Source organism: Bidens hawaiensis, unplaced genomic scaffold (genome assembly GCF_021521415.1).
Source record: "Bidens hawaiensis isolate Kalapana, Puna unplaced genomic scaffold, B.hawaiensis_p1.1 tig00009076_1, whole genome shotgun sequence".
Taxonomy (NCBI): Eukaryota; Viridiplantae; Streptophyta; class Magnoliopsida; order Asterales; family Asteraceae; genus Bidens; species Bidens hawaiensis.
In genome coordinates, this window is record NW_027491666.1 from 767619 (window position 1) to 839707 (window position 72089).

Sequence of the window (72089 nt, forward strand, 5' to 3'; positions counted from 1 at the left end):
GTGTAACAACCGATTTGCAAGATTCCATTCCCGCGCGTTTAATAATGTCTTTGGTATAAATCTTTTGTGACAGAAACATGACATTACCTGTTCGTTTGACCGAGATGCCCAAAAAATAACTAAGTGGCCCAAGATCCTTCATGGCGAATTCAGCCGCGAGACGTTGCATGAGACAATTACGAAGGTCATCAGTGGATGTTACCAAAAGTATATCATCAACATATAAAAGCAGATAAGCGGTTTGCTGCCCTTTGTGAAGAGTAAAAAGAGACGTATCACACCGACTTTGGGTAAACCCCAAGGTGATAACGTAGTCGGTGAACCGTTGATACCACGCCCGCGGAGCTTGTTTTAGGCCGTATAGGGATTTTTTGAGAGAGCAAATATGATTCGGGAATCGCTTATCTTTAAACCCCAAGGGTTGATACATGTACACAGTTTCCTTCAGATTACCGTGTAGAAAAGCATTACTAACATCCAACTGATGTACCGGCCATGATTTAGAGAGAGCAATGGACAAGACAGTCCTAATCGTGGCGGGTTTTGCCACCTGACTAAACGTCTCCCCACAGTCCACGCCTACCTGTTGCAATCGTCCATCACAAACGAGACGAGCTTTGTATCTTTCTAATCTGCCATCTGCATTTAACTTATGTTTAAACAGCCACATGCTACGTATAATATTCATATGTGGTTGACGTGGAACTAATTCCCAAGTCTCATTTTTAATAAGAGCATTAAACTCGTTGGCCATGGCGGTCGACCATTCCGGTATGGACAGAGCATGTACGGGATTTTTTGGAATGGGTGAGATAGAAGTGGTGTTGAGGTTAAGGAAACGTTTTGGTTTGTGCATACCATCCATACCATGAGTTTTCATTGTACGAGTTGGTGGAGGTAGCGGGTTTGGTGATGGTGATGGAGGACTATTGTTGCTTTGTGGAGTGTGATGAGGGGATAATTGTGTAGGTGAGGTCGTAAGATATGGAGAGGAAACCGGAAGAGGGGAGTGGACTGTGGTGTTATGTGGGTGGGCCGGAGGTGTTGGATGGACCGAGAAAGGTGTTGTAGTTGTGGGGTGTGGCCTAGAGGTGAGTGGAGTTGAGATTGGAGTTGAGTGGCCGTGGGTGGTATTTGTTGTTGTTTGTGAAATTGGATTGAGGTTGGTATTGGGATGTGGCCAAATAAATGGGTGTGGTGGGGTAGATAGGAACTCATAAGAGGGAGAGGGTGTAGTGTGTGAGGCAAATGGGAAAATGGTTTCGTCAAACACAACGTGACGAGATATAATAAATTGGTGTGTTTTAAGATTGAGACACTTATATCCCCGGTGATGTGAGGGGCAGCCTAGGAAGACACACGGTATGGATCGGGTTTGGAGTTTGTTTATAGTGGTTGGAGGGGCTAACGGATAACAGAGGCACCCGAATACGCGTAAGTGTTCATAGGCGGGCGATTGGTAATAAAGAAATTGTGTAGGATTGGAGAAGTTTAAGATTTTGCTAGGTAGAATGTTGAGAAGATAAGTGGCCGTTTCAAGGGCGTGATGCCAATATGTGGGTGGAAGGGAGGCATGCCAATATGTGGGTGGAAGGGAGGCATGAGCTAGAAGAGTGCGAATGATGTTATTTATTGACCGAATTTTACGTTCCGCCTTGCCGTTTTGTGCAGAAGTGTGCGGACATGAGAGACGGAAGAGCATGCCATTGGTGGCACAAAATTCCTTAAATGATGTATTTACGTATTCGGTTCCATTGTCGCATTGTAGGGTTTTTATTTTACGATTAAATTGTGTTTCGATAAGTTTATAGAAGTGACAAAAAACCGAAAAAACTTGAGATTTCTTTGCAAGTGGGTAAGTCCACAAGAAATTTGTGCGATCATCCAAAAAAGTATATAGTACTGATGCCCGGCGGTACTTATCACTGGGGATGTCCACAGATCGCTGTGTATTATGTCAAAGGGAAAATATGTAAAATTATTTGATTCAACAAAAGGTAAACGAGTACTTTTCCCAAACACACATGAAGAACAAACAGTCTTATTAATAGAGTTGTACTTAATATCACAAGACTCTTTAAGAGAATGCAATAAATTTTGTCCCGGGTGACCAAGGCGTGAATGCCAAAGTTCTTGAGAGATTGCAACAAATGTGGATGGTGATCTGAGCCCGGAGATTATGGATGGTAGGAGAGGATAGAGATCACCGTTGCTGTTGCACCGGAGGATAGGGGTCCGAGTCTTGTAGTCCTTCACAAGAAAACCAAATGGGTCAAACTCTATTGAAATCCAATTATCGGTAACTAAACGGCGGACCGAAATGAGATTTTTAACCAATTTTGGTGCATATAGAACATTATTTAATTTTAAAGGTGGAAAGGGTGATAGTAGAGTTTGGTGACCGTAACCGGTGACCGGAATTGTCGTGCCATTTCCAACCATGATATTGTGAGAAATGCTATTATTAAAAAAGGACTGGAAATTACCCGGATTATTAGTCATGTGTGACGTTGCTCCGGTGTCCATGATGTAAGATGTGTCGGGCGGATTCAAAGACATGGTGTATAATGCTTGTTCTATGTCGGTTGGAGCATACGCCGCAAAGTGGGCCTGACCCGGAGCAGATGGTCGTGGTCCTAATATGCCATTTCCCATGGAGTTATTGTTGTTGGACCTCTGATAAGTTGGGTATGGACATGGAGGAATGGACCACTGTTGAGTGTTAAACCAATGTTGTTGTGGGTTGGCCCATGATGAGTTGAAACCATGAGTCGGATATCCAGTGGAGTTGTTGATTGGATACCCGGTGTTGTAGGTGGACCCCGGCCACGACCCCGACCACTTCTGCCTCTTCCACGACCTCGATGTTGCCGCCCACCGCGGCTCCGTTGTTCACCGCGATAACAATCAGAGGAGTTGTCATGACGATTGTCGCCGCGGTAGTCAGTGTTGTTGTTGCCTGAAGAAGCCAATTTGATGGAAGCCAGTAGGGCTGTGTTGGCGGCGGTGGCAGCCGCGGCGGCGTACTGAGCCTTTCTGTCTGCCTCATAAATCAGTTGGGAACGGGCTTCATAAAAGGTTGGGAATGGTTTGGCATTGGCGAGTAGGGTGGCAAACGACTCGTATTGTTCATTAAGTCCGGTGATTAACTGCATCACCAGTTTTGTGTCATCTATAGGGGCATCAACGTTAGCAAGTTGATCCGAGAGCATCTTCAATTCTTGACAATAAGCAGAGGCATTCGGAAAGTTGTCAAGGCGGGTGTTGGAAAGTTTATTATTCAAGTGAATACCTCGAACGATTTTGTTGTCTTGAAAGATATCAGCAAGAGTTGCCCAGGCGGCCGCGGCGGTGGTGTCTTTCTTGAGTATCGTGTGCATAAGATCGGATGAGATTGTTCCATAAATCCATTATAGGACAATGGAGTCAATCCGTTCCCAATCTTCGTCAGTCTTGGTGTCGGGTTTAGGGGTTACGGGTTCTTCAGTTTTGGAGTCGGGATTAGGGGTTACGGGTGTTTTAGACGAGGAAGTGGTGGTGGAGTGTGGTTTGCGAGTAGAGAGATGATCATAAACTTGAAAGGCTTTGGAGTGGATTTTGAACAGTTCTGACCATGACGAGTATTGGGCAGATTCCATCTCTAGAACTACAGGTACGAAGGTCTTTATGTTAGACACAGTAATGGCGGGATGAAATTTATGATCCATGAGGATGGGTGGGTTTTGAGAATGGGAATGAAATAGTTACAGAAAGGGAGGATCGAATAAGAATGGCCTGCCGGAAGTCGGACGGCGGCTTAGGGATACTGGCCTCGTGATACCATATAAGAAATCACAGAAACCGTGCCCATTCTCATTCACAAGACATTACATATATAGTTACAGAAGGAATCATCTAAATTTGGATACAATCCGAATATTAACTCGGGAATCAACTATACACGGTAAACAATATTCGGGAATCAATTATACAAGGTAAATATATTGTTTCCATGCTGTCCAAATCTGTTCCATTCTAAGATTAATAAAGGAAATGCAAGAATTAAAAGTTGTGATGCATGGAGACGAGGGGAAGTGGTGTTGTGGCATTACAAGTTTTTGGGCACACAACACTTGCCTTTTCTTTTGCCTTGTTCTTTTCTTTAATTCCCACTTTGGTCATGGGCACTTGGAACACTTATGTCTATATATTGCATTTGGAATTTCCTTGAGTTGCTTGATCATATTAAAATAGTTTTAAACTCCATAATGGTTTGAAGTTTCGAAACGATGGTGTCAAGCATCAGGCAACATACACCGGGGGAATTATCAACATGTTTCACAGTTATCTTTTAATGCCTTTGATGCATTTAATGCAGGGTTGTAGGGGTTATTTCATGCCCCTGTTGAATTCTTTGTCCAAGAAACAACGTTTGGTCTGTTAAAAGGAAAGGATTGAAAAATATTGGATCAGCATGATTGGTGGAACAATTGCATCTTTTTCATCAAAACAAGATATTCGGTTTCCTTTCTTAAAAATGACAGCCACATATTATTGTTATTTCTAAATCAAGAGCTTTGTAATCTCCTATATAATGGTTGTATTCCTCTTTATGAAGATAATGAAATGAGAAACCAATAATCCTTGTATTCAAATCGAATCATGGTATCAGAGCAGGCTTGCTCATCACATACCGATTGATTTTTTTTTCAGCCCCAAATCAATAAACCCAAGCCACCATGTCCGGAGACGGCAATGAAGGTTCTGATTTGTCACTTCAAATCAAGAATCTGCTAAGAAACAATCTCAACCAACAGCCTCAAAATCCAAAACTATCCGATAATCTCCAGATTAACCTCAAGCTGAACAACCAGAACTACGGACTATGGACCCGTATGATCCGAGTTGCCATAGGCGGAAGATCAAAAATGAGAAATGGGAACAAGAAGATCTCATAGTATTTTCTTGGCTCATTCAGAATATCGAGCCAATACTCGCAGGCAACCTAACCGAGTATCCTACCGCGAAAATGCTGTGGGATGCTCTGGTGGTCACCTACAGTAGCGGACGAGACAAGTTACAAACTTTCAACCTTCATGTCAAAGCTAATGACATCAAGCAAAATGACAGACCCCTTGAAGACTTCTGGATTGTGTTACAAGGGGTATGGGGAGAGATCGATAGAATCGATCCAAATCCCATGAAATGCCCTGAAGACATCAAGACCTACGCAAGAATCCGATCAGAACAGAAACTTTTCCAGTTTCTAAATGCCCTCGACCGGAGGTACGAACCCATTAAACGGGAAATACTCCGGTTGGACCCCCTTCCGTCTGTAGAGGCGGCCTATGCCGTGGTTCGTAAAGAAACCGCTCACCAGAACATGTTCTGGGAGCAACCACCAGCGAATCACAAGGCATAGCGGTCGGTTTAAGTGCCATCGAAACAGAAGGGTTGGGTCTCGTAACTAAAGGTCGCCGATCGGAATCAAGGAAAGCCGGTAAGGACGATAAAACACACCTGAAGTGTGACCACTGCGGAATGACCAGACACACGAAAGAGCAGTGCTTTCGTATCGTCGGCTACCCCGACTGGTGGGCCGATGGCCACAAAAAAGGCACCTTGAACTCCGAACCAGAAAGACGCAAAGCATCTGTTACCGGTACTCAAAAGAAGAACGTCGATACTAGTGGCGACCGGAAAAATCATGGCGATCGGAAAAACACCACCGGATTTGGTGGGATAGCAGCGGCGGCGGTCTCTGATGAAGATGGAGAAGAGGGTTTTTCGATGGATATAGGTACAGGGGGTGAAAAACAAAAAGTCTCAAAACCCCCATCTTATTTGTTTGGAAATTTTAAAACAAACCCCATAGTTTTCAAAAATTGGCAATCTACCTCATTTACTAGCTTTATAAAAGCAAGTTACAAAAATTGCAAAAAGAAACCCATTGTAGGTGGTATGGCAAATATGGCCCACAATAATAATCAGAAATCCGAAGTGTCATGGATATTTGATTGCGGAACAACCGATACCATGACCTATGATTTATCAGATTTCGCCACCTCAACCAAGCCAACAAAGTCGTGTATAACAGCGGCTAATGGGGAAACGATGATTGTAAAAAACGGGGGAACTATTGAAATTTCACCGACACTTAAACTCTCAAATTGTCTTTATGTACCCGCCCTATCACACAAACTCCTGTCAATAAGCCATGTTACAAAGGAGTTAAACTGCTCCGTCCTTATGCAGCCCACTTTTTGTATCTTGCAGGATATCCGAACGGGAGCGATAATTGGGCGTGGCACTGAAAGGCAAGGATTGTATTACGTAGATGAGGTGACTCAAAATGGTGCTGTAATGCTTTCTCATGGGACAATAGAACGAGAGGCATGGTTGTGGCATCGAAGACTCGGGCATCCATCTATGAGTTATTTACATATCTTGTTTCCTAAGTTATTTCCTTCTAATTGTAAGTCATTCTGTGAAACTTGCGTGTTAGCCAAAAGTCATCGTAAAACATTCAAACCTAATAGTACAAGGGTGGACTCACCTTTTTCATTAATCCACTCAGATGTATGGGCCCTGCTCCAATTCTTGGGGGTCAGGACTTTCGTTTTTTTGTTATATTCGTGGATGATTGCACTCGAATGACATGGGTGTATTTGTTAAAACATAAATCAGAAGTCCTTGATAAATTCATCACTTTCTACACCATGATCCAAACTCAATTTCGTAAAAACATTCGGGTTTTTAGATCTGACAATGGGGGAGAATTTGTTAACTCTAAGATGAAAGGTTTTTTCCAAAACAAAGGAATAATTCACCAAACTACCTGTCCCCATAGTCCAGAACAAAATGGTGTAGCTGAACGGAAAAACCGTATTCTACTAGAGATAACTCGATCCCTTCTAATAGAATCCCAGGTTCCAAAGTCTTTTTGGCCAGAAGCGCTTGCTACGGCTGCGTATCTCATTAATCGGCTTCCCACTCATATTCTAAAATCAAAAACCCCATTACAAGTTCTCACCGAACACACCAACCCCCCCTCTGTTCTCACTCTTGAACCACGAATCTTTGGATGCACCGTCTTTGCTCACATTCCCAAACCACACAGAGATAAACTCGGTCCATGTGCTGAAAAATGTGTCTTCGTTGGATATGGAATAAATCAGAAAGGATACCGATGTTACAACCCAAAAACCCGTCACATGTTCACAACAATGAACTGTGATTTCCTTGAAACTGAATACTACTATGCCTCCCAACACAGTAGTCCGGGGGGATGGAGGATCTTGACACACTGAGTTGGTTAAAGTATGTTACATATACCCCAGTTGAGTCACAATCTGAAGATCCAAACGTCAGTGCCACCCCAACTGCTCCCAACCTGATATCCGAGGTAAGTAATACTTGTTATCCGCCTATACCTAATTTGGTTGAAACTGACACATCAAGGCAAGATGAGAATGTACAGGAACAAGAGATGGGTACTACACAAGAAGACCATGAAAACAATGAAAATGTGCAGGAAAACTCACAGGACAATTCTCCTCCACAAGAGGAAACAACAGAAACGTATGTATTGCCGCCAAGAGCAAATCGGGGAGTCCCACCAAAGAGATACTCCCCAGAAAAGAAGTCTAGAGGGAGTAGATATCCGATGGCTAACATAGCCAAAGGAAAACTATCCGAGGAGGCCAAAGCTTTTGCTGCATCAATATGCTTTGATGAGATCCCTACGAATACAGAACAAGCTTTAAAGTCAAGACATTGGAAAGATGCAATGGAGGAAGAAATGAAAGCTCTTGAAAAAAACAAAACATGGGAGAAATGTGTTCTTCCACCCGGAACTAAAACTGTCAGTTGTCGTTGGGTGTTTACAATTAAATACAAGCCTGATGGAAAGATTGAAAGATACAAAGCAAGACTGGTAGCTAAAGGCTATACACAAACATACGGAGTTGATTACTCTGAAACTTTTTCCCCAGTTGCAAAGATCAATACAGTCAGGGTTCTTTGTTCCATAGCAGCAAATAAAGAATGGCCCTTATATCAGTTTGATGTAAAAAATGCGTTTTTACACGGGGAACTAAAAGAAGAAGTTTATATGGAAGCTCCCCACGGATTCACAAAGGATTTCAGGAAAGGAGAAGTGTGTCTTCTAAAAAAATCACTCTACGGTTTGAAGCAATCACCTAGAGCATGGTTTGGTAAATTCACACTAGCCATGAAAAGTTATGGGTTCACACAGAGTAACTCAGATCATACATTGTTTTTCAAAAGAAGAGGCAACCTCACAACTTGTCTAATAATCTATGTTGACGATATGATTATTACAGGGGATGATAATGAAGAAATGTCTAAACTAAAAGAAAACTTGTTCACAGAATTTGAGATGAAAGACCTAGGGAGACTCAAATATTTCCTTGGGATTGAAGTTCTGAGATCAAAACATGGAATCTTCATGTACCAGAAAAAGTATGTTCTTGATCTATTAGCTGAAACTGGCATGGTTGATTGCAAACCGACAAGCACTCCGATGATTCCAAACCAAAAATTATTCATGGAAGAAAAAGCATGTCTAACCGATAAAGGAAGATACCAACGACTTGTGGGGAAACTAATTTATCTATCCCACACCCGACCTGATATAGCGTATGCTGTGGGAGCAGTCAGTCAATTTATGCATCAACCCCGGGAAGCTCACATGGAAGCAGTCTTAAGAATTATAAGGTATCTCAAGGGGACAGCAGGGCACGGGATCTTGTTCAAACCAAATGGAGATCTAGAAACTCAAATATACACTGATGCAGATTGGGCAGGAGATAGAAGTGACCGTAGATCCACGGCTGGCTATTTCACCATGGTTGGTGGGAATCTCGTTACGTGGAGAAGCAAGAAACAAAAGGTGGTTGCCCTTTCAAGTGCAGAAGCTGAATTTCGAGGAATCGCAAGAGGGCTAACTGAGGTCCTTTGGTTCCGAAGGCTCCTGACAGAGATAGGATATCCTCCACAAGGAACGAGCAAAATTTGGAGCGATAATAAAGCAGCCATTCAGATTTCAGAAAACCCGGTACAACATGATCGAACAAAACATATAGAAGTGGATCGACATTTCATTAAAGAAAAATTGGAAGCACAAATCATTTCACTTCCGTTTGTCCGATCGGGAGACCAACTTGCTGATATCTTAACAAAGGCTGTTAATGAAAAAAAACTACACCACTGTTTGAGCAAGTTGAACTTCGGAAATCCTACCGTTCAACTTGAGGGGGAGTGTTAAAAGGAAAGGATTGAAAAATATTGGATCAGCATGATTGGTGGAACAATTGCATCTTTTTCATCAAAACAAGATATTCGGTTTCCTTTCTTAAAAATGACAGCCACATATTATTGTTATTTCTAAATCAAGAGCTTTGTAATCTCCTATATAATGGTTGTATTCCTCTTTATGAAGATAATGAAATGAGAAACCAATAATCCTTGTATTCAAATCGAATCATGGTCGACTATATTTTTGACTCATAATCCTAAAGGTTGCATGCTTATCAATGTTTTTCAAATATCAAGTATGCGTTCAAAAGAGTTTAAAACACAACGTTCACTAGACAAGATCAAATGTACAATGTTTGGTGAAATGAATATTACAAATTTTCCGAAACACAAATTATTTTTATTTAGAAAAATAATAATAAATATTGATATTAGGAATATCAAAGATAATAGACCTTTGATTTAGTTGACAAATGTTTATTTACCTAGTTTAACAAATACAAGATAAATAATGTATATGATTATATACTGGCTAACACCTTTTGAGGTTGGTTTATAATACTATGAAGGAATCATAAGATTCCACCATCTCCATCTATTATAATGAGTCTTATGTCCCATAAGACCAAGTTGCTTTAGAACACACTATAGTTTGATTGATCCTCGAAAATTTCAATTGGGGATGGGGAGAGATTTATGGTTTTGATGAATTGGTATAAATAATTGAGACTGTAGATTGAGAATTCTACATTTAAAAATGAATTAACAGACACAATATTTTTGAGCGATAAAGCTTGCTCGTTTTCTGAATATTATAAATGCCAAAAACAAGAACGTGCAACATACCTACTACCAACAAAGCTTGAAATTAGCTAACAACCCTAAAGAATAAGAACACCAGAATCTTTTGACTTATTCACCAAACAAAAATAAAAATAAAAACATAACTTTAAATTAATTCCTGCCACGTAGGATTTGATATTGGACTTAAATACCCCCTCTCAATATAAAGTCCAGTCATCCCCATACTTGCACTATATATGTTTCACCAAATTTAGACCAACAAGAGTTTTAGTTAGTGCATCAGTGACCTTGACCTGCTCTTATATTTCAATAGTTTCCAAATCAATTTCAACATTAAACACCTCCTCTCTAATGAAGTGGTAATGAATCTTGATGTGTCTTGTTCACGCGTGAAACACTGGATTTTGAGCTAAATTGATTGCTAACATGTTGTCACACCACAAAGGAAGTGGGTAATCTATCTTTTAATTCAAATCCCTCTAAAGTTCAACAAGCTACACACACTCTTGAGCTGCCATAGCTACAACCCAGTACTCAGCATCAGTTGCAGACAAGGATACAATTGATTGGCCCTTTCTACAACATGAAACTGAACTTGACCCATATAAGAAAACATACCCGGTAATAGACCTCCTTTCATCCAAATCACTGAAACCATAGTCGGCATCACATACCCATGTAACTTGGCCCCAAGTTCATTTCTGAAATGAACTCCTTTTCCAACGGTAGCTTTTAGATTCTTCATAACTCCTTCATAGTTACTATATATGGAGCTTTCTTGGCACCAGTATAAACAGACTAAGGACACCAACAACAAAAGCAATGTAGGGCCTCGTCAAGGTAAGCTAAATCAGGATACCAACCATCTTTTGATTTTCTGTCGGGACATCGAGTTTCCTTCCTTTAGTGGCTTATAAATGAGGGCACCTGTCCATTGGAATCGATGCAGGCTTACATGACTGCATGTTAATTTTGTGCAACAAATCTGAAGTGTACTTCTTTAGGTGTAGTACAATGCCACTTTTTGTATACTGCAGCTCCATACCCAAGAAGTGTTGCAATATGCCAATCAATCATCTTAAATCGAGTACTCACATTTGACTTAGAGTAATTCAAGTACTTCTTCTTATCACCTGGAATTATTAAGTCATCTACGTACATGAGAATAAACACAACTTTTTCATTGAGATATTTAACAAATAAGCTAGCATCAATGAAAGTCAGTTGGTACTCATTCTACACTAGAAATTCTACAATCTTACCAAACCATGCCCTCGATGACTGTTTCAAGCCATAAATTCGCTTTTTTCAATTTGAAAACATATTCAGGATGTTCTTAACTATCAAACCCCATTGGTTGCACCATATGAATAACATGATCGAGTTCCCCATACAGGAACACATTATTAACATCACAAATTCCAGCCCTTGCTCGCGGTTAAGGCTAGAAGTACACGAACAATTGTGTAATCTTTTCACCGAACTAAAAGTGTCTTCATAATCCAGCCCATATTTCTACGAAAAACCACAAGCCACCAAACGGGCTTGTACCTTTCTACCAACCCATCAGCTCCTTGATTGTAAACTCATTTACATGAGATTGGGTCCACTTCACATGGTTTTGGGACAAGTTCCCAGGTTTGATTTCGAACCAAGGCATCCATTTCAACATTCACGAAATATTTTTTCGACTATTGCAACATTTGCATACTGTGGGTTACACCGCCCTCCCCTTTGTGACCGTCTTAACCCATGTTATGGTACATACCGTGTGGCTCATTCCGGACAGACTCATGTTGATCTTCTTCAAGGTTGCTGGAACTATCATTGACCTTTTCCATAATTTTGCTACTTCCTTTGGGAGGATTTAAAGTCTTCAATCAACTGATATGTATCTTTCATGACTAAATTATCAATATACCACCAAGAAGATGTTTCATCGAAAACAACATATCTAGAAACATGAATCTGCCCTGTGTTAGGATTGCAACATTTCCACCCCTTTCTTTCCATCCAGGTCGTAAACTACAAGCACACAACATATTGTCTAAGTATGAAGCTCAGATAGTGTGTAAGAGTTGGATAATAAGGTTAAAGTCCTTGGATGGTAGTGCGGTGACGGTTTATGGTGATAAGGAAAGTTCTGGGCTTAATATCATTTCGCTGATAAAAGCCGAGGGTTTGTTAAGGCGAGGGTGCGGTGCCTACATGGCGTATGTTGTCAACGCTACGGCCAAGACGAAAGAAATGAAAGATGTTCCTGTTGTGCACGACTACCAGAAGTATTCCCTGAGGATCTTCCGGGGTTGCCACCAGAGCGAGAGATAAAATTCAAGATAGATTTAATATTAGGAGCCCAACCCGTCGCGAAAGCGCCTTACCGTTTAGCGTCGTCGGAGATGAAAGAACAGATGTCCCATCTGCAAGAACTCCTCGACAAGGATTTTATTAGGCCAAGTGTTTCCCCATGGGGCGCAAGTGTTGTTTGTAAAGAAGAAGGATGGAAGTATGAGAATGCGCATAGATTACCGTGATTTGAATAAACTTACGGTGAAGAATAGATATCCTTTGCCAAGGATTGATGATCTGTTTGACCAACTGCAAGGTTCAAGTTGGTTCTCACGAATAGATATCAGATCGGGCTATCATTAGCTGAAAGTTAAAGAGGCAGACATCCCTAAAACAGCGTTTCGGACGTGGTATGGACACTACGAGTTCCTCATGATGTCATTCGGTCTAATGAATGCTCCCGCAAATTATGGATATGATGAATAGGGTGTGTCGACCGATGTTGGATAAGTCAGCTATCGTCTTAATTGATGATATATTGATTTTTGATGTTGGATAAGTCAGCTATCGTCTTAATTGATGATATATTGATTTTTTCCAAGAACGAGTCTGGTCATGATGAGCATCTGAGAGAGGTATTGGAGACTCTGAGTTGTCTATACGCGGAGTTGATTGGTAATTTTCAAGGAACTTAGTATTGTACTCCATGAGATTAGTACCATCCATCTTGTGGTCTAGAAACTTAGTTTGATGGATTTATGGTAGGGGATAAAACTTTTGTAAGTTCTTCAAATGCTTTCCATTTCATTTGATACAAGGTTTCTCTGCCATTTCTCATTATTAGAGTGTTCCACCATTCTAAAGCTTCACCATTAAATTTCAGAGATGCGTATTTAATCTTTTGAATCTCAGTACATTTACTAATGATGACGATGGACTCTATCTCTTCAAGCCATCGTAAAGTTGGTATAACACCTTGGTTGCCATAAAATTCTTTTGGTTCATAGGTTTTGAAGTTCTTAAAACTACAACCTTGAGTTACTAAATGGTTCTTGAAGTTCTTGCTATCCGTATTGGAACTATGAAGGTTTTTCCTATGATGAGAAAGATTTCGGCATGGGTGAGTTCTAACTATCTTATTTGAATGTTTGATTTTGTATATCGCTCCTTTCATTGTATTGATAACAGGGATCATTGCATCATGAACCATCTCCTGCATTTTAACTAAATATTGTTCGGGAATCTCATGGGCAGGTTTCGTCATTTTGCTTCTTTGGTTGAAAACTTCATTATTGTTTGCTTGATTGTTTTGGTTAAACATTCTGTAAATGGAATTACTTTAGTATGAAAGAAGCTTATATACTATGATAAACTACGTGACATGTGAACTTAATGCTACAAGTACTAGAAATCTGTGAAATGTTTAATAAGTATTTTTAAAGGAATTTCTTTCTAATTTTGTCTCTTCTTTTTCTCGGATCTCAGCTAACTTTTCCTTGAGTTTATTCGTCTTGTGCTAGGCACACTCCATATGTTTTGTCTCTTGTATAAGATGGTATATCAATATATCTCATAATTACCATAGCATTTTCCGGATATCTTAGTGATGTTTGATAAGGTTCTATCGAGATATAACTACTTTGTCCTTTATAGTATGCTCTTGAAATGACTAGTACATTCCTTGTGTACTGACAACCCATGAGAATTTCTTTAATACTCTTTCTAGGTTTATTTATGTCTCTTTTGCTTAAATATTTCTCTGGCATTATCTTGTAGTTATTTATCTTTTGGATTTTGTCCACTTGGACTTTTCCTTAAGTTGGTATTCTCTTTCTTCCATACTTGTTGGAAGATTTATTCTAAGAGTTTATGTTCTCTATTCTTTGACATAATTTGAAGATAAGTTTAATACTTCGAAGAAAGTAAAACGTATATTTTGTTGTAGTTTGTAAAAGGGTACAAAACTACTATTACTATATTGACTACAACTGTTAAGATCTTATTATCTACTTCTTTCAACGAATGATCAATTTTTTGATCTTGTTTTCCTCCTTTTTGTTTTTTCTTGTCTTTTTATCTCTCTTTGGTGACATTGATTTCATAATGAATTGAATTATCTTCAATGACATATTTTCCTTTTAAGGAATTTTATTCCATGTTCAAACGTTTACCTTGAGTATGGTAAGGATTTTATATTGTTGCTCCTGAGAATATTCTTCGGGATTAATCATTACTCCTTTTCCCTTTTGAGAACGTTGGTTTCATAGATCTACCTGATCTCGCTCCTTGCATTTTCTGATTTGCACTTAACGGCACTGGTGGAGTTTTAATGTCGAATGAATCTGAATTTTCTTACATTGCCGTTTGGTATGATTCTTCATCACTAGTTATAGGAATCGGGAGTAGAGACGTTCCCATATATCCTTTTCCTTTACCTGATTGAGGTCGACTGGTATAATGATGATCGGATATTTGTATAAGGTTTGATTAAAGGTAGGAATGTGTTCTTATCTTATCCATGCAGTTTATCTTATTTGTAATATTATGTGGTTAAAAGCTAAAATACTTTTCAGTCAAATATTTAATTTGCTATAACCGATGGTTCTAAGATTGATATTTCGATTAACATTTGTATATCGCCAAGAAGATATGTCGGTTGCTTTCCATATGGCAATTTGAGACTGTCGGTTGCTCTTTGACCGAATAAGCTTAATAACTATTATTACTGGCCATATGGCCCAGGTTCAGTGAAGTGATTGAATGTCTAACTACTCGACGTATATATCCAAAGTGGTTTGTGTAAACATTTATACAGATTATACATAGGGATATGTAAACTAACAATCTTGGTTTATCCCTACTTATTCAACAAGTGGTTAAAGCTTAGGTAATAATAATACCTAATATTTTGAAACTGATGGCTCTATAATATGATTAATATATATCTCTGATCAAAGCCTAGATATAATTAAATACCTCATTCGCAAAGATCGATCCTGTCACACCCCGACTTAGGGCCTAGGCGTATGACCAATAGTTGGTACATGTTTTGTAAATATATCAAAGATTGTGATTTAATTTAGCGGAAGACTTTGATTATAATAAAATATTAATTTATTAGAAAACTTCTCGGATAATAAATACCCGAGTGTTTGATTTATACAACTTGTTTAAATGTTATTTTCAATATTTTAATGATTTAAAACTGAGCCATCTCTACCTTGCGAGCGTCTATCTTCATGAATTACTATAATTTCTTGCTACCTGTGCTTTTCTGTTTTCCTGTAATGTGGGGGAAAATACGTCAGCGATATGCTGGTGAATGTTAACTCTAAAAATATTTAAATTACCGTTACAATACAAATATAGTTTTCTTGACAAGCTCAGCAGAAATATTTCTACTTCTGGTATTTGTACCACTGCCCTACACACACAAAAGTTCTTCAAGCCACGTAGCCCTTAATGAAGAACTGGTTATGACTGTTAGCCTGCAGCCACGTAGCCTTTGACTGTTTAGGCTGAACAGTTTTGTTTGGATCCAGATACATGTGTAATTGGTCTGAGTTGATTTTATTTTCTATCTTGTATTATAACGTTTTAGATATCACGTAATCTCATGTAAATGTTGACTAACTCTTTAAGATAAACAACTCGTTCATCTATTAGAGTATAAATATGTTTTGACTGCTTGTAAAGGTTTAACGTATTCACCTGTGATTGTCTGTTCTGAATGATGTGGTGATCTCGTTTGAAAACCTTTATGAATGAATGTATGATTGACCTATAATAAAATAGGTTTATATAAATATCTGGATCGTCTTTTGATCCGGCTACAGACCTTTAGTCTTGATAGCTTTAAACCTTGATTAATCATTTGTTTGAATAAAATATTTAGACTTGTAGTCTTTCTGTTTATTTACCAATCATATGTTGAGTTTCTTCTTCATGAGGAAACATCTATAATCTGTTTCTCCTTCAAGAAGAAACATTTATTGACTGCTAGCTTTGTATGTAAAATCTTATGTTTCTTAATCATGAAGAAAAAATGTTTTAACTATATTCCATATATATAAAATTCCATGTTTCTTAATCGTGAAGAAACTATATTTTGACTATATCCTTATGAATGAAAAATTATGTGTTTCTTAATTGTAAAGAAACATTACTATAATCCTTTGTATGTTTAAAGCTTATGTAAACATAATTATGATCAAGGTTTTGGCTATACCCCTGACTATGGTCTAAGCCATATAATATAATAATAAAATAATGACTTAGGCAGAACCCCTACCTTACACGGGTATTCGGAGTTTATATATGTCTAAGCTTGTACGAGCAGTACCTCTACTCTACGTCGTGTATTATGGTTCAAATCGGAAGAACTTCAGAGCTTGGCACACTTTACAAGGATCGACACGATTTACAAGGTTTGACACGCATAACGAGGTGCGTCGGTTGTCGGGACTGGTCGACACGTACTTTGAGAAACGACACGGGGATCGAAGGCACAAAAACTGAGGTAGAGAGAAAGTGAATTTGTGTGAGAAGTGAATGTCATGCCCTTCCCTTTTATAGCTGATTTCTCAGCCCATCGCGATACGCGATGGGGTCTTGGTAATCCCGTTGCGTATCGCGGCACCGTATATTCTCCGCCGCCATACCACGTGCTGACACGTGGTCTGTTGAGTCATCAAGGTTCATCGTATTATGCTATGACATTTGTTCTGGGCTCATCGCGTATCGCGATGACATGCTGGACTTAAATTTTCACTTTTGGTCCCTTGCCTTTGATAGCTTGTCATGTCTGGATCTAACTCCTATTGTCCAAAAATACTAAGACGGCTCTCAAGAGGCTCACGGAGATACGAGCGTGCGAAGTTCAAAGTGCGCCATCAAAGCGCCACATTGCGCCCAGCGCCCGAGCCCGTGCGCGTGCGCGTCGGGTGCTTCGCACCCTCTGCTAGGATTACTGGATGTATGCTAGGCATAAAATAATATTACTATGGAATTTTATCTCTTTATAAAGAGCTTCTAAATCTTTCCCACTTTTCATGTGGGATGGTTTTTAACTTTCTTATTTATACCCATGTAGAATGCTTCCACTTTATTCCTTCTTTTCATGTGGGATGGAATTTCCTTATTCCATATCCTTAACATAAGTTGACTTAATTTATGGAATATTTTTATTTCCTTATAAAATGATCAAATTTTATTTATTAAATTTTCTTATTACTTAATTTAAAGAATAATTTTAATCCTTCAACTTTACTAAGTTGTCAAATTTGGACCAAAATTTTGGGGATGTTAAATCTTAGATGAGGCTCATAAGTCAAGGTATTCAATTCATCCAGGATCCACCAAAATGTATCAAGATCTGAAGAAAGACAATTGGTGGCCATGAATGAAAAATGATGTGCTGGATTATGTTAGTAAGTGCTTAACTTGTTTACAAGTCAAAGCCGAACACCAGAAGCCTTATAGAAAGATGCAACCTTTGGAGATACCTGAATGGAAATGGGAACACATCACCATGGATTTCATAACTAAGATACCTCGTACAACTAAGCATCATGATACCATTTGGGTGATAGTGGACCGTTTGACCAAAAGTGATCACTTTCTGCCTATACGAGAGTCTATCTCGTCAGAAAGTTCATTATGGAAGTGGTGACTAAGCATGGAGTGCCATTGTCGATTGTGTTTGATAGAGATACTCGATTCACTTCGAGATTCTGGAAGAAGTTCCATGAAGATATGGTAACAAGATTGAACATTAGTATTGCGTATCATCCTCAAACAGATGGACAGTCTGAAAGGACAATCCAAACCCTTGAGGATATGCTACGTGCTTGTGTATTAGACTTTGGAGGAAGTTGGGACGATCATCTGCATCTGGCAGATTTCTCCTATAACAACAGCTACCATTCAAGTATTGGTATGCCGCCGTTTGAAATGTTATATGGGAGACGTTGTAGAACTCAAGTTTGTTGGGGAGAGATTCGTCAGAAAGAAATGGGAAGCCTAGAGGTTGGGCAAGAAACCTCTTCAAAGTTTGACCAGATCAAGGCAATGATGAAGGCTACTCAAGACCGTCAAAAGTCATATGCCGATAAGCGGCGACGAGCGATCGAGTTTAACGTTGGTGACATCGTGATGCTCAAGGTCTCGCCTTGGAATGGGATCATTCATTTTAGGAAGAGGGGAAAGTTGAGTCCGAGGTACATTGAACCATTTAAGATCGTGGATCGCGTGAGTGAAGTGGCTTATAAACTAGATTTACCCGAGGAATTAGAAGGAATTCATTCAACCTTCCATGTTTCTCATCTAAGGAAGTGTCTGGCTGATGACACGTCTCATGTGCCATTGATGGACATTGTGGTTGATGAACAGTTGAACTACATTGAGCAACCGATCGAGATAGTTGACTGCAAGGAGAATCAACTTCGTCATAAGGTTATACCCTTAGTGAAGGTGATATGGAAGCACCGCAAGGGATCGGATGCTACATGGGAAGTCGAGGAAGAAATGAGCAAGTTTTACCCTGCTTTGTTTAGATGATAGTTAGGTTTCGGGGACGAAACCTCTTTAAGAAGGGAAGACTTGTAACATCCTGAATTTAATAATAATAAATAAAAGGATATATGTTCGTTTATCGTGTGCCAATATTTAATTAAGATTAAATATTATAAAGTGTATGGACTTGGGTGATTAAAGATGGAATAAGGGATGGGATGGGCCTTAGGTCCATGGGCTTAAGAGGGTATAAATATCCCCTTAAACCTCCCTAAAACCCTAAATCCTCATTTCTATCTTTCATTATTCTCTACACACACACACACACCTCCATACTTATGGCCGTAAGGAGAAGAGAAGAACCGAGACCAAACGAACATTTATTCTTGATAGATCTTGGATATTTAAGCAAGATGCAAGGTTGTAGTTCATCACCAAGCTAAACCATAACCTAAAAACGAGTAAAGGTACGTTCTTGATATTTAAAGGTTATGTTTTTATAGACAGTTTGCTATGAAACTCAAACCTAGAGTAGATCGGGTCTAGATAAGTCATAAAGACACAAACTTGATGATTAAAATGGACTTAATGAACTCATGGTCATGAACGGTTCATAAAAGAAACCCTAGATCTTGCCTTGAACGTTTTTAGCCATAAAGGTTCAAGCTTTATGGTCAATCGGGTCGAATTTTGGCCGAAACGGTTAAAGAAATGCTTAGGGGTTAATACCGAACCATAATGAGGTGCTAAAGTTATGAAATATAATAAAAACGATGATAAACGGACCATAACGGTCAGCCCGTTCGATTACATATGAACAACTCACTCGATTACAATTACATGGTCGATTACAAGGGAAAAGTCGATTACAACATAACACTCGATTACATTGTTGTAATCGATTACAAGGCTAACCCGAATACAATCATGTATTCTCTTACAACAGTTCGTTCGAATACAATGATGTATTCGATTACATCATTAAGATCGATCATAAATGGAAACTCGATTACACGGCTCATAATCGATTACACCATTTAAGTTCGCATACAATGGCACGTTCGGTTAGAATATGATCGATTACAAGTATGAATCCAGTTACAAAGTATAGGATCGATTACAAAGAACAAACTCGCATACATTGTATAAAATTCGACTACACTAGTTGAACTCGAATACATTATATACATATATACTCGCATACAAAAGGATACTCGATTACATTGAGAACCGGATTACTTTGCGGTAGATTACATGGGGGGACTCGCTTACATACACATACTGGAATACATTTGGAGACCCGCATGCATTGTAAACCTTGAATGCATACATACATTTCGAATACATAATGAACTCGTGTACATTATACTTATTCGATTACATTAAGAGTTTCGAATACAATAATCAAAATCGAATACATCCGTAAACTCGCATAAATGGTTTTATTTGATTACCTGGATACATTCGATGACACGCGACTCGAATACATGCACATAATCAAATATACATGTATCCGCATGCATGGTGTAACCCGTTATATATATATATATACACCCATGATAGTATGCATTAAAAGAACATAAGGAAAGAAAAGAATGACAAATAAATTGAATACCTTGTATTCAAATACATTAGGGTTTAAGGAATAAAATATTCTAAGTAGATTGTAATCTAAAACAAGACCATTAGATTAGACCAGACTTAGCTATTTTGGCTAAAATATGAGCAATATAATTAGGACAAGTATTGATACGTGTAATTAATGTACAGTCAGTCGAGCTCAGTTAAGGAGAGGATTAACGATAAACGGAAAACGTAACAGGATCCAGGTGAGTTTCTAGCCCCATTCCTTGTTATGTTTTCGGGACTGTTTGCATACTCGATGTGATAGTTTATACACTTACCTTAAATGGTAAGTGTATGTCATGTATTATTTATATGTTATTTATATATGTCTTGAATGTGAATGAAAGTTTGTCGGTATGTGAACGATCTTCGGATATTGCACGTATTGACAAGGAAGGTATGTATATGAAACATGAATGTGTATGATAGATATATGTATGACTTATGAGTATGTATGAAACGATTAAAGAAAGTATATGTATGTTACGGGTATGGAAAGACAGCATGCACGAAGATGGAGAAGTAAGTGATCAGACCCTAATAATATCTAAGATAGAGAAGGAAAGAGAGATCAGACCCTAATAATATCTGAGATAGACAAGTAAGTGAACATACACTAATAAGATCTGAGATAGACAAGGAAAGAGGGATTAGACCCTAATAATATCTGAGATAGAAAAGGAAGTGATCAGACCCTTATAATATTTGAGATAGAAAGGACAATAAGTATATAATATAGAAGTAATAAAGTATGAACGTATGTATGAATGTATGTAATGAAAGTAAATTAGTAAAGTAATAATTGTGTATCTTCGGATGCATAATTGAAGGTAAGTGTATGTATTGTATAATGTATGATTAACTAGAACTCACTCAGCGTAATTGACTTTTAGTATGCACGTATGTGAGTAGAATGAGGCAGCTCGCTTGATGAGGACACATGCCATGGAATTGAAGATACTGGAATCTCAAGGAAATGTTATAATGTTTTAAAGACTATGTTTTATGTTATATGACTATGAATGTTTGTTAAGATAAAATTTGAAAGTCATGTAATAGATTATGGTTAAAGTTTTTATATTCCATGAAAGTTTTAAATTAACTATGATATTTAGAACTGTGTTTATGAGTAAATCCAACGTCCAAAGTAGGGCACCGGTAACGGGGCCTTACACCCATGAAAACAAATTTTAAACGATCCATTACGAAAAATATAAATCCCACATAATCACAAAACATTACAAATCAATAAAAACATACATCAGAATATATAAAAGCCCACAAACATGAAAACATTTTTAACAAACGTAAAAAATATATAACTTAAACCATGAAGTTAAAATCAACCACCTTAGAAATATGCTAAGTATGGAACTCGAGCAAACCAGACACTTCAAGCAAGGTATTTATTTGAGCAAGATATCTTATTCGAGTAAGGTTATCTTCAAGATATACAATGGAACTCGAGAAAACCAGACACTTCGAGCAAGGTATTTACTTACTCGAGCAAGGTAGCTTATTCGAGTGAGGTTAAGTGTCAAGCTTCGACCAAGCTGCAGTTAGTCGAGAAAAGTTGTTCTTCAGTTGAGCACAGTTTGTATTAGAGCAAACACTTGACATATCCAAGCTTAAGCCAAATTTTCAAATGATTTGGTGGGTTGAGCAAAGATACAATAAGAAGATCTTAAGCATACTTCTGAGAAGTTAAATAATTTATTATAAGGACTTCTATGAGCATAGTTCAAACTCAAACAAACTTCAGTACCCGAGTATTCTATGTTTGGTGGAATAAGTCTTTAATAGACCATTAGAAACATAATATTATTAACACAATTTTAGTTTTTAAAATATAACAACATTAACATATATTTTTGATAATAAAAAAACTTCAAGTAACCCGCGTAACCTGCGGGCTAAAAACTAGTTTAATTTATATATTAGTATACATTCAAGCACGTCACATAGACAAAACCAATAACACTGAAGGCGCTTTATTCATGATGAGATGTCATCAAGAAATAATTTTTCTAAGTAAAGAAAAGGAGGTTGCAAAGCATTTGTATAACAACCCATAAAATAAGCAAAAGAAAATGTTAAGAAAAGAAAAGAAGTAAATTTCATCCCATATTGGTGAAGGAAAGAAAATGGAATCCTTCCACCTAGGTATAAATAAGAAAGTGAGTTCTTGTCCCACGTCGCTAGATTATAAAATTAGTAAGCTCTTTACAAGAAGGCTAGTTTATATGATAATATTCTTATAAGACAAATCACACCTAGTGGTCCTAGCGGGCGAAGTGCGATGGACGCAACGTGGTGCTTTGATGGTGCATTTTGCACTTCGCACGCCAAGAGTCACCTTAGTGTTTTTGAAAACTTGATCCTTTGCGCTACGCGAAAAAATTCATTCAAGCTCCATCGCAATACGGGAAGCCTTATCAGTTATCCAAAAAATCTTTTGTCTTTCACGCTACGCAACATAGAGTCACGCAACAGTGACACGTGGACTAGCTAGGGCTGACTTGGCAACCCTATATTCCGTTTGCGCTACGCGGAGTGTTTATTAGGTGTTGATTAGCGCTACGCGAACTGACCCAGTTTCAATTATAAATAGGTTGGAATCCATACTTCATATTCTTGCCCCAAATCTGATTTCTCTCTCACTTTTTCTTATATTTAGATGCTGGTATAATACCCCCGAGTAGTCGTAACGATACCCTCTCTGATCGATAGAAATTTTTATACACGAATCTAAAAGCTCTGTCTGTACAAGGTAAGACATTGTGCCATCGTGTAACCTAGGTGTTTATTACCAGGATGCACTCGCTAATTATAAACTTACAAGGTGCATTCGAGCCTTTGTACAACTCACATTTGTGTGAGACAACTAGTTTTTCAATACTGTCATGATGATTTTATAACGTGTTAACTCATGACAGATAATCCAAACACTTTCAAATATATTTCAAAGGATTTTAAAGTACATTACAGTTATTAAGTCTCTGTAGACTTACGAGATGGTAACTAGTGGTATTGTGGGGCTTTGTGTACAAGGCTTGCCTACTAGGCTATTACACGTTACTTATTGGACAAATGTTAGCCAGTAAATAATATGACCACAATCATAGATACTGTCGAGTGACAAGTACATTTCAGTAATTTGTAATGAAGCAGGTGTATAAACATCTTAATGTTGTAACTGTAAAATGTGTCATTTTTAGATGAATGTACTCAACAGTATTTCCTGCTGATCAAATATTTTTAAACATGTTTCCGGTGACTTGTTAGAGACTAAGGAATGATGTATGCGGGCTTCCAGCTTAAATAAGTGGTTTGTCACCAGAATAAAGAAGCGTGTTTTGTAAATTAGGATTGATCCCTATAAAACTTATGTCTGTATAAAAATGGGTTTTATTCCTAGTTTATAAATTAAGAATCATGGTGCTTTTATAATTCTGATCATTTTTCCTTACTACGGTACCGATAAAATATTCCGCTGCAAATTTATTTTAATAAACACCAATACCACACTCAACGTTCACAGATCCTCTGCTGGGGTATAGGGGTCGGGGGCTGTGACAATTTTGAAATAGAGCCAATGGAGAAAGACACTTGGTATCTAGACAACAAACCATCAAATCACATTACACGTAATCAGTCTTATATCTATGAACTTAATGAGTGGAACTTAATAAATGGGTTATGGGGAAGGTGAAATTCAAATATGGATATTGTTGACAAACGGGGAAAGGGTTAGGTTCTAATTGGAAGGAAAAAACGGGAAATCATCACTGATGTGTGGGTAAAAGAATGTGTATTAAGTGTTTAATTTCGTGTATGCTAAGTGTTTTTATATATCGAACACGAGTACTTTGAGTGTTTTTGTGTTAACAGGTGTGCAAAGCTTAATGGAGCTAATTTAGGGCATTTAAGGATGGAGGAATTGAGATTATATGAAGAGAGATGATCAGAAGCTTAACCATGCGATCAAGAATCAAGAAAACGAGAAAACGGAAAGTTGGGGCACGACAAACGAGAAAACGAAAAGTTGGGGCAGGGCAAGCCGTAGGCTACACCTCACAGGCCGTAAATTATGGCTTGATGGTTCGCAAGCCAGAAATCAAGAACCGTAGCCTACGGCCTATCCATAGGCTACAGCTACCCATCCGTAGGCTACGGCGGCCTGGCTTACGGCCGGGTCTGACGGAAATTGGGTTTTGGGTGATTTTCTTCTATATTTAACATATAAAAAACACTAAGGTCGAACTCATTCATTATCCATCAGTTTTGAGAAATCTTGGAGGCTACATTTCACCACCATAACATATTTTAATCACAAGATTCATCCATGCAATCCTTCCCCAACATCATAATCACGAGAATGAAGATCTAGATGCAAGGCTAAAGTCTTCATAACCATCTCTGGGTGTAGGCTTGAATCGTATGTTAGGTTTTTGATACTTTAAACTTTAACTTTGGATTTGGAATTGGTTAATCATTTGGTTGATCAATTATCCATGCTTGTTTGTGTTCTTAAACGGTTTTAAAATAATTGATTGCTTAATCTTTATTAGTTAATCGATTTGTGGTCATCAACAATTAGGATTAAGTTCTTTCGACATTGACCCGTTTATCATTAACTATATTATTGAGTTTTTATTTCAAAACTTAAAACCGACAATCAAATGATTTTCATTAAGTTGTGTCAATTGTTCGGATTCAGTTCTGACTTACAACATAGCCAATCGTTAAGTCTTTTGGTTTACATATTTTAACAAGAAATCGTCCTAAGAATTTTATCAATTTTCTAACTCGCTTTGAAACCCAAACCCTAGAGTTTGGTTATTTTCATATTATTGTTTACAGACTACTCATTTAAACCGTTTGACATCGTCTGTCCACTTTAATTATTTCATAATAAAATTTTAGTTTCACTTTCACTTTCCACTGATTCCCTGTGAATTCGACACCTTACTTGTCCTTGCTAGTAAAGGTATTTTATAAATATTTTTGGTTGACCTTCGAAATCGATCAAAATGGCGCCGTTTCCTGGGAATCAACGCGCAAAGTGCTAGTTTAGCTTAGTTTTTAATATTTTGTTTTGAATTATTTCTTTGATGATTTTACGCGGGGTGTTATTGTTTTTGTCTATGCAGGTAACATTACAAGTTGATGCATACGAGGTATTCCCGTGAGAAAGAGCCGCTACAGTTTGATCCAGAAATTGAGAAAACAACGAGGAGATACCGAGCAGCTTAGAAACCCAAATTAAACCGAATACTTGAAGTCATAACACCAAAAGCAGAAACCATGAGTACTCGAAACAGAAGACACCCGAATGATTACCCACCATATAGCCAAGACCAAAACAGCAAAGAACAACCAGATCCTCAAAACAACCTACCACCTAACCGAAACCCAAACGTTAACCGTGACAGAAACCGCAATTTGTTAAACCAAGGAGAAGTCAACCGTAACCCCAAGAGGAAGTATAACATGGATGGCAACTTGTCAATTAGATCCGCCCCTCTAAACCATCAAAGACAAGCTGATTTTAAAGAGGAAAGACCTGAGATTAATCAAGCTCGTGCACGGGTGGGAAATTGGCATATAGGGGATGATTTTGGTTTCGATTTTGAGGATGAGGATGAATTTAGAGATGAACACGGGGGACAGTATTAGCAACAAGATATCCGTGATGACCAATAAATTCGTCAGAATCATCCAGAAAATCAGAGTTATCGAGCACAAAGATGCCCACCAAACCGTGAACAGCAGGCACCGTATTATGATTTTGATGACGGAGTCCCAAGAGCATTTGTCCCACCAGCAGTCAGGGGAGTTCAGAGCCAATTCATCCCACAATTGGCCACGAATCATCTACCGATCATATTCCGGTCAGACGTGGGAGGACTTTTTCAGTGAGGCAGAACAGTTTGACAAGGTTACCTGCGTTTCATAGAAAGGCTACTAAAGAACTATACATGCATTTGAATGATTTTAACTCGATATGTGCACTTATATCGAGTCAAGGTTCTACCGTGGAAGAAGTGAAGATGGTAGTCTTCCAGTTCAGTTTGAAAGATGCAGCGAAACAATAGTTCTTATCTTTGCCATCAGCGAGTATTTACAATAGGGGGGGGGGCTTGGCGCAACAATTTTTAGATGAATATTATACACCAAAGAGAACCACCGAGGCTCGAAACAACATTTGAAATTTTCAGCAAATCACAGATGAAACCTTTCAAAGATAAAAACGATTGTTGACAACTTGTCCGCGTCATGGAATCGCCTTATGGGAATTACTAAAGGCATTCCATGATAGTCACTCAAATGATAATGTTCGTGATCTTCATGCCACCACGAATGGATCCTTATTGCAAACGATGAAAATGTGGATTGGGGGAATTTGGAGAGACATGCAAATAATTCAAAGAGGCAAGCACAGTCGAACAGGATGGAAAAAAGAGCGGTAGTAAAAGCAGTTGAAAGTCAAGGGTCTGATGGCAGAATGGATAGGCTGGAAAAGAAGATGGATAGGTTGTTGGTTGTAGGTCTACAAGGAGCGGGGAAATTAGGAAAAACATATCCAGTGTGTGAAGGTTGTGGGGAGTTAGGGCATGAGGTTGCATGTTGTGGGGTTGCACACGATGAAGAAACCGAGGAAGAGGAAGTCAATTATGTGCAGGGTGAAAGGAAATACAATAATATGAGTTTGAATACTTATCATCCAGGCCTTAGGAATCACCCGAACTTCAGTTATGGAAACCCGAACACGCAGCAGATTCCGAATTTTTAGGATAGTTCTCAGAAGATAAATTATTAGTCGAACCAAAAACAATATGGGAATAGTTCGGGCAGTGTTCAGAGTGGGTACAATCAGAGAGATTCTAGTGGGTTACAATAAGGGTTATCAAAAGAGTTATCAGCATGGGCAAGGAAATCCTCGGGTAATAAAGAGGAGTCTATTAAGGATCTGATGAACTTATTGAAACAAATGAAGGCAGATCACGAGATTCAGAATATAAATCAAGAGACTCAAATTAAGGCTTTGAATCAGCTGTTGGAGCTTCAAGAGAAGTCAAATGTTGAAAGGGTTAAACAGGTGAGTCAACTGGCAGAAGAAATGGCAAGCCTAAAGAGAAATCCATCCAAATTACCGAGTGACACCTTGAAGAATCCTAGCCATCAGAATAACAATTCTTCAAGTGGAAAGAACACCCACGTTAAACAGATAAGTACCTTAGGAATTGAAAGGTTTATGATAACGGGGTGAATCCATCATCAACCTTCGTTGAAGGAGTGGTGGAAGACTTTGGGCGAAATGGGAACGGTGATGATGAGGTGAAAATTATACCAATAAATAAATCGAAAAATTAATTAATAAAAACTTAAAGGATTCGGTAAAAGAAAAAGGAACACCAACCTCCAAGGAGACGGGGCCCACGGGTAAATCGTTCTGTTTCCTCAGGCATTGGTGTATCCCGCAACATCATCACCAAAAAAGAGGTGCCCACAATAGGAGGAAATGTGGGAGGTCTTTAAGAAAGTAAGAATTAATTTACCCCTCATTGATGCTAGTAAACAAGTCCCCGCATATGCTAAGTATTTGAAGGACTTGTGTACTCAAAAACGAACTCATAAGATGCATAAACAGGTCGATTTAACGGCTAATGTGAGTTCGGTTTTGACGGATGCCAATAATACCCATTCAAGTGTTTGATTTTAAAATGACGAGGGTGTTATTAGATCTTGGAGCAGGGGTGAGTATTCTCCCGGGAAGCTTATATGATCAATATGATTTTGGTCCACTTAGAAAAGCCGACACCACCGTGGTGTTAGCCGATTTAACACTTAAGCTTCCTAGGGGAATTGTTACTGATGTGATTGTTATGATCGAGGATTTTTATTACCCGGTCGACTTTAAGGTTCTAGATTATGTCACAGTTGACCCAAAATGGCAACCGAACGTGATTCTCGGTAGGCCCTTTTTGGCAACCACAAGTGCTTTAATAAACTGTAGAACCGGAGGAGTAGACATGGCTTTTGGGAATAAAAATCTTAGGTTGAATGGTTTTTCAAACGTTTCTAACCCTCTGGTGAGTGATGAACGCTTCTCGGCTAAAAACATTAACGGGTTAAATCCTCATGAAAATGAGGAAGATGCCATAGAGGAATGTGTTATTTATTGCAGGTCAGCAGTTTAGCATTCACATCAGTTAGAAAAAGAAGAAAGAGAAGTTGAAATTTATGTTGCAAGTATCAGGAACTCTAAGTTGAGGCCTTCACTTGAGAGTCTGCCGGCAATTGAGTTAAAGGAACTCCTAAAACACCTCAAATATATGTTTTTGGGAGAAAACAATATGTTATCTGCCATCATCGCCTCAAACTTATAAGAAGATCTGGAAAAGGCTTTGATGGAAGTGTTGAAAGAGAATAACGTGGCAATTGGGTGGACGATTGTGGACTTGAAGGGAATTAGTCCGTCTACCATGATGCATAAGATTATCACGGATCCTGAGGTGAAACCTGCACATGATGCACAAAGACGGTTAAATACAAATATGAGGGAAGTTGTTAAGAAAGAGGTCTTGAAGTGGTTGGATGCGGGAATTATTTTCCCAATTTTGGATAGTACTTGGGTAAGTCCAACATAAACGGTTCCAAAGAAGGCGGGTATTCAGATATCCCGTAATGAGAAAGGTGAGGAAATTGCTACCCGACGGGTGATCGGGTGGCGAATTTGCGTTGACTACCGGAAGTTAAACGCCGAGACATCTAAAGACCATTTCCCTCAACCGTTCATTGGTCAAATCATAGAATAATTATCAGGTAATAAATTTTATTGCTTTCTACATGGCTACTCGGGGTACAATCAAATTTCTATTCAGCCCGATGATCAACATAAGACCACTTTCACATGTCCATATGGTACTTTCGCATTTAGGCGAATGCCTTTTGGTTTGTGTAATGCCCCGGCCACCTTTCAAAGTTGCATGATGAGTATCTTTTCAGATATGGTTGGGGAATCACTTGAAATTTTTATGGATGATTATTCTATTTTCGGCTCATCTTTTGATTCATGTTTAAACGAATTAACAAAGGTTTTAAACAGATGTGCAGAAACGAATATGGTCTGAAGTTAGAAAAAGAGCCATTTCTTGGTTCAAGAGGGAACAGTTTTAGGACATGTCATCAAAAGTAGGAGGACTGAGGTTGACCGGGCTAAAGTTATTGTTATATCTAATTTGCCACAGCCTACTAATGTTAAAGGAATCCAATCATTTTTGGGACATGCCGGATTTTACCGACGGTTCATAAAAAGTTTTAGTGTCATCACAAAACCGTTGTGTAATTTTCTTTTAAAAGATGTACCATTTGTTTTTTATAAAGATTGTTTAAATGCATTTAACGTTTTTAAAAACAGATTGGTTGAAGCGCTGATTTTGCTATCACCTGATTGATCACTTCCATTTGAAATTATGTGTGATGCAAGTGATTATGCAGTCGGGACTGTTTTGGGTCAAAGGGTGGACAAGAAACCCGTTGCCATACACTATGCGAGCAAAACTCTCTCCGATGCTCCAATAAACTACACAACTATGGAAAAGGAGTTGCTTGCAGTAGTATATGCATTGGATAAGTTTAGATCTTATATTTGTGGGAGCAAGGTTATTGTGTTTTCAGATCACAGCGCTGTTAAGTATCTGATGGAGAAGAAGGATGCTAAGCCGTGCTTTATTAGATGGATTTTGTTGATCCAAGAGTTTGGCGTGGAAATTTGTGATAAGAAAGGAAGCGAGAACGTGGTAGCTGATCACTTATCTAGACTAACGTGTCAAGAGGAAGAACACATGAGGGCTATAAATGAATCATTTCTGGACAAGCTATTGTTTGTTGTTTCTACCTTACCACGGTATGCTGATATCATTAATTTTCTTGTTGCAGGTACCATTCCAGATTTTTGGCCCAAGAAGAAGAAACATCAATTTATGTCTAAGGTCAAGCAACACGTGTGGGAAGACCCGGACTTGTTTAAGATTGGGGATGATCAAGTCTATCGGAGATGCATTCCAGATGAGAAGATTCGAAGCGTGTTGTCACACGCACACTCACCCGCATGCGGTGGACATTTCAGCGGGCAGAAAACGGGTCATAAAATTTTAGCTTGTGGTTTTTATTGGCCTAGTTTATTTAAAGATGCAGCATAATATGCTAAGAACTGTGTGAGATGTCAACAGTTAGGTAGCATTTCCAAAAGGAACGGGATGCCCATGCAACCAATCCTCGTCGTCGACATCTTTGATGTTTGGGGGATTGATTTTATGGGCCCGTTCCCAAATTCATTCGGAATTATTATATTTTAGTGGCGATTGATTATGTTTCAAAATGGGCTAAAGCAATCGCCACCAAAACAAACGACCATTCCGTTGTTTGTGAGTTTGTCCAAACAAATATTTTTACGAGATTTGACGTTCCTCACGTTATTATAAGTGACAGAGGTTCTCATTTTAAAAACTTTAATTTTGGAAAATTACTTAAACGGTATGGCGTGAACCACCGAATAGCCACACCCTATCATCCTCAAACGAGTGGTCAGGTGGAGGTATCTAATAGACAAATTAAAGAAATTTTACAAAAGACGGTAAGGCCCGATTGAAAATATTGGTCAACAAAATTAAATGATGCTTTATGGGCTTACCGTACTGCTTTTAAAACACCTATTGGTACAACCCCCTATCGGTTGGTTTATGGGAAAGGATGTTATTTACCTATGGAACTCACCCATCGTGCATTATGGGCCATGAAAAATGTTAATTTAGATTATGAGTGTGCAGGTAAAGAAAGGAAGATGAATATATGTGAGCTAGAGGAGCTGCGGGATAAAGCTTATGAATGTGCGTTAGCATATAAAGACAGAATGAAGCAAGTGCATGATGTCAAGATCAAGAGGAAGACTTTTGAAGAAGGACCGCGGGTCTAGTTATACAACTCGAGAGCAAAATTGTTCCCGGGTAAGTTAAAGAGTAAATGGATGGGACCATATCAGGTGAAGCGTGTCTGTTAGTTTGGCGAGGTCGAAATTGAAGATTTTGACGATCATCTAAGGCAGGTAGTGAATGGGCATCGGTTGAAACCATATTTGAAACACACGAATTTGAATAAGAGCATACATGAGTCGGTGGTGAGCTTTATAGCTGCTGCTCCGTCATATTCAGCCGACTGTTAAGGGCATGTAACATCAGGCTGTAGACTTTAAATTCAGCGCTTCTCGGGAGGCAGCGTATTTTTTCTTGGTAAAAAAAGAGTTATTATAGCTGCCATAGCCTACGGCTAGCCAGCCGTAGCTTACGGCCAGTTCGTAGGCTTCGGGCTTAGGTCACTGCCTTACGGGGTCTGGATCACACAAAGGGACCACAATCTACGGCGCCCCGGCCGTAGACTACGGTCGGGGTTCCGTAAATTTCCGAGAAAAAAAATAATTTTATTACAACCACATATTTTACCTAACTTTCTTCTTCTTCTTCTTCTTCTTCTTCTTCTTCTTCTTCTTCTTCTTCCCAAAGAAAACAAAAAATTCATAAACCCTCCATCTCCACTTCTCTAACTCCCTCAGTTCTTAACAAAATCCTTTGATTCCGGGCACTATTCTTATTATTTTTGTGAGAGAAATTCACGTTTGGTGTTGGTTTTCGTTAATTCCTTCTCGATTTTTCCCGTATTCGTGTTGAGTGTGAAGAACCCTAAGAACCAAGTTTGGGAATTTTCAATTTTATGTGTTTTTTTCTTGTAATTGAAGCTTAGTACATATTCTTTCATCACTAAAAAGGTATGTATTCCACTTATTTTGATTGAAGATTTCTAAGGTATGTGATAAAGTTTCAATTTTTACATTATGGATGATGATAGAGATTAGGGATTGTTATGAGAGTAATTCCTCCATGCTTGTATGATAGATCTTCTTAGGGGATTGGAATATGGGGGACATTGATTATAATGATTTGGTTATGCTGACTTGTTGAATCTTACAAGATGAAAGTTGATAATAGTTTGATTGGTGTTTATAAAATTAACGTAAGCATTTGGGTTAATTGAATATATCAAACCTTTGCAAGTATAGTTTGAAGTAGTAATTATAATCATTAAGGTAGCAAGTCATATACCCATAACCAACAACAAGTGTGGGGAAGTTTTGGGGGATTTATTATTTTGAATATGTCGGTTGACTTGAATTGTTTGGTTGGTTGTGATTGTGTAGGATGGGAAGGACTGGTGACACAAGGAAGAACCCGTCAAGAAACAAGGGAAAGGTTGCCTCATCGTCGGCTGACCCACCGCCTTCGCCCAAACGAAGATTGATTTTACGAGATGACGAGGATGAGGAGGACCCAACGCAAGAGCAATACGAAGATGAATGGATGGTGCCTCCCCTTAAGCCACTTGGGGGGTGGCCCTCTATCGGGAATGGATATGTATTGGCATGCAAAGTTATATAATGATGAAATAGCCAAACTGAAAAACAAGAGAGATGGGTTTATGTGTGAAAAACATGTGAAGAAGAATCAGTTGAGGCTGTTTGGTATTGTGACTATGTTTTAGAATTTGGGTTGGGAAGCGGCTCTTAAGTGCTATGATCGTGAGGATAAGAAATTTATATAGACAATATTAAAAAATGGGTTGCATCATTGAGAGTTGATTGGGGATAATCCGCCAAAGACGATGAGGTTGATTGGAAGGGCAAGTAACAAGAGGTGCTTATGTCATTGTAAATCTTGCGTTGTATAGCACCATTCGATTCGAAACCATCGGCAACTTATGTGTATCCTTCGGAGGAGGAATTGTATGTGAACCCAGAAAAACGTCCTACGTATGAGAGAATGAAAATTGAGCTTTTTAAACCGGGATTTGCTCATACGATGATGCGAAATAATTTGAAGATGCAAGTGAGAGTGTTGTTGAGTTTGGTGATTCATAGTCATGCCAAGGCGATGTGATAAAACTCAAATTCGAAAATGGGAAATTCCGGTGTTATATGCATTGATGACGGGTACACCGAAGATTTCTTACCGGTATTTGGTCATGATGAACATTTGGATGGCAAGAGAATCGAAGGCAAAGTTAATCGTACCACACTGTTGTCTGATTACAGCATTGTTGAAGGAAAATGGAGCTATTCGAGCGGATACACCCACGGTTGAAAAGAATCTTAGCCCTTTTGATAAAGAGCAATTGCAGAAATACAGGTTTATTTACCACGAGTATGGGGGATATGTTTATATCCAACACTTTGATACACAGATGCAAATGAGGGCACCGAAGAGTGGTCATGGGGAGAATGTGATCGAGGAACATGCGTGTTTCTTCCTGGTAGTCGGGGTCATCATGTTACACGAGGTACAGTTGGAAGTGAGCAGGGTGGAAGTTTGGCGGGGCAGCTTCAACAGGCCCTAATTCAGCACCCACATGAGATGGTTCAGGATGATTCTGGGATAGTTGACTGGCTTCAGGCGTTGAGCCCACTGGTCTATGGTAGTTGGAGTGGTGAGTTTCAGTATATATGTTTGATCAACAGAAAAAGAATGCGGAGATGCAGCGGAGGGAGACTTAGAGGTTGTATGATCGAATGGAGTTGTCCCATCAAACTCATGCATATAATTGGCAGCAAGATATCAATGACAGATACGCGAATGAACGCCAGAGATGAGCGCATGAGGCATGGCATCGGGATGAGCCATCCACCAATGATTGACTACACGACTCTGGGACAGTTTGATGGGAGTACGCACTATCCACCACCTCAGATTCATCATTCGAGGTGGGTGGATCCTCATGCGGATGTAGCTCGTGGTACTGGTGCGGGCAGTTCGTTGGATGCTTTTAACTTCTCTGGTATTACGGATACCATGAGATCTATCTTTGGTGACCCGCATCCACCTTATTATTGAGCACTCGCCGATCTACTGATCAGGTCCATGTGTCTCTCCTTATCTTTTATATTTTGTTGGCTTTTTTATATTTGTGTTTATGGGCGGTCAGGTGGCGTGTTGAACTTTTAGTTCGTATGGTTGGTGTTTGTGTTTGTGTCTATGTTTAAAACTATGTGTGTTTTATTTTATGGTGTGCAACTCTATTTGAATCCCGAGATGGGTAGTCATTTGTTACTTAATTGTGATTGGTATGAACATCCCTTGTTTTGTATCTATTTTTGAAAATATAAGTTACATTGAGGGCAATGTTAATCTCAAGTGTGGGGATGGAAAAATTGCAATTTTTAGTCTTAGAGTAGCTTGATTGTGAACAAAAGCCGGAATTGTAATTTGTTAATTGTTAGTATTAATGCCAAGTAGAGGTGTTTGGTCATAGTCAGTTTTTAAGCTTCTCGAAAGTCTTCACATGCAATTTTTTTTTCAAAAAGAAAATTAAAATGGACCGTATAGATGGGATAACGAGTCATGGGGACGGGTACACATGTTTCATGTCGGCATCCTAATTACTCCGATACGTGTGTGAGATTTTCTTTATATATAATACACATATAACATATTGTATATACACATGCCATATGAGTGTCATTATAGAGAGTAACCAGTATGCCCTTGATATCTAGAACTTGGTTGTCTCATGCATTTCGAGATTTTAATGCCACCACCTGCATGGAGAATAGAACTTGGTTGTCCACGATTTTGTTAATTCTAATGGCAACACGTGTAAGATTATGATGAAATTGACAAGGAACAAAAGTTGATCGTACAAGATCAACCTAAATATAGAAAGTCTCTGCAAACAAGCTAGCATGATTGGAACGAAGTATAATAACCCATGTACGAGTTCAAACTGCAAGTAAGAATGCTCAAGAATTAAAAAGGACAGTCGAGGAAGAGAATCTAGCCCAAGTAAGGATGTGTAATGATCGCAAGAAGCACGTGTTTGTTAAAACGAAGTTGAGATCGAAGAATATTGCAAGAGAGCAAGAAGAGCCTCGTAAGAATCAAAACAAAAATGACAATGTTAGAGAAGAAAACCTGCCTAGTTCAGATGCAACAAATTTAAAAGGGGGAGGGGAGGTGATTGTTGTCTCATTTGTTGTCGGGCCTGCCTAAACAATTAGGTTTTAAGGGTTGTTGATTTCTTAGTACTCCAATTAGGTTAGCTTAACAAATAGATGTCACAGAGGAGTTTTTTTTTCTTAACCAAAATGGGCAATAGGGAAAAAATATTTACTAAAATAGGTTTTTTTTATGTAAAATTACCTTTTCTCACATTAGATAAATACTTTCTATTTAAAAAAGATGGATAAAATGTTAATTAATTTCCTATTTTCTTCAGAATCATCAAGATTGGTTTCTGAAAACGGTTTTCAATTTTTTTTTATCTTACAAAATTGATTTAAAAGAAACGTTTAACATTATTATATTTTGGGTTTTTTTTATCATCTTTGTTGTTTTAATTTACTGTTTCTTCAAATTGTTTTTTTTATGTAAAGAGTGTTTAAAGTTTGAATTGGATTAATGAATTCGGTTCGTAATTTGTACTAGTACGATACTAATAATCGAAAAACTTACAATATAAAAAGCATTTTGTTTAGAAAACAATTATGTTTCAACAAAATATTAAACGCAACTGCGAAATCATAAGAAAACGAACGTAGGTGCCGACTCCGGAAAAAAGTTACCAATATGAATGTAATTCGGTCGGAATTGGTTTAGTTTGTCGCAATACCATTTAGTACCAACACTCATATAACTTAGGATACTAGAAAATAAAAACTCTAGTTTCATCACAACTTTGTTTTCATAAAAATTTATACTTGATTGTCGAGAAAAAAAATCAACGCAACTGCGTTTTATTTTTTTTCAGTTAATGAACATAAGTAATTTTAAATGTATATTACTAGCAAAATTAATCCGCGCGTTGCGGCGGAAATTCAGTCGGTAGTGATTCGTTTTCTTACAGTATCATTACGGTACCATTACTCGATATAGCAACTTATAAAGAGAACAAAAATATTAAAATCTCTCATCGAACAACAAATTGATTGTATTTTTTGGTGTATAAATGAGAGATTGGAAAAAAAAACAAATTATGTGTGATATAAATGAGATAGTATATGCATATTATAATTCTGATATAACTATATATAATGCTTTAAAAATTCTAAATGACAACACTGATAGAATACAATGTTTTAAATATTTGATGTCGCATCTTCTCAAATCAAACAGGTTATGCTAAAATCAAGCTAATTTATAAGTGACCCGTGCATGACAAAAGTTAAGATCATGATGTAAATAATTTGAAAATTGAGTATGAATTTTACTTAAATAATGGTTCAACTAATGTATGCACATCTTGGCATCGTCATTCTCCGACCGAAGAGTATGAAATTGCATATTATATTCACTCAAGTGAAGGCGGTAAATTTCTCCATCATTCTCTGGCGGCGGGAATCGTTTATGGTTCGAGGCCTTGTGACTTTTCGTTGCGGTTCGTGTCGGTAGTTTTTTGGTGCGGTTCATCAACCCCATCGCTCCAACATTCGTTGTTGTGATGGTGATTGGATGCAAATATGTTGGCGGTGGTGCAGATTATGATGGCAGCATCATCTTGTTATGATCGCATCCTTTCACCATGCATGGTAATGGATGGATATGGGGTGGGTGAGGGGATGTATTTATAGGTTTTGAGGGGGTGGCAGTTATTTACAGTTAAAAAGTAGTTATTTAAAAAATTAGAAAGGACACAATGGTTGAGAGAATATAACGTAATGAGAGTGGAAATTTGATTGATTTAATTTAATAAAAACCATGCATCTAATATTCTATTAAAAACCAAATGACATGTAAAATTACAGTTTGTTTTTTCATCCAACTGTATTATAAATGTAAGAATTTGAATTAAAATAAAGGTATTTTAAAAAAGGTTGAAAAGTAGGTTTGCAATGAATTCTAAATGTAGTAGATAGAATATATATATATATATATATATATATATATATAGTATAAATATGAAAAAGAAAATGAAATTTATTATTTCTTTTAAATATTTATAATATATTTATGTTTTTTTTTACTTTTCTTTTATCATTTCCGTTTGCAACATTTTCAAGTTAAAAAACAAGGATAAAGTAATTAAAAATAAAATAAATAATAATAGAAAAATAAATTTTTTCATCTTATTAGAGTAGTATTAGTGATGATACAGTTAATTTAATAATAATAACAATATATTATTTTTCAACCTTTTTTTTCGTCTATATTACTTGAATTAAAATTTATTTTTACAAAAAAAAAATTGAGTTAGAAAAGCAATGTTGTTTAAAAAAAACATATTTTGATAAATAGTTTTCAAAATCTCTATTTTATTAATTACTTTTTCCCTACACCCCATTTTAAAAAATAAAAACACTGTAACAGAGTTTGGATTTCATATAAGAGAGATTTCATTAAGTTTTTGAGTTATATTTTTTTATACAGAGTTTGGATTTCATAGTAAAGCAAAGTTTTAGTGTTTAGTTAGGTTGAAAAATGAGTAACAAAAATAACAATATATTATTTTATCGACATAACATAACAACAAATTCCAACGATGAATCTGAAACTTACTGAAATACACATGAAAATAATACATAGTAACACACACTTTGAGATCATGTAGTCAACATCTTATTCATTTTATTAAACTTGTAACTAGCTGACCTACTTTTGCCTCTTATGTATCCTTCCCAAAAAAGATTTCAGTACTTCTTGCAATGCTTTGTTTGAGAGAGATTCAATTGATTTCATCAACTCATCATGAGTGTTATTCTCATAATCATCATAGACACCCTACAAAAATACAATAAACAGAGTAGGAGAAATTTCATGGTAGTCCATTATACAAATAAACATGAAAAAAGCATAAAAAACCTGAAGGTTGAGAGTATGGTATAGTTCCTTCACTTTCATTACCTTGGTCGGATCCTTTCTCCCATAATTTTCCTATAAGTTTTAACCAAGAGTAAGAAAATGCAAGATAGATGTACATGGTTGAAAAATATACGAAATGTTTGTTCATGGTTACGTTTAGAATTTTCTTTTGCTCCTCATTGGCAAGGTCCAATGCTTTCACAACCAACCACGAGCACTTAAAGTTTTCTATATCTGTTCCATCCTGTTTATTATAATGCAGCAAAAGAGGGTAAGTTTTGGTTCCTTAATTAACAAGGCATGACCATGATAAGTGATCATGGACTAACCTTTCCCATCACCTTAGGATCACCATAAGCGTCGATATAATCGTCCTATAATTAGCTCACATGTTATCATCAAACAGTTACAAAACTGTTGGTTAATGCATAGCTTGGTCACAAAGGAACAAAGTTAGTGGAAAGTGAACGTGGGAATCAACCAAAAATAGATTGTGGAGAACATGGGTTACAAGCTACGTGAGTTGTCTTTTAATATTTTGTTTTTTTCCTATTTAAGCAAAGTGTCAGATTGCTTTTCTTATTATGCAACTTCTCCAATTCAGTATTTTCCTTTCCTTGTAATCGTTTGAAGTTGAGAAATAAACACAGAAAATTGTCCCTTGTTCTTGTTTTACTGTTGATAACCTTTCATTTGGTATCAGAGCGATCAAGGTTTATGCCCAAATACCCGAAGTTTAACATGTCTGTCGTAAACACAAATGTTGCAGCCCCAAAAGAAGCCAGTTCAATTTCATTGCAAATACCTACCCTAAGCGCTACAAACTATACCACATGGTCCATCAAGATGGAAGATGTCATGGATGCCCACGGGTTGTGGGATTCAGTCGAACCTCAGGCCGGTACGGCCGCTGACGAGAAGAAGAACAAAACAGCCTGAGCCTTCATTTTTCAAGCAATTCCCGAAGACGTCTTATTGCAGGTCGCAAAGTAGAAGACGGCGAGTGAAATTTGGAAGTCGTTGAAGACTCGGTACTTGGGTGCTGAACGAGTGCAGAAGGCGCGTCTGCACACACTCAAGCGAGAGTTCGACTCATTGAAGATGAAAGACGGTGAAGGCATTGATGACTTTACCGGGAAATTAAGTGGTATGATTTCCAAATTCAGTAGCCTTGGTGAGACATTGGAAGAGAATGTACTCGTAAGGAAATTACTTGATTCAGCCCCCGAAAAGTATCTTCAACTTGTTGCTTCTATAGAACAATGTTCGGACGTTGATTCGATGTTGTTCGAGGAGGCTATTGGTCGGCTAAAGGCGTACGAGGACCGGCTGAATCAACGAAAAGTGAACGTATCGGGATACAATGGCTTGTTGTTTGCTCGAAACTACGGTAAACAAACCCAAAAGGGAACTAGGAGAGGGTTCTCAAGCAGTGGGCGAGGCCGAGGAACGCATTCGGAGAGAGGGGGCCGGAGTGGGTCACGGGGTAGAGGAATGTATCGTGGTAGAGGAGGCCACTAGAGTGGTGGTTTCAGCCGTGACTCGGCTGAGTCAAGTCGTAAACCACGAGACAAGAAACACATTACGTGTTTCAATTGCAACGAACAAGGTCATTTCGCGTCTGAATGTAAGGAAGAGAAGAAAGTTGAGGTGAATTTGGCGGAAAAACAAGAGAAAGACCCGGCTCTTTGGCTAACCATTCACGAACAGTAAGGTTCAATGGTCATGCTGAACGAGAAAGACGTATTTCCTCATATACTTGAACACCCAAATGAAGCAGCACATGAAACCTGGTACCTTGATAGTGGAGCCAGTAATCACATGTCGGGTATGAAGAAGTTGTTTGCAGAATTGGATGATAATGTGTCGGGTCAGGTAAGCTTTGGAGACGGGTCAAAGGTGCAGATTAAAGGCAAAGGTACGGTGTTTTTTGAATGTAAAGACGGTAGTCAAGTGGTGATTCCCAATGTTTACTATATTCCAGCCCTACATAGCAACATAATCAGTTTGGGACAGCTGACCGAAGTCGGATATGAGGTCAGAATGAAACTCGGGTTCTTATGGGTGCTAGATGAAATTGGGAAATTGGTGACCAAGGTGCAGCGGTCCAAGAACCGGCTATACAAGGTGGCTCTCAAGACGATTCAGCCCGTTTGTTTGGCAGTGAAGATGGATGATGAAGCATGGGTTTGGCATGCAAGGGTTGGGCATGTGAACTTTGGTGTTCTTGACTTTATGGTGAAGAAGGGTTTAATCAAAGGAATGCCTAACATACCATACCCGACCCAAGTCTGTGACGGTTGTATGGTAGCCAAACAAACACGAGAGTCATTCCCAAATGAAGCAAGTTGGAGAGCTAGCATGCCCCTAGAACTCGTTCATGCAGACTTATGCGGCCGAAACGAAGAGAGGTAATCGGTATTCCCTATTAGTTGTTGACGATTATTGTCGCTATATGTGGGTTTATGTCATCAAGTCAAAAGACGAGGCACTAGACCTATTCAAACGGTTCAAGAACCAAGTCGAAGGAGAGAGTAGTTATAAAGTCAGAAGGTTACAAACCGATCGCTGGGGCGAATTTAACTCTCATGATTTCAACTTATTTTGTGAACATGAAGGTATAAAAAGGCATAAAACGGCACCGTACTCCCCACAACCGAACGACATAGTCGAGCGCCATAACCGTACAATTCTTGAAGTCACGAGGTCCTTACTGAAATCTATGCATGTGCCAGAAACATTGTGGGGGGAGGCGGTCCGACACGCCGTCTACATACTTAATCGAGTATATAAAACACCGTATGAAGGCTGGAAGGGTCGTATTCCAACCTTGCACCATCTAAAGGTGTTTGGTTGTGTGGCTCATGTGAAGAAGATGTCGCCTCAGTTGACGAAATTAAGTGATCGGAGTTCAAAGATGATGTATCTAGGGGTTGAAGAGGGAAGTAAAATCGTACAGGTTATTTAACCCTAGTTTGATGAAAATTTGTGTGGCACGTGATGCAATATTTGAGGAAAAGAGAAGATGGGTCTGGGATGAAGTCCAAAGGCAGGAGCCCAACGAAAGACCTGGTTGAGCTGTTATCCACTTTGATAATGGCATGTCAAGTGAAGCCCACCACCATATACCTTTACCCTCAGTCAATGAAGACCAACAACCAACTCATATTAACACGCCGTCACCTATCTCCACCTTGAACCAAACATCCTCAGCGGAGAGTCGAAACCAAGAGGTGGGTATTTCCAACTATGATCACACTCCACCTCAAGGTTTTCGAGCATTATCGGAACTTTATGACGAAACCGAACCCATTGAAGAAGACATCGAAGAACTTTTATTCGCCGGGGAAGAACCAACCACGTTCAATGAAGTAGAAACAAGTGATGTTTGGCAGCTAGCAATGAAAAGAGAAATGGAAGCGATCGAGAAAAATGAAACTTGGGTTCTTGTTGATCCGGAAAAGGGACAGAAGGTAATTGGTTTGAAATGGGTATTTAAATTAAAGAAGGATGCTGAGGGTAACACAGTCAAATACAAAGCCCGGTTGGTCGCGAAGGGTTATGTACAAAAGAGAGGGGTCGATTTTGATGAAGCGTACGCACCGGTGGCCCGACTCGAAACCATTCGTTTGCTGTTATCTATGGCAGCAAAAGAGGGTTGGTTTGTACATCATCTTGATGTCAAATCGGCTTTCTTGAACGGAATACTCAAGGAAGATGTGTTTGTTGCACAACCGGACGGGTTCGAAGTAAAAGGGAAGGAACAAATGGTTTACAAAATCAATAAGGCGTTGTACAGGTTAAGGCAGGCGCCTAGGGCCTGGAATGTTCGTCTTGACAAGACACTCAAAGATTTAGCGTTTGTTCGATGTGCCTCAGAACCTGCTGTGTACACTCTTAGGACACCGACATGCACCTTGATTGTTGGAGTGTATGTGGATGACCTCATAGTCACCGGAGCTGATGAAGTTGAGGTACAAAAATTCAAAATCAAAATACAATCTATTTTTGAAATGACAGATCTTGGCAGGCTATCCTATTACCTTGGTATCGAGGTTGAACAAACTTGTGACGGGATCATGTTGAAGCAGTCAGGGTATGCGAAAAAAGTTCTACAAGCAGTTGGGATGTGGAACTGTAACCCGTCACAGCAGCCCACTGAATACAAGTTCAACCTAACTAAAGATGAAGACGGAGTCGATGTAAACCCAACCGAATATCGTAAGATTATTGGTAGCCTCCGGTATCTAATTCATACACGACCGGACCTGGGTTATTCAGTTGGGGCAGCTAGTAGATATATGGAGAAGCCAAAAGAAAGTCACCACGCAGCTGTGAAACAGATACTAAGGTAATGTTAATTTCGGTTTAAAATATTCAAGGGGAGGAGACGGGAAACTGGTCGGGTTTAGTGACAGCAGTCACGAATCAGATTTGGATGATCGAAGGGGAACAACGGGTACTGTTTTCTACTTCTCGGGAAGCCCGATAACTTGGTTATCGCAAAAGCAACGAACCGTGGCTCTTTCCTCCTGTGAAGCTGAGTTTATGGCTGCCAAATCAGCAGTTTGCCAAGCCTTATGGATGAGAAACCTTGTAAGTGAGCTAACAGGTGGAGAAGCTCAAAGAGTTAAGTTATTGGTGGATAACGTGTCTGCAATTGCGTTAATGAAAAACCCGTTCCATCAGCGAAGCAAACATATCATAAAGTATCACTTCATACGCGAGTGCGTGGAGCGAGATCAGATTCAAGTAGAACATGTGAGAGGGAAGCTTCAAAGGGTAGATATCCTAACCAAGGCTTTGGGGAGGATCAAGTTTACTGAGATGAGATCACTGTTAGCTTAGCTGTTACTGAAGTTGGACCAAGTGAACATTAAAGGGGAGATTGTTGTTTAATGCATAACTTGGTCACAAAGGAACAAAGTTAGTGGAAAGTGAACGTGGGAATCAACCAAAAATAGATTGTGGAGAACATGGGTTACAAGCTACGTGGGTTGTCTTTTAATGTTTTGTTTTTTTTCCTATAAAAGCAAAGTGCCAGATTGTTTTTCTTATTATGCAACTTTTCCAATTCAGTATTTTCCTTTCCTTGTAATCGTTTGAAGTTGAGAAATAAACACAGAAAATTGACCCAAAGTTTGTTCTTGTTTTACTGCTGATAACCTTTCAAAAACAAGATAAATATATTTTGCAACTTGCAAGCATTAACTCGTTACCTGCACTGAAAAATATATACCCATTTTAACTAGGATGTCTTTCACTTGAACATGGTCGCTCAATTTCTCTCCCCGAATAAGAAGGGCACATGCAATCTTGAAGTAGAGAATCATATTATTCTAACAAAGTAAGTTAAAATGCAATAAGGTAGAGATATCTATCTACTCACTGGAAAGTAAAATGAGCAATAGGAAGTTTTGTACTGAAGAATCCGGAGGTTACTGCAACATAATGCAAAATTGTCCTTTAGAAGACGGAACACATATTAAAAAACAATTAATGTTATCACATACGTAGCTAGAGAAAAGTTTGAGAGATTCGTCTCTCCAATTGTAGTGATCATGTCAATCATCTGTCCGGAGAAGGTTTGATATTCTATCTGCTCATATGAAAACTAGGTGTTTAAGAGTCCTTGTCATAACCACTAACTAATTTAAATCTACAATTCAATTAATACACAAAGAAACAAACCTCACTAAAGAGTTCTAGTAGGTCCAAATAATAATTCTTTCCTTTGAAATATTTTTTTAAAATTATTGCAGTATGGTTGCGAAGAATAATGCCATCATTTGCAGCAATCATCCCAACCTACATAAAAAAAATCATGACTAAGTATTTACTTCATCAATTGAATACTTATAACTGATAAAGATAAATATCAAGTTGGCGGTAATTTCCTAGCAACCCACAAGACGGTGGAGATTGATGGGATTAAGCAAGTTTGCCAAATTCTTATATGTTAGGATTTTTTTTTGTTATGATTTGTTTCTTGTAAACCAAGAATAGGATTTGGATATATACACACACATACATATATACATACATGCATACGCCAGTCATGGTTATGCAAGAGAGTGTTATAATTGAGGGTTTTTAATTGAGTTATATTTTCCTTTATTATAATAAAGTGAGTTCACCAAATATTGTGTGTTTATCTTTTTGTGTTCTTGATATTGATCCAATCCATAAATTGGTATACGAGCCTTAACCAAGAGCATGTTCAAGAAGCCAAAAAAGCGGATCAAAACTCGATCAAGAAGACGATCAAAACCGGATCAAGATCTCAATCAAGAAGCTTATTGATCAACGAACCGAAACGAATAAGCCGAGCAATAATCTAGCAATCAAGAATCCGATCAAGATCAATTCAAGAACTGGCGATTGACTTATCAAAGTTGTTTCAAATTTAAGCAGGAGGTTAGAATGATATGGGTCAAGACTCAAGAGTCTAATTAGTAACCAGAAGACTCCTTCCGTTGCAGCAGCCAACTTCTCAAAAAGATTAGCTACCAGAAGAGTATACTGTCTTCGTAAAAATCTACTGCGTCAAGCCGCTTAAATTCGCCATGGCTCGACCAGGTTAGCGACCAGACGGTTAACGCAAATTTCAATGGGAACGCAAGGAACATGTTCAATAAAAGTTGTAAGCGAAGTGTCAAAGAAAGTGATCCGACTAGGAGATTCGAAGAATTGATGGTGATCAAGTGAAACCTGCAAAGAGTAACAAAAATTCAACATCGCTTCAATATCTGATGTCTACTTGGTTAACTACACCATTTGGGGGATGCGAATCCAAAAATAATTTAAAGTTTATGAAGAATTACCACATTGAAATTCAATCCTGTTTCAATCTGCCTTTCCTGGTTCAGTTTTGAAGGAGTCAAAGCTAGTCAAGAAATGTCTTAACAAGATCCCTTAAAAATGTTTGTGGGATACGATAGCAGATGTGGGTTGCCATCAAAGCTCATCACCTAGGCACAGATATACGAACAGGTTGTGGATATGAAATCCATCGAGTTTGTTTTGGGGGTGTCTGAAAGCATACGTAGAACGTATAAAAGACGAGGATACTCAAGATGACAGCCAAGGTAACGAAAAGTTTACTAAAACCAACCCTTTTACTAATAACCAGAACTGTAATACGTAAAGAGGGCGAGGCAGGGACAAAATTGGAGGTCAAGATCGAGATGATGAGGACCAAGATGGAATTCATGACTGAGATTATGGTGATGATCATGGATCAAAGAACATCAGTGAAAGGAGAACCAATGATATACAAAGGGTAAATAAGGATGATCAAAGATTCAAGGTTATCGGTCTGACAAATTCGGACACTTCGCTTCTGCTACTTGTCATAATTGAAAGAAAAAGTTAGAATCAACAAACATGACTGAAACCGTACCGATGATGTGGATCCATCTTTGTTTATGATGAGGGATGCGACCAAGAGAGAGTTTTACTCAATGAATAAAATTTAATACCAAGACGTTTTGAGACTGCCAATGGAGAAAGACATTAGGTATGTTAACAACCTTGCATCAAATAATATGATGGGTAATCAAGCTTACTTCTGGGAACCCAATAAATCGGTAATGGGCAAGGTAATGTTTGGAGATGGATCTTGTATTAACATACGATGAAAGGGGTTAGAATTGCCGGAAGGGAAAACGGTGGAGCATTGCCAGTTGACCGACGTTTACTACTTACAAAGCCTCCATAGCAATATCATAAGTCAGTTTAGTCAAGAAACAGAACGTGGACGCGATCGACGTTCACATGAAAAATGATTTGCTAACAATTAATTATGATACTAGTAAATCAATGATAAACACACAATTAACAATTAGTAACAATTAACAATTAATTAATTGGATGTCAAGTCTCCATAGAAAGTGCATATATGAGTTGTGGTTCTACAGAAAACAAAGTGATTACAAAGTTTTAACATATTAGTCATACCTGAGGTTGTCTAAACCAACATGGTTGTCCTCTACGTGTATGGGAGTCATCGACTAAATCATCAACTACAAGTACACTTGCATGAAGCTGCAAGCATGCATCATAAGAGGAAGGGTTGAGGTTCTCAAGCAAGAGAACTAAGTTAATACTTAGATATTACATATACTCGAATATATAGAGTTTCTTAGCAGGCACATTTTTAATCAAGTGTTTATGCTGTTATTAGTTACCCATTCAGTGCACCAACCAAGGGCACAAGCAAGAAAAAGTTCATCATCAGTAAGTTCTTCTCCTTTAAGTAACTTGTACGTGTCAAGTAAAGATCGGGCTCGGTTAAGCTTTCCTGAATACATCACATTTTAAGACAACCAGCCAACTAATACCCATTTACGAAAGCTTGGTTAAGCTCGTCTTAGAAAGGATACGATAAGGAACTGATAACTCATATAATAAATCCGTATATGCCCCACTAGGAATCAGCGGTGGAACCAACATATTTAAACAAGAGGGTCCAATATTGACCTTCAATGGTGATTGTGTAGATTAGTTACTCTAGTCTTTGTATCTTAAAATCATTTTTTGATTATTACACTTTCAAAAATTTGTAAAAAAACATATTGGTTTGAGTTTTGATATATATATATATATATATATATATATATATATATATGTGTGAGAAGATTTTTATTGAAATTAACAACTTTTATAAAAACCATTTTAGACCAATAAAAAAACTCTTTCAACCAGCCACTTTTTTTTGGGTAATAACTACTAAGTAATGCTTAAGCAACCTGTTGATATCATATTAAACTTCTCCCAGTTTAAGTTTTTTTATAAAAGTTTGATCGAACGTATTTAACATTTTAACCGCTTTTGTTCCGTGTCAGAACGAGTTTGAAACAGATTTTACCTCCAGGTACGTTGTAGTCAATCATCTGCGTAAAAAAATCAAATACAAAATTAATTATAAGTATAATAGTAGTAGATTCTTGCTAAGGGGTCGATCTTACAAATATGTATGTCATGAATCAATGTGTACCTGGTCGACCCACTGACGAGAAATGTCATCGAACTCAAACGAAGGATCGTTCAATATGCTGGATTTCAGAGAATCATAAACTTCCAATAGTTTAGGGTCTCGATTAATGCTGCTTGTTGACGTAGATAGAGACACATGATCCCTATCAGATGCTTGTGTACGATACTTGACCACTTGTTTCCCAAGCACAAAGGATACTCCAGTCGGCTGAGAAGCCCATTTCGATGAAAGACTCTTTATCGCCCTGAAACATGTATAAATATATCATTAGGCTTCTAGTACACTGATAGGCCGGATTCAACAAGCAATCTTTAAAGTATAACAAGAGTTAGTTAACTATTACTTATTAGAGAATAATGCCATAACAGTAGGATGGGTGAGAGAAGGATCGAGGTGGATGTTGCTTTTATACATGTAAAAACACATGACATGCCTGTCTCGATCAAAGGTGTCGTCTTGGTTTAGTGAAATCTAATGAGTTAATTATACGAAACAATAGAAAAAACAGAAAATAGGCTTGTCATGGGTTGGTGTAATCTTATGAGGTATCTACACGAAATAATAGATATTATATAAATTCAGAGTCACTAAAATCAGCGAGACAAAAAAAATTACATAATAATAATAATAATAATAATAATAATAATAATAATAGCTGTTTGACTAACTAATTAATCAGTAGGATGGGTGAGAGAAGGATCGAGGTGGATGTTGCTTTTATACATGTAAAAACACATGACATGCCTGTCTCGATCAAAGGTGTCGTCTTGGTTTAGTGAAATCTAATGAGTTAATTATACGAAACAATAGAAAAAACAGAAAACAGGCTTGTCATGGGTTGGTGTAATCTTATGAGGTATCTACACGAAATAATAGATATTATATAAATTCAGAGTCACTAAAATCAGCGAGACAAAAAAAATTACATAATAATAATAATAATAATAATAATAATAATAATAATAATAATAGCTAGGTTTGTAACCGCGTTCGTGGTTGTGCGTTAACGTGAATTTGGTTAGTATGGTTTAAGTTATTAACAATATCGTCATTCAATTGAAAAATTAATGTGTCTACACATAAGACAATAGTGACACTCATATACCTTATAATAAAAAACCAACATATTTAAAAAACATATACAAATTATTAAAGCGACACGAATTTGATTGGTATCGATTAGGTTCGTTACAATACTGGAACCTTATGTGCATACAAAAGTTATTCTCGCTGAGTAAGTTCTACCTTTACTATATTACTCATACAATTTGGTTAATATACTTAAGTTGTTCTCGTGCATAAGGCACAAAACATAAACATTGTAAAATACTTAACTTTACAAAACATGTCTAAAGTCAAGCAATCTAATCTATCTACACTACTAATACACTGACTGTGACAAGGCCTGTGTCACTAACATTTACAATTGCAATTACCGACACACACCATAAACGCGTTTCCTAAATTGAGTGCCAATACGAAGGGCATAACTGTGAGCCCATTCAAGGGGCCTAAAATGGGTGACGTACGAGGGGCCTAACCGTGAGCCCATTCAAGGGGCCTAACCAAGGGTGCTAGTACGAGGGGCTAACTGTGTACCCATACAAGGGGCCTACCTAATAATATACTGACTGATTTAACACATACAACTTAATAACATCAACTTTACACTCACATTATCGTATGCACATCACTCCAAATTTATATATATAAAGGGGACGTAGAACTCACCTGATCACTGATAATCTACTCGAACGAAGTCGTCTAAACTGAAACAGTCGTTGCACAATTTGTATAAATATTAACAAGCGAAAACTCATCACACAATGCAAGTGTCACTATATATAAAGTGTCGCCGAAACTATCGCGAGAACTGTTGCCTAACTTTCGATATATCTTAATGACGCATGTACTAATACATGGACATTAGAAAGTATCACTGCTAGTCTAAGAAACACTAGACTGTTCCATGGACATTAGAAATAGTTACCTAGGTAATAATAAGACACTTTTTTACTATTTCTTGATGGGTTTTCAGGTTATTTCCAGATCCCGGTCACCCACGAGGATCAGGAAGACACTACGGCACCTTCACGTACAAGCGTATGTCTTTCGGATTATGTAATGCTCCGGCTACTTTCATCGATGGATGGTGGCGATTTTCTAGTATATGATCGACACTTACATGGAGGTCTTCATGGATGATTTTTTCGGTGTATGGGGACTCTTTTGATCACTGGTTGGATAATCTAGAGAGGATGTTGAAGTGATGCATAGAGAAGAAGTTGATGATGAACTAGGAGTAGTACCACTTTATGGTGACTAAAGGCATGGGGCTCGGGCACAAGATTTCACGAAACGGTATTAAAGTGAATAGAGCTAAATTCAACACCATCAATAGATTTCCTCCAATAACTAATGTGAAATTTGTTCGTAGTTTTCTCGGGCATGTAGTGTTTATCGTAGGTTCATCAAATATGTCTCAGAAATCATCAGTCCCATGACACAGCTTCTGAAGGACATCACATTTGATTTTGATGTTGATTGTCTGAAGGCACTCGAGTTTCTCAAGGTGCGGTTAGTTAGCGCCCTTATCTTAGTAGCACCCATTGGAGCTTACCCTTCGATCCATGTGTGACGCCAGTGGCTTTGTAGTCAGGGATGTTCTAGGAGAGTAGAAGGAAAAGCACTTGAAACCTATCTACTACACGAGCAAGACCCTCAATGATGCTCAAGAGAACTACATGATTACCGAGAAGCATCTTCTAGCAGTCGTCTTCGCATTTTTTTCCTGTCCAAAACCATCATTTACACTTTACACTGATCATGCGGCATTGCGATACCTTTTCGATAAGAAAGACGTCAAACCTTGTCTGATACGATGGATTCTTTTGCTTTCTGAATTCCACATTGAAATAAAAGACAAGGAAGTAGCTGAGAATGTTGTTGCGAACCACTTATCACGTATGGAGGATCCGAAGAGAGAGTAGATTAGAGAAGATGCCATCGAGGATAAATTTCCCCACGAGTCATTAATGATGATGAGAGCGAGATTTGAGATAAAGTCGGTCTTGTACGTGAGTGTTGAAAAAGAGGGTTGTCATGGTTCTCCAACATTGAAAATTATATGGAAGAAATTTTTATGATCAATGGCTTGACGTATCATCTAAGAATGAAGTTCTTCGCAGATGCAAACCAATATATATGGGATGCACCGTATTAGTTTCATGTGTGCGCCGATTGAGTGTTGCGGAGAAGTGTGAGTAAGGAAGAGGGTCAGGATATTTGAAAACATTTTCACGAGGGTTTTACTGGAGGCCACCATGGTCCTTCTTCCACCGCTAAGAAATTTCTAGATCTTGGCTTCTATTGGCCAACAGTTTTCAAAGGCTCACACGAACTCGTGAGACGGTGTGACTCATGCCAGCGCACTTGTAATATTTCTTCCCGAAATGAGATACCCCAAAACCCTATCTAGGTTTGTGAGGTTTATGATGTTTGGGGATTCTATTTCATGGGCCTGTTTCTTCTTGAGGGAACCGATACATTCTCCCGGTTATCGATTATGTTTCTAAGTTGTTTGAGGCTCAAGCCTTGCCCACTAACGACGCATGAGTTGTAGTGTGATGCTTGAAAATATTGTACTATCGGTTTGGTACTCCCAAAGCCATGATTAGTGATAGGGGCACACATTTTTGCAATGCCCAGATAGAAAAGACGTTGGCACGACATGGGGTCACCCATTGGTTGTCCACCTCATATCACCCCACAGATGAGCGGAGATTGCAAACTGCGAAGTTAAATGAATTTTTGAAAAATCTGTTGGTAAGAACCGAAAAGATTGGTTTGACAAGTTAGATGATTCGTTATGGGCTTTCAAAACCGCATTTAAAACACCTATAGGGACTATAAGGCCCCGAACCTGGGTGCCCTACTTAGCGTTGGGTTTACACATGAACTCAATTAAATACAACGGAAGCAAGTACGATATATAACGGAAACTAAAAACTTTACATAAATATCTTCTTCTTCTAAACTACTCTTCGTTATGGATAGCCTCGTATGCACTTCAAACTCACCACATCATCTATAATACCTGCATGCATACTAAAAGTCAATTATACTCTGAGTGAGTTCTAGTTTACGTAATCGATAGGTTCTTCTTTTTCAATCTTTTCATAAAACATGATTCATAATAATATCAATTATCACAAACATTTATACATAGCTTAACATTACTCATTCATTATCTACTTATTCAATAAATGCCTATCATTCAATCCATAACTAGATTCATACACGCTTGCTCATAACAGCCTCCTATACTTGTTCATAACCGAGCCTCCTATGCGAGTTCATAACCAAGCCTCCTAAGCTTGCTCATAAACAGGTCGCCCATGCTTGCTCATAACTGAGCCATTTAAAGTTAGAGGGTTTTGTCATCCTAACTAGTTGTGCATGCATGAAGCTCAAAGGCTCTACACTTGAACATGTGCTCATACTTCTACAATTAACAAGCATCTAAATATACATTCTATCATATCTACATTCTTCACAACTATTAACAGGGTTTGCTTCCTAACTATTTATGTTCTATCAACTAACATACGCATATATAGTAATTAAGTAATATATAAATACGTTCTTATAAGATCTACATTATTAATAAAAATCACGTATATCAATTCTTTCATATACGAGTATGCATACAGCCCCAAAAACGTTTAAATGCAAAAAAAGGGGCTAGAAACTCACCTAGATCATGTTCTGTTCCGAATTAATAGTAATTCATTTCTTTTACTGAGCATGACTAACTATTTAAACACAAAAGTATTAATTAACCGATTTGACGAAACTACCTTAACTAACAAGGTTAGTTAACTTGGTTAAATCAAGATAACAAGGGTAACTTAATTAACAAACCATGTTAGTTAGTCTTGTGTAAATTTCTATTCTTAGTCTTCACCAACTAATCAGAGTGATTTAACTGACTTTATTTAATTAATAGTGTTAACTGGTGTTAACTATATCGCGTTAACTCCATAGAATTAACGAAGCCTACTTAACGAAACGAACAGAAATTTTATTGTTTGGTAACTTAAAATCGGGCCAGGACTTATATTAAGCTTGAGCCCTGCTCGCAAAATAGGCTCGCACAACACAAGCTCACAGGCACGTGTTTAGTAGCTCGCAGATCATGATAACTGGCCCCAACTTGTGACTGGCAGCTATGCCCCAACTCGTGACTTGCAGCTAAAGCCCAGTGACTCGCAATCTGTAACATCCTGCTTTTGATAATAATAAATAGACAGAAATACATATTTTATCCTTTAAACATAACTGATTTGTCCTTTAAAAAGTTTACTTTCAGACGGTGTCCTTTATATGAAAATATGCCTCGCCTTTTGTCCTTTAACTTAACGACCATCCAAAAAGCCCGTTAAGCTATGGCACATGCCATGCATGTAAGGGCAAAAGGATAACTTCCATTCTTTATTATTATTATCAATAATTAATTACTGTTGAAAGATGTTGGGACCCACACAGATTATCATTATCCTCATCAGATTATTTTCATATTCATGTCTTCAAACCTACCATCTCTTTTACCACACCAAAATCCACTATTGAACTACTATCATCACCAACATAACTCTATATATTTTTCTTCTCTAGTTAGATCCATCATCATTTCTAGCTAATAAACGCCTTTTCCGGTGAGCCCCGGGCATCTCTCAAACCACTATTGATTTTCCGGCGAGCCCACACATTCATCAAATCAACACCCAATTATGCATCTGCACACTAATTTAGGGTTTAGATCACGTCTCCTTTGATTTCCTTCAAGATCGTTTCATTTCCACTATTTGAACCCTAAATTTGTAACAGGTTACATTCAAACTAATTTTAGAGCTAATCCATATCTGAAATTCGAGAGTGGGACACGAAGATAGGGATATGCTGAGATGGTGGGTGGCGGTTGTTTGTTAGGGTTTCTAAAGAAGGGGAGGCAGTGGTTATGGTTGTAGGCGATAACAAAAGTCGGACGGAGATGGCGGTGGTTGTTATCAACATGGATTCATATATGTCTCGCCGAAGAAGACGATCGGACCTGGTGGCGTTATACCAAATCCTCCTGGACATTGAATATTTTTGTTGTGGTTTCTGCGAGGTTTTTCCTTCAATCGAAGTAGACAGAGATGAGAAAGGTGGCTGGTTTAGTGGTGGTCATGGTTGAGAACAGTGGTTGGTTTGGTGGCTAGGTGGTGGTGGTGTAGAGAGAGAGAGAGAGATAGTATTTGAAAATAAATAATATATCTAATTTAATTTTAATTATAAATAAGTAGTGGTAAAGACTAAAATGCCCGACACATGTCAAGAGTTAACGAGGTTTTTGGATAAACGTTAGTCAAAAAGGACAAGAATTAAATAAACATGTCCTGTAAAGGACACTGCTTGAAACTAAACTTTTTAAAGGACACTGCCTGAAACTAAACTTTTTAAAGGACCTGGTCCATAAATCGGTTATGTTTAAAGGACAAAATTTGTAATTATGTCTAATAAATAAAGTAATTTTATTTACTTAATGGAGTGTTATTATTTAGTTAATTTAAGTAGCAGTAGTAGTAGCAGTAGCAGTAGCAGTAGCAGTAGCAGTAGCAGTAGCAGTAGCAGGAGCAGGAGCAGGAGCAGCAGCAGCAGCAGGAGCAGGAGCAGCAGCAGCAGCAGGAGCAGGAGCAGCAGCAGCAGCAGTAGCAGTAGGTAGTGTGAATTTTGACAATAAAATATGGAATAAGGGATGGTTATGGGCCTTAGGTCCATGAGCTTAGGTTAGGGGTATTTAAACACCCTTAAACCTCCGAGGGTGATTTGCAACTGATTTCCATAGACAAACAAGAAGCACGTCCAGATCTACGTCTAGACTTGAACCCGAACCAAAAAGATACGTTTTTTTTATTAAAAGGCTAAGTGTTTAAGGTTGGTTTCCCATAAAACTGAGTAGGACAATAAATCGGACCTTGTAGAGTTAAAGAAAATGTAAAATCTATGGTAAACGACTTAACATGTGCGAAACGGGACGGACTGGACCACCTGTCGGGCTATACTTAATGGTTTACGCTTAATGTATTTGGGCTTGTTTTGGGCTATATTGTGACACCGAAATCTAATTTCAGTGTGCTTAGTGTACCACTTGGGCTTAAGGTTTGTTGGATCCATCTTGTGTGTTCTTTGTGTTTCTTCGTTCTAGTATTGAATCAATCTGTTGTTAGATTCCGCCTAACAACGGGCTTACGTGATATCACATTGAAAGATCCTTCATTGGGACTTATAATTGGTATCAGAGTCTATAAAACAATTCTAAGCTAGGTGTTAAATATATCATTGATTCATTGTTAAGTTCTTGGTTGATGTTTAGGTCCTCTCAAGGTTTATGTCCTCTCAAGGACAATTCATTCAGCCACCACTTCAGCCTACTCTTGTGTTCTTTCAACAATCTACTTTTGCAACAAAGCCTCAATTAACTAGTTCCAGCTATTTCAAAGGGGACTTAATAAAACATTGCCTTAATGGCAGGTTTCATGAACTGCTACAATGTTTTTCTTGCTGGAGATCTGGCTCAACCAATTGTAGCTTCTGATTTGGATCAAATCCATCCTGATGGTGTAGAGGAAACGAACATCTCTTGGCAAATTGCCATGGCTGTGTTTAGAGCAAAGAAGTTTACCAAAAGAACAGGCACAAACAACTGGAATTTGTCAGCCAACAAGAAAGTTGGATTCAATAAAGAGACTCTGAGGTGTTATACCTGTCACGAGCCGAGTCACTTTTCTCGTGAATGCATGAGCAAACGGATATTAAGTTGCTAATATAATTGATTCATTGTTAAGTTCTTGGTTGATTCTCCTTGAATTTTTTCTGGAAATCAAGAATGGTGTGTTCTTCGTGTTCATCGGGGTCAGTTGAGAGAGTTTTGGGATAAATTTGACTTGATCTTTGGTCTAAATTCTAATCCCTTCATTCTCGAGATTTAATTTATTTACCAAGATTACCAAGTCAAGCGTTTGAGTGTTCTCGGAATCCTTTTGATCATTCTCGGGGCAGTAAATAAGTGTGTTCGGCATAAATTGTTTGATCTCGGTCATTTTTAAGTGTTCTCGGCAATTCTTGATCGTTCTCGGGAAGTAATCAAGGGTTCTAGGCAACTATTATACGTTTTCGGCCAAGATTCATCGTTCTTGGGCATTTTGGTGTGTTCTCGGCTACTGTTCAAGTGTTCTCAGTCAGATTACAGGGTTCTCAGCTGATCTTCAGGGCTCTCGGGTTTTGGTTGTAATTGGGCCTGGTCTTTATTGGGCCTTAGTTATTGGGTTAGTGTTGGGTTGTCAGTTTTTGGGTTTTCGGGTTCTCTATTGGGTTCTCTGCTATTGGACCTGGTCTCTTTGGGCCTTAGGAACTGGACTATTATTTTGGACTATACTTTGGACTGTTTACTTGGACTACATATTAGGATGGACCCATTAACTAACACATCATCAAATGCTGCTTTGCATCAAGAGTTGGATTCCATAATGGGAATTGCTACTCGTGTACCCCGTCTACCGTATCATGAGGGGTTTGTTGAGTGGAAGTTCAGGTTCAAGAAGTATGTAAAGATGCAAAGATTTGGAGAAGCATTGTTTGGGGTCCTCAAGCTATCACTTATCAAAAGGAGAATACTGATGAAGTAGTGGTTAAGCCCATCGAATTGTACTGCGACGTGGATTTTGAAAAGATTGAAGAGGATGAGAAGGCTCTTGCTACTTTGACAATGGCATTGTCACCTGAGATTGCTCAAGGATTCAGAGAGCTACGGTCTACTAAAGCGTTATTGGAAGCACTTATTGAGGTGTATGAGGGAAATGAGGATCTGAGAAGGAGTCGACAGGATCTGTTACGACAAAAGATCAATATGTTCAATCATGTTCTGGGAGAGTCTTTGGAGACACAACTTCAAAGATTTGTCACTTTAGTCACTCAAATGCGATCTGCCAACATCAATTTGACCTCTATTGAAACGAATAACAAGCTAGTTAACTCCCTGCTACAAAGCTGGGACATGAATGTTGCAGTGATCAATAAGACAAAGGATCTTGCCAGATTAACCTTGTCAGAGGTGATGGTTGTCATTAAATCCTGTGACATGGAGGATAAGCAACGTGCCATAAATTATGCTAACTCCTACAATGCGCTTGGCTACAGTTTTGCTTCTAATAATGCTCACATAGCACAAGATAGATTCTCCATGTTCAAATCCTCTTAGGGTCAATATGCTCAGCCACAGCAAGCTCAAAACATTTTCTCAATGTTTAGGTCCTCTCAAGGATAATTCATTCAGCCACCACCTCAGCCTACTCTTGTGTTCTTTCAACAATCTACTTCTGCAACAAAGCCTCAATTAACTAGTTCATGCTATTTCAAAGGGGACTCAAGAAAACATTGCCTTAATGGCAGGTTTCATGAACTGCTACAATGTTTTTTTTGCTGGAGATCTGGCTCAACCATTTGTAGCTGCTGAGTTGGATCAAATCCATCCTGATGATGTAGAGGAAACAGATATCTCTTGGAAAATTGTCATGGCTGTGCTTAAAGCAAATAAGTTTACCAAAAGAATAGGCACAAACAACTGGAATTTGTCAGCCAACAAAAAAGTGGGATTCAATAAAGAGACTCTGAGGTGTTATAACTATCACGAGCCGGGTCACTTTGCTCGTGAATGCATGAATCCTGTTAAGGAGGTGAACAGGGAAAGAGCACTGGTTCTGGTTAATGGGGTTAGAGGAGAAAATGCAGCTGGGGCTAGAAAGAATGAGTAGGGATTGGTGGCTCAGCAGTTTGATTGGAATTACCAGATGGCAGCACTCAACATCAACAATCGGACTGGCAACTTTCCTCGGATTGATGTTGCTGAAGAAGAGAACGATGCTGAGGAGCAAGTTAAGGATCTTCAGTTTGCTTTCATGGCCTCTACTTCTTCCAACTCATCTGAGGTAAGTTCTGAATTATTTTCTAAATCTTGCATTAATAAAGTAGATTTATATAAAGCTCACAATAGTAATCTGATTAGAGAAATGGAGGGCATAAAATATGAAAATTTCACCCTTAAGAAACTCGAAAAATCTTTAAAAGATAAACTAGAGGCACAAGAAAAATATTTTTCAAAACTTTAAACAGATTTTAGCATAAAATGTTGTCACCACTTAGATGCTAAACAGCCGAGCTAACCGCCGAGTTAGACGCTTCTAAGTTGGAGATTGCTAAGTTAACTAATAAATTTGAAAATTCTGAATTTAATTTTAAGAAATTCGATGTCTCTAGTGTTGTTGTTGAGTCCATGATTGAAAAACGATTAAAATGGAAAGAAAACAAGAGTGAGGGTATTGGGTACAGTGTGGTTCCTCCCCCATACAATGACAATTACACCGGGCTTCCTCTTTCTAAGTAAGAGGGAGCAGGGGAACCGTTTATGCAGTACGGCAAGCCGACTGCAAATGGCAAAGCTGTTCATGGTTCAGTCAAATCTACTGAACCAACTTTGAGAGTGAACGACACTAATGTGTTTGATTCACGTGCACATAAGTAATAATTGAGGATTGGACTGATGAGAAGGATGATTTACTTGTTTTGAATAATAAAGACATTAAGTCTAATATTTCTTTAAATTTGCCTGTTTTGAATTTTGTTGCAACAAATGTTTGTGTGGGCTCTGTTTTTAAGAGCAAAGACAATTGTGTGGTTGATTCTTCTAAAACTTTTAAAACTGGTGGTGCGATTTCAAATAAATTTGATAAAAATAAAAAGTTTGCATAAACGTTTATCACCTATGTTTGTTAAAGAAGGAAGTTCATGTATTCATAATTGTGATCAATCAATTGTTAAGTCCAAAGCATGACAAAATGTCTCACACAACAGATCAAGACTAGGAGTAGACCACAATGTTTTTTATATTAAAAGACAAACATGTTTTAACTGTGGCATTCCTAGCCACATTGCTAGAAATTGCCCACGCTGTTCGTATGTCCCATAATACGGACATAATCAGAGGAATATGCCACGTGATTCATTCAACAAATATAATTCTAATAAATCAAGGTATTACAAGGCAAATCTCTCTGATTGTAATTGGAAATGAAACAAGGCTGACAGGTTGAACTCCCATCAGACTAAGCCTGCCATGTTTCAAAAGCGTGATGGAAACTCATTTTCGGTCCTGAGACCAAATTCGGTCTCTATATAGAAATGTATTTGGAAGCCAAAATCAGGCGTGTCGTCCATCCGCAAACCGGAGACAAAGTCAACCGTTTATGTTAGTCATAAAGTTTTAAACCTGACTATAAATGGCTGCCCAAATCATCGGTGTCCAAATCATCAAAATCTTCCTACTCGATCTTAGATAATCTGGAAGACATGTCATGGCAACCTGTAGCATGAATAGATGAACCAGGCTTACCCAGCACTACTATTGACTGGGTACCAAAAACTAACTAATCTCGTACATCATGTAGGAACAGCTATATAGGAATATCGTCAGACCTTGGTATGTTGATAGGGGTTGTTCCAGGCACATGACAGGAGATATCTCTCAAATACACGACATTCAGGTATTTAATAGAGGGTATGTTTCCTTTGTGAGAAGGGAAAAAACGAAAGATCAACTGTAAGTAATGGTGTTCTTAAATTTGAAAATGTTAATTTTGTTTCAGAGTTAAAACACAGTCTGTTAGGTCATGATTTGGTTAGACTGACGCATATCAAAAGGCCACGACATGATCAAGACTGAAGTGAAATAAACGAGGACGAGTTGAAGAATTGCATTATAGTTATAATGGTGTAATACCGAAATCCCTCTGGATTTCGATTTGTCTTGTAACACCGAAATCCTTATGGATTTCGGTTAGGCTAGTTTAGGTTTATATGGGCTTGGCCTTTGGGCCTCTTGTAAATGCTAACTATATAAAGCATGTTTAATCATTTTAGGGTTAGTGGTTGTTGAGAAGAACTAGAGATCTCACACTTTGATAGCCACCACATCTAGAGAGCATAATATTCTGTGTGAATCGGTTTATGTATTTGACGATTTATTGATAATAGAATCGTATGCATTGAAACCTAAGTACTTCGTGTTCATCATATTTATATTGTTCTTCTACATCGTTCTTGAATCATCATGGTGTTAGGATTCCGCACTAACATCGTGTTTGGGTTGATATCATATTGTAGTGATCCAGATTCGGGACTTACAATTGGTATCAGGCCCTTTTGAACCCTTCAAGGCTTGATTTGATATCAACAGATTCAAGATCTCGGTTTGTTTGGTGGTTTGGGTGAGTTTTCAGGCGAGAAGGTCATCGGAGAAGAAGAGAGAAACTGGTTTGGTCAAAGATTAGCTTATCTTTGGAAATAATTTGAATCCCACTGATTTAGGAATTCAGTTGTTACCAAAATTAACTGGTCAGCGTGTTCTCGGACTAATTTGACAGAAAACCAAGTGTTCTAGGCAAATTCTGATCGTTTTTGGCTTAAAAAGGGTGTTCTCGGCCAATTCTGATCGTTTTCGGCTTAAAAAGGGTGTTCTCGGCCAAGGACAAGTGTTCTCGGCCAAAACCATTTGGCGGGAAAATTTTTCTTGAACGAAATTTTCCCTGAATACTCCTTATAAGTAATTTCATTTTTGAAAATTTTGGCAAAAATATTTTTTGTTGTTGATTTTCGTTGAATTTTTTGGCGGGAAATTAAAAAAATTGTCTTGAACATAATTTTTCCTAGACGCTTCTTTTGAGTGGGACTTCTTTCTTGAAAAATTTTGGCGATCATATTTTTTTTCAAAAAAAAAAATTGGCAGGAAAATCAGAGTAATTCCTTTAATTACTCGATGGATTCTCCAAAACCCATCTCAATGTTTAGAAGTACTCTTAATCAGTCTGCTCCCTCATAATTAGTATTTTAGAGTTCGCCTATAGAGGTAAGTTTTCAATCATGTTCTCAAGATTGTATTGATATGATAAAAGTTTGTATAAGCTTCACTGATAACTTGATAAGGGAGATAAAAAGGATAAAATATGAGAACTTTAAACTTAAGAAAAATGAAAAAGCTTTCCTAGATAAAATAGAAGCACAGAAAAAGGACATCTAAGCTTAAATCTGATTTCAGTATAAAATATTGTCACCACCTAGATGTCAAACATGAAATCGTTGAGTTAACTACTAAACTGGAAGCCTCCAAGTTAGAAATTTTGAATCTAACTAGTAAATTTGAAAGGGCTTAACTAGACTTTAAAAAATTCGATGGTTCCAGTAAAGTAGTCAATTCAATGATTGAAAATCAATTATGGTGGAAAGAAAACGAAGGTGAGGGTATAGGATATAGTCAAGTACCCCCACCATACAATGACAACAATACTAGTCTTCCTCTTACCAAAGAGCATGAAGAAAAGGTAAAAGACATGAAGTATGGTTAACAGGTTCAATATGAAATTATTGGATCAGGATTCCTAGAGGAAATCAAGCATGTTTTTAAATGTGTGAACAATTTTGATGGTTCTACTTCATGTGCAGATATAGTAAATGATGTTGCTTCTGATAGTAAAGGGGTTCAGGCTAGTGAAAATGAATCTTATTCTAACGTGTCATCAAACTCAGATGACACCACAACACAAAATTGTACTAATAATAATACACAGAGTTGTGGCAACAAAGAGAAGGCACATAAGAAATCAGCACGACAAGGGAAGTCTCGTCCTCATAGATCCTCCGGATCTCCATGTGTTGATAAATCATTGGGGTGCTATTTATATTAAGAGGCAAGCATGTTACCACTGTGGCACGCCAGGACATATAGCCAGAAATTGTGTTCATCGTCTATATGTTCCCAATTACAAGCAAAATCAGAAGGTTGCGCCAATGGGCAAGTAGAATGGAAAAACCTTTCCTAAGAAGGAATTCCAACATGAGGCAAGTGCTTCCGTTAACATTAGAAGAAGGATGAAGGCGTGTTTCATCTACGGGAACGACAGGCATTTGGCAAAGGAGTGTCACTACCGTCCTGTTAATAGACAAGCTTCTCAGGTGAAAGGTAATAGGTTTCAACCGAATCTAGTGGTTAAACAAAATGCTTATTTTACAAAACCACGTGTATCTGTACAACGGGTCACAGATACTCAAGGATTCAAAGTTAATATGACAGGTTTACCCTCAAATGATTTAGAAACTGTTAAAAGAAAAACAAATTTTTAGAAGTCAAAGAGTGTTGATAGTTCTAAGAAGTCGAATTTGAATTGTTCTACTCCAAAGTCTGTTCTTTCAAATTTCACTAAACCAAAAATAGACTTGGAAACTTAAACTCAGCAAATAGAATCTGTATTAACAAATGATTTTGTTAAAGATGGGAAAGATATGAGTTGGCAAGAGGTCACATATGTTTATGCTCAAGGAACCCCAAGACATTTATGACTTGGGTTCCTATGTCCAACTGATCCCGATATGCGTGTAGGAACAACCACAAATTCATTGTTTATTAAATGGGTTGTTCCAGGCACATGACATGGCAAATATCCATTGTTTTTAATCTTTAAACCATTAAATGGGTTGTTTGTTGCCTGGATGGGATTTTAGGGTGATAGAACATTTTTAATATGCTCTCTAAGTGTGTAGGAACAAATCAGGGAATACATTGCATATTAAAAGATTTGTTCCAGACATTCAACTCGCAAGGATGCAGAATCTCAAAACAAGCTTATTCTTAGGGGGAGATTCTCACGAATGGGAAAATGATGTCTTGAAGATAAAAGGTAACCGTAGATAAAAGGTAACCGTATCACTTTGGTATGAAAGATTTATTAGCCAAAAAGATTTTAAAATTTTAAAAATTCAAATATATGTTCACGTATAGTTTCTCAAGTCTTGTTTTTTATTTTGTTTTATTCCAAAATGTGAAAATGACTTGATCGTACATGAGAAATTATTGTACTTAGACAATATAGCTCAGCTTGTACACTGCAACAAAATGGTGTAGCTGAGAGAAGGAACATAATCCTAATCGAGGCTGCAGGGACTATGTTGTGTGACTCGAAGCTACCTGTGTTCTTCTGGGCTGAAGCAGTCAACACAACATGTTAGGTTCAAAATCGAGTGTTGATCAACAAATCACAGGTGAAGACTCCTTATGAATTTTTTTATGGTCACAAGCCTACTGTAGCACACTTTCGAGATTTTGAATGTCTATGCGCTCTACTAAATCTCAAATCGACTCCTAAGTTTGGAGCTAAAGCTGATGATTGTTATTTTGTTGGGTATGTTGGTAGCACTACCTAACGAGTTTACAACAAGGCAACGAAGCAGACTGTGGAATCTTATGATGTGCGCTGGCTAGAGGAGAATGAAACCGATGCTCGTGTCGGTCCTGACTGGTTATTCAATTATAATGACTGTTTAAGCCATTTAATGTGTTTCTAGTTGTTGATGCAGAAAACTTAAGTGCATTGATTTCGAATGTTGTTGATGAAGAAGAAGACATCTCTGCTGATTTTCAAAAGTCTCCAGTGTTGGGTGTAGATCAGTCAGAATCATCTGATATTGCTCAGCCGTTGTCTTCAAGTCAACAGGAAAATGTTACTGAGACTGTCTCTTCACAAAAGTCTCCTGAAATATGAAACGCCCTAATTTTTTTATAAATAATATTTTCACAAAATATATATCAGAGTAGGTCCTGGTTTACATTCAAAACATGTCACTCATGGTGACATTTTATTTTATAAAAATATATATTGTACAAGAAAACATATATGTTTAAAACAAACTTTATTATACAAACTATTAAACACGAGATTATGGTTCTCTTCTCAGTCCAGTGCCGTCCATGAGGCTACAACCATCTAGGGGTGCTTTTCCTGAAAACATTTTAAAACATATTTTTATTAGCTTTCGCTAAGTAAGTACACCATCGTATAAAAATATGTTTTATTTTTATTTGGAATTTAACACCCAAATTCCTTGAGATTTCAACACCCGAAATCCTTATATATCTACTCCACAATATTCTTTGGGAATTCAACACCCGAATTCCTTGGGAATTCAACACCCGAATTCCTTGATTTTATATCTTATTAGATGGTAAATATTAACGAATGCTCGTTTAAACGCCTCATATTTGAATGAGTCATTTTACTTGCTACTTACTCGTTTACTAATATTTGAAATATAGATTCCAAATATTTTATTTTTATCCACAAAATAGGATGTTACAAATCTCCCCCTCTTAATTAGGTTTCGTCCCCGAAACCTGTTCATACCTCGAATAATTCCAGATAATACTTTCTATTTTCATCTTCGGCTTCTCACGTGGTATCTGAACCTCAACGATGTTTCCACTATAATTTTACTTGACTACTTTATTTCGACGTTGCTTAACTTTGCGATCAAGAATTGCCACAGGTTTTTCTACATAGTTAAGCTTTTCATCCACTTCGATGTCATTTAATGGCACACATGCCGTTTCATCAGCCAAACATTTTCGTTAATATGACACATGAAATGTGTTATGGATGTCATTTAATTCTTCGGGTAAGTCCAACCGATAGGCCACTTGCCCCACACAAGCAATTATCTTAAATGGGTCTATAAATCGTGGGCTTAGCTTACCACGTTTACGTAAACGAATCACTCCTTTCCATGGAGAGACTTTTAACATAACATAGTCTCCTACTTGAAATTCAATCAGCATACGATTTTTGTCGATCCTGAGCCGCTTTCAATTGTGTCTTGATTTGATCAATCTTTTCGTTCGTTGCATTTACCACTTCTTTATTTGCGAGTTCTCTTTGACCAACTTCTCCCCAACACACTAGGGTGCGACATTTTCTACCATAAAGCATTTCAAATGGGCTTGAGTGGTAACTATTATTATAAAAGAACTCTGCCAGGGGCAAATACTTGTCCCAACTGCCACCAAAATCAATAATACAAGCACGAAGCATATCCTCGAGAGTTTGAATTGTTCTTTCGCTTTGCCCATCGGTCTGAGGATGATATGCCGTACTGATCAATAATTTGGTGCCCATTTTCTCCAAAATCTTGAGGTAAAATGTGTGTCTCTATCTGACACGATAGATACTGGCACTCCGCGTCTTGACACCACCTCATTAATATAAACTTCTGTCATTCGTTTAGAAGTATATTTTTCATGAATGGGTATAAAGTGTGCACTTTTTGTCAAACGATCGACAACGACCCATATCGTATCATGTCCTTTGCCTGTTTTTGGAAGTTTCGTTATTAAATCCATCGTAATGTGTTCCCACTTCCATAGTGGAATCTCTAGAGGTTGCATCGTTCCATATGGTTTATGGTGTTCAGCCTTAACTTGTAAACAAGTCAAACACCTTTCCACATATTTAACAATATCTCTTTTCATACCATGCCACCAATAATTTTTCTTCAAGTCATTGTACATTTTGGTAGCACCTGGATGAATTGAATACCTTGATTTATGTGCCTCATCTAGAATGATCGTTTTAATTGAACAAGACTTAGGAATCCAAATACGTCCAAAACGAATCTTAACTCCTTTGTCATTTTCTTCCAAATGTCGAACTTGACCAACAATTCTTTCGCGCTTTGAATTTTCTTCTTTTAGTGCTTCCTTTTGCGCAGTTTTAATTTGGTCAAATAAGTCCGAATTTACAATCAGTTTATATGATTGTACCTTAATCGGAGAATAATTCTCTTTTCGGCTCAGGGCATCAGCCACAACGTTGGCTTTACCTTGGTGGTAGAGAATTTCACAGTCATAATCTTTGACCAATTCCAACCATCGACGTTGTCTCATGTTCAACTCTTTTTGATCAAAGAAATACTTTAGACTTTTATGATCAGTATAGATAGTGCATCTTGTTCCATATAAATAGTGCCTCCAGATTTTTAGCGCAAATACTACTACTGCTAATTCGAGATCATGGGTAGGGTAGTTTGCTTCATGTGACTTAAATTGACGTGAGGCATATGCTATCACTTTCCCTCTTTGCATAAGCACGCAACCCAATCCAATACGTGAGGCGTCAGAATAAACTACAAAGTCCTCTGTTCCTTCTGGTAAAGCTAGTATCGGAGCTCTAGTTAGCTTTTCTTTCAAGATTTGAAACGCCTTTTCGTTTTCCGAGTTCCATTCATATTTGGAATTCTTTCGAGTTAGCTTTGTTAACGAGGAGGCTATTTTCGAAAAATCCTGAATGAATCGCCGATAATAACCGGCTAAACCAAGAAAACTTCTAACTTCCGTTGGGGTCTTTGGAGAAGACCATTGCATAAAAGACTCTATCTTGGCGGGATCCACTAAGATACCCTCCTCGTTCACGACGTGACCCAAGAATTGAACTTCTCTAAGCCATAATGCACATTTAGAAAACTTTGCGTATAGCTTTTCTCTTCTTAAGGTATCAAGAACCTCACGAAGATGTTGAGTATGATATTTTTCAGCTCGGGAATAGATGAGAATATCATCGATGAACACGATGACGGAACGATCAAGCATTGGCTTACATACTCGATTCATAAGATCCATGAAAACTGCTGGGGCATTCGTTAAGCCGAATGGCATCACAATGAATTCATAATGCCCATAACGAGTACGAAAAGCCGTCTTAGGTACATCTTCTTCTTGTACCTTTACTTGATGATATCCTGACCTTAAATCAATCTTTGAGAACCAACTAGCACCTTGAAGTTGATCAAAAAGATCATCAATTCTAGGCTAAGGATACCTATTCTTGATGGTTAATTTATTCAATTCACGGTATTCAATGCACATCCGCATGCTACCGTCTTTCTTTTTAACGAACAAAATAGGTGCGCCCCAAAGTGAAACACTCGGGCAAATAAAGCCTTTATCCAATAGATCTTGGAGTTGAGACATCAACTCCTTCATCTCATTCGGTGCCAACCTATATGGCGATTTAGCCACTGGTTTAGCTCCTGGAACTAGATCAATTTTAAACTCGACTTCCCTTTCTTATGGGACTCCCGACAGCTCATCAGGAAAAACGTTAGGAAATTCATTAACAACAGGGACTTGATCAAGTTCCTTTCATTTTTCTTTTGTATCAATTACGTAGGCGAGAAACGTCTGATGACCATGCTTCATATAACTCCTTGCCTTCGCCATTGAGCATATTATGATATCGTTATTCTTTTCTCCATAAACCCAAACTTGTTTTCCAGCCGGTGATAGAAATTGAACAATCTTTCTATTACAAACTATAGACGCCTGATGTTAGGATAACCATTCCATCCCAATAATTACATCAATAACTATTTTACAATTTCGACATACTTCGGAGACGACAAAGCTCTTATCACTAGCGATTTCGACGTCTAATGAATTTGTTAATTTACTTTTACTAAAAGTACTATGGCAAGCAAAATTTTTCGATACGAAGGATCTACTTGCTCCAGAATCAAATAAAACATAGGCAGGAAGGGACTTTACAATAAAGGTACATGTTACGACATCAGGTATAACCTTCGCCTCCTCTGCGGTGATATGAAAAGCCCTGCCTTGGGGTTTTGGAGCTTCAAACTTCTTCACGTTCTCTGCAGTTCTGGATCCTTCTGTCGCCTTTCCATTCCTTGCCTTCAACTCTAGGTAATCATTTTTCATGTTGCCCGGTTTATAGCAGTTATAACATAAGTTCACTGGACTAGTACACTCTGGTGTCATATGCCCAAGTCTCCCAAACTTATAACAAGTTGGATTCTTATAACGACATTCCCCGAAATGCCTCTTTCCACAGATAGGCAAGTACTAGATTCCTTCTTAAAGCTAGATACTTTTGTAGGCTTAAAAATTTTCACTTTCATTGCTGGTGCTGAAGGAATTTCAACATCTAGCTTTCGCTTCCCGTCTCTTTCAATTTATCTTTTTAGCTCCACCTCTCGTTCACGATCCCAGTTAAGAAGCTCCTCGAGACTTCCACACTTTGATGGAGAAATAAATTCTCTTATTTCCGTTTTAAGGATAAGATGGAAACGAGTCATCCACGCTTCTTCACTAGTGAAAAGAGAAGGGCAAAACTTTGCTTTATCATAGAAAATTCCAAATATTTCGTCCACCGTTTCGTTGCCTTGACGCATATGAAGAAGTTCTTCGGTGATACGATCAATTGCAACACGGGGACTGAAATGTTTTAGGAAGATTGGTTTAAACTCTTCCCAAGACATATTTCTTATCGCTTCCCTACCTTTTTCCTTTTTGACCATGTCCCACCAGTCTTTAGCTCATTCAAATAATTGGTTCGTTGCAAACATCACTTCATCAGCCTCGTCGCAGTGACACGTATCAAAAATAGTCTCCATAGCTGTAATCCACCTTTGGCTTATCAGGGGGTCTATTTCTCCCTTAAATTGTGACGGTTTACAAGCCATGAAATTTCTATACGCACATCGATGCGTTTCTACCTCTACTTTTGTTGCTGCTCCCATGTGCTCGAGAGGCTTTTCCACATTCGATTCATTCTTTTTCAGATTTTCTTCCAGCATAATCCCTATAGAATTTTGCATTTCAGCCAGAAGAAATGGAATATTGGCTTTGAATGCTTTCCCCACCTCAATAGCAATTTGCTTGCGAATTTCATCAGGTACAATTTTTGTAGCATTGTCTTGATGAGGTGAAGACGCAGATCTTTCTGAAGCATTATCTACATGCTTTTCTACATTACGGTTTCCATTACCGTGTACAATATTTCCTTTTTCCTCTGCCATATCTTTTTACTGTGACGAATAATTTATTTACTATTATTTTCATTCCATAATCTTATCCCTTCTAAGGTACTTTATCTAAGGCCTTTGTACTTCTCAATCTATTGTTAATTCTAAAAATTTATCTAAGGCCATAAAGCACAAAGCACCATATATGCACATATGATGCAATAGTTATAAACACGCAAATCATTTCATGCATATTTATTTTCCTCCACTTACACTTTGTTGTTTCCAACACAATATAATTATTGAGAATTCATAACGGTATGTTACATTTACTCTCATACTGGCGAGGTATGAAAGAAATATATTATACTCATCTTGATCTCCCAACTACTATATTGTCTTTTAAACATACAAATTTCAGTTTTCACATATTTTCTCTTTTAATTTCATTTATGCACCCATACAAAACTCCCCTTTGTAGCTTCCGTGGACCGCTTTTGGACTGAACCCTCTCGTTCTTTTTTTATCAAGAGCACTTATGGTTCGAGTCTAAATATTTATCTTGAATACTTAAATCTCTCGAACCGTGTTCTGATACCAACTTGAAACACCCTAATTTTTTTTATAAATAATATTTTCACAAAATATATATCAGAGTAGGTCCCGGCTTACATTCAAAACATGTCACTCGTGGTGACATTTTATTTCATAAAAATATATATTGTACAAGAAAACATATATGTTTAAAACAAACTTTATTATACAAACTATTAAACACGAGAGTATGGTTCTCTTCTCAGTCCAGTGCCGTCCATGAGGCTTCAACCATCTAGGGGTGCTTTTCCTGAAAACATTTTAAAACATATTTTTATTAGCTTTCGCTAAGTAAGTACACCATCTTATAAAAATATGTTTTATTTTTATTTGGAATTTAACACTCAAATTCCTTGAGATTTCAACACCCGAAATCCTTATATATTTACTCCACAATATTCTTTGGGAATTCAACACCCGAATTCCTTGGGATTTCAACACCCGAAATCCTTGATTTTACTCCTCTTTATTCTGTGGGAATTTAACACCCGAATTCCTTATGAGCTCATTTTCAACCCATGAGGGTTATTAACTCCCCCTTGGGGTTCAACACCCGAACCCCTTAAGATTTCAACTCCCGAAATCTTTTATATATAATATTAAAATTTTGGAGTTTTAACTACCGAAACTCTTGGGACTCGTAACCTATATTGTTATTAGAGGCATACCACCATGTTTATTTTAAAACCATAGCCTCTTTTTAAGCCACACATTAATTCACATACTTGGACCCACAATCATTTCTCAAATAATCATATATATGCATATCAAAATAAACATATATAAAACGCTTGTAAAAATAACATGATTATGGTCCGTGTACTTACCCCTTGTGTTAGTAACGTGGGTGTAGACGACAACCCGCTAATTTATAAAATCGCCTCCAAAATATACTAGAGCTTACTTGTTCTAAATATCTATCCGTTTAACAACTTAAGTATGTTGTTGGTTTGTAAAACTTCTATACACATGAAGCGCATATATATATATACTCAAGAATTTCCTTGTTGGCCAAGAGTCTTCTTGATTAAGTTTGATTATTTTATTATTATTTTCAATCTTATCGGTATAGAAAATAGGATATATATATATATATATATATATATATATATCTTTATTTATTTTAAATGCAAAATGCATCACCTTTTACTTACTCGTTAAGACTAAGAGCTCATTTTCATATCTCCATATTATCCTTTCTTTCTTATTATATGTAATAGTATTTAATAATATTGTCGTTGCTACAAAGCTACATGTGCTTTTAAATTATAATAATAACAAGTATTTGTTTTATATCTTATTAGATGGTAAATATTAACAAATGCTCGTTTAAACGCCTCATATTTCAATGAGTCATTTTACTCGCTACTTACTCGTTTACTAATATTTGAAATATAGATCCCATATTTTTTATTTTTATCCACAAAATAGGATGTTACAAAGTATGTGAACTACACACCACAGAGACTCCAGCGGCCGATGTTACAACAGTAGAGGGGGAGAGAGTCATTCGTCAGATTTTTTGGTAGCACTCTATTTCCAGATGTCATACAAAAATGAATACTTGCAAGTACCTCATACTCGCATAGTACCGCGGCATATGGATGAAGGAACCCTCTCTGAACTCCTTTAAAATCATACAAATTTACCGACTACCAGCTTTGTTCCAGATCATAATGTTCAAACAAAGATTCAACAGGATCATTGATGTGTGAAAAAACGTATATAATATTAAAAACCAAGTTTTACCGAATTCACCTAAAAACCACACAATCGGCAAGTGTACCGGTCACAATGTAGCTAGAAAGTAAGAACGGATATCGAACCTAGGACACTGCGGGTAAACTCTAATTGTTAAACTTAATGATTACATATCTAGACTTTCTTTTAATTTTTTTAGATTTTTTTATATTAAGTATAATAATAATACGTAACTAATTAATAATTAACTAAAAATAAAACTTTATAAAAATTGGGTTTTAAAACAAATATGAGAAACGACTACCTAGGTAATGGAATCTCACTAGTTAAATTAATAGTTAACGAACTTGACTTGGTTGAAAAACAATATCTTAAAAATATGACACTAAAGACCACTAAAGTACGCTAGATGCCTCCCGGACTCACCAACGACACCCTAGAACTCTAATGACATGTGAAGCTCAACTGTTAAATGTTTGGATCACCTCCCGGTCTCACCTTGCCTAATAATACCATGGTACCCCAAAACCTAAATCACCTACTGGTCTCTTCGAATACAATATATAACCACATAAAGGGGGTATTAATAATTAACTTGAACACAACTTGTATCACAATAATCTAAGGGACCTAGGATAACTTACTCCCGTGCAATTATTATCTAAACCCGCAAAAGACAAAGATGACACAACACTAAATCACCTCCCGGTCTCTCTAGTGATAGAACAATAAAATCTAATAAACTTTTATAATTTATTCCTATGGTTATTTCGACCACAAACCGCAAACAAGTTGAAAACACAAAGTAGACAACCTAATCATGCGTCTAACAATCACCAAAAACTATTAAACACAAGTGAAAAAATTGTTAAAGCAATGAACTAGATTTAATTACTCAACAACATTATGACCAAACCAATTAAAAACTTTACTATAATATTAAATCAACCAACGTCAAATAATAGTTCGTCAAACAATTAATCTAACATAGTACTCAACCAAAACCTAGGTAGTATAAAGGTTTAACTACTCATAATCAAATATGAAACAAAAATAATATATAGTTTATTATTGTTCAAAAGTAAATAACAGAGAGATAGCAGTAGCTCACGAAAATAATAATAACTTTCTTGGCTTCGTTGACTTATGTTCACACCGCGCACAGCAGCCCCAAAACTAATATTCTTCTTTTTAACTTTGCGAGACCAAAACCACCCACCCAGCTTTTAACAATCCCACCAATAACTGAAATATTATATATATATATATCGTCTAACTTTTTATTCTCACCACAATAGCCAAAAAAATCTCTAATTCTTGCTGCTTCCATTCTTTATACCTCTCGACCAAACCAGACAACCCAAAAAATAATATTATTCTTTTCGGCTGTTTCTTTATATATAATAACAATATTAGGGTTTTAATAATTGTTCAAAAGTAATAAAACTTTAGCCCCACTCCTAACTCCACCGACAAGTTTAATTTCATAGGCCCTATTCTCTTTCTCTTTTTGTTTACTTGCTTAGCCTTGGAGTCCATTTAAAATAGTTCAACGAGCTCTCCTGCACTTTCTAAAAAAAATAAAAATCATAAGTAATTGGAGCATGGTTAACGTGGAATTTTATCTTTTATTAAGCATGTGAACATGAAACTCCATAAAATATGTGGCC

At 37.7% G+C, this 72089-nt stretch overlaps 2 protein-coding genes across 2 annotated transcripts; one reads left to right on the forward strand and one right to left on the reverse strand.

Annotated features, from left to right (window-relative positions):
* Positions 1-4864: 4864 nt before the first annotated feature.
* LOC143531054 (uncharacterized) lies at positions 4865-5401 on the forward strand. Its single transcript, XM_077026443.1, has one exon. It carries the CDS (start codon positions 4865-4867, stop codon positions 5399-5401), a length of 537 nt encoding a protein of 178 aa, XP_076882558.1.
* Positions 5402-38183: 32782 nt separating this feature from the next.
* On the reverse strand, positions 38184-47568 carry LOC143531071 (farnesyl diphosphate synthase 2-like). Its single transcript, XM_077026456.1, has 12 exons — positions 47392-47568; positions 47263-47287; positions 46583-46695; positions 46353-46439; positions 44085-44201; positions 43907-43992; positions 43783-43834; positions 43613-43708; positions 38723-38767; positions 38548-38637; positions 38394-38465; positions 38184-38312 (listed from the first exon to the last, which is right to left on the reverse strand). Exons 2-12 carry the CDS (start codon positions 47285-47287, stop codon positions 38184-38186), a joined length of 912 nt encoding a protein of 303 aa, XP_076882571.1. The 5' UTR covers positions 47392-47568.
* Positions 47569-72089: the final 24521 nt, after the last annotated feature.

What these genes read in the sequence shown, in the direction of transcription:
- LOC143531071 (XM_077026456.1), bottom strand. Translation starts at nt 47,287, where the DNA reads ATGATTGACTACAACGTACCTGGAG. An exon ending in GTATATATTTTTCAGTGCAG is followed by an intron (nt 38,768 to 43,612) that starts GTAACGAGTTAA and finishes AGCTAATTATAG; the next exon opens with GACGATTATATCGACGCTTA. An exon ending in ACCATACTCTCAACCTTCAG is followed by an intron (nt 38,313 to 38,393) that starts GTTTTTTATGCT and finishes GTATTTTTGTAG; the next exon opens with GGTGTCTATGATGATTATGA.
- LOC143531054 (XM_077026443.1), top strand. Translation starts at nt 4,865, where the DNA reads ATGGACCCGTATGATCCGAGTTGCCATAGGCGGAAGATCAAAAATGAG.